The 71,788-nt window shown below is 48.7% G+C and overlaps 2 protein-coding genes and 1 long non-coding RNA gene across 3 annotated transcripts; all 3 read left to right on the forward strand.

Moving 5' to 3' along the window:
• Window positions 1-10,001: 10,001 nt before the first annotated feature.
• On the forward strand, window positions 10,002-16,428 carry LOC139050340 (uncharacterized). The gene is made up of 2 exons (XM_070526575.1): window positions 10,002-11,582; window positions 16,214-16,428. The coding sequence occupies exon 1, from the start codon at window positions 10,002-10,004 to the stop codon at window positions 11,475-11,477; it is 1,476 nt and encodes a 491-aa protein (XP_070382676.1). The 3' UTR covers window positions 11,478-11,582; window positions 16,214-16,428.
• A 272-nt stretch (window positions 16,429-16,700) lies between these two features.
• On the forward strand, window positions 16,701-32,697 carry LOC135898203 (ryanodine receptor-like). Its single transcript, XM_065427038.2, has 6 exons — window positions 16,701-17,021; window positions 22,638-22,761; window positions 24,611-24,713; window positions 30,120-30,223; window positions 30,555-30,683; window positions 32,190-32,697. The coding sequence occupies exons 3-6, from the start codon at window positions 24,626-24,628 to the stop codon at window positions 32,226-32,228; spliced, it is 360 nt and encodes a 119-aa protein (XP_065283110.1). The 5' UTR covers window positions 16,701-17,021; window positions 22,638-22,761; window positions 24,611-24,625; the 3' UTR covers window positions 32,229-32,697.
• A 108-nt stretch (window positions 32,698-32,805) lies between these two features.
• Window positions 32,806-42,893, forward strand: LOC135898198 (uncharacterized). Its single transcript, XR_010563280.2, has 3 exons — window positions 32,806-33,042; window positions 37,713-38,521; window positions 42,686-42,893. It is a non-coding gene; the product is annotated as an uncharacterized lncRNA (long non-coding RNA).
• Window positions 42,894-71,788: the final 28,895 nt, after the last annotated feature.

A 71,788-nucleotide genomic window follows, 5' to 3' on the forward strand; every position in this document is an offset into this window, starting at 1 on the left:
ACGAAACGAACCAAAGAACTCGGTGTCTCGGAGGGGAAACGATCTACGCCAGCCAAACGTCGTGATCGGCACGGGCAGAGAGATAGATAGTAATCTAAACCGGAAGCACGGCGAAGCGTCGTCAGGGGAGAGGGAGTCCCGCGACGCGCCTGGCAGCGGTCCCAATGCGCGCGCGGCGCTCCTCCTGTCGGGGCAGCGCCGTACATTGAGAGGAGGGGGTCTTCTGTGTTTGCCGCAAGATGGCTCTGCGTGTGCGGAAAGCGCAGAAGAAATGCAGCGGAAACGCACTTCGCAACTCGTGTAATTGTGACTTCTGTACGTTATATGTTCATAATTACCGATATACACCGCAGTATAACTTTCCACGGCTCGTTTCGAAGGCAACATCGCATTCACTAGAGGCGCGTTTGCACCGCTTGGAAGCATCGAACTCGTGGCTGAGTGGTAGCGTCTCCGTCTCACACTCCGGAGACCTGGGTTCGATTCCCACCGGGCCAATCTTGGAAGTTGCTTTTTATTTATGAAGCGCCTGCCGTGATTTATCGCTCACGGTCAACGCCGCCGACGCCGACACCCGACGCCGACGACACCGGCTTTTCTGCGACACGAGCTCCTTAACGCTATCGCGTTAAAAGGTTTGTAATACATAACGTTCTAAAGAACGCCCCCGCCACACCTGCAAGCGCTGTAAAATCAATAATCACAAATCATCATTAGGAGAATGTTGTGAACCGCTTTGATGACATTCTAGTGTTTTCCAACACATTTCGAGAGCATGTAAGTGACTTGCAAGCTTTATTGGAAGCCTGAAGATTGAGAATATCAAGCTGAAGCTCAAGAAATGTGACGTTGCTCAGAATTATATTGGCTATCTTGAGAACAGAGTTCCTAAGGCACCGTGGCACTAAAAAAGAGCACCGTTGAAGCAGTGTTACGGTTTCAAAAAGACATTTCAGAAAGACATGCAACGTTTTCTAGGAACTATCACTGTGTACATTAGCAAATTCTTTATTCTAGCAATATAGCTTATCCTCATACGAGAAGGCTCCGTAAGGACATTCTACGGCAATGGGGCGTTTCAATCAAAATGCTTTGAATGATATAAAGAAACGGCTAACTGAAAAATTAGTCAGCGCCAACAAACCATGCGGCATTTACTGCGATCCTTCAAATATAGACGTCGGACGTATCACAACAGAATTACGCAGTAACACAGTTCGAATGCTTGGCCAAAATTGGCGGTGTCAACAAGTGGCACTGCTACCTCCATGATCCCTGATGATCCATCCTTCCTTTTTACCAGTAAAACAGGTGACGACCATGGACTACATGACGGTTCAATATTGTTCTTGGCTAGCGTTTTGCAAACTTCGGCGTGAATAACTTGAGGCTCAGCCGGTGATACTCGACATGGGCGGGGATGAATAGGAGGGGAATTGCCGATAATAATGCGGTGTTTAAGAGCTGTAGTTTGGGCCAAAGAACGATCGTTAAAGTCAAAAATATCGTGGTAGGAAAATAGAACGCGGTAAAGCTCACGAACGTGCTCGGACGTGATGTCGGGCGCAATCATTTTCTGTAAGTCGGCGATGGTACAAGTTGCCGACTGCGATGGTAGAGGAGGATCGGCTGAATTGTCGTCTACTGCAATAGCTGCTACCGAATGAGGAAAGCTGGGCCAGTGACTTCCCGCGTGGCGCCACTTGTGTCGCCAAGCCAAAATTGACCACTGGCAGGCAGACGCAATTCGCCGTCATAGATAAAATTGTATGAGGTACTGTGATTCCGTGTGTAAGGACGACGTCTTGCTTAGGGGCTGCGATGTAGTGACCGTCGGAGACTGGTGGAGATGACACGAAGTCAACGTAAGTCAGTGCCGAAAGTGGCAAGCCAACGAAGTCGACGGAACTGAGGCGACTGGGGTGTGGTTCAGCGTGATCGAGAACAAGCAGGTCAAGGCGGAGAGTACTGGCGGAACAATCGATGAGAGGCTCAGAGAAGTGGGCAGCATGAGTAGAGGAATTGCGGCGTAGGGAGCAAAGCAGCGTCACCTCGAGGCGCTCCATCGTCTTGTTTTCCGGCTGGGAGCGGCGCCCGAAGGCAGTCGGCAAATAGGGGGCGACAGGGTTGACGGGAGCGAGATTGTCGTCGTTGGGGCGAAGGCGAACGAGAATAGGGGCGGTGCGGCGCAGGATAATCTGTGGCGACATTATCGGAGCGGGAAGCATAGGGACGAGAAGGTCCCCTTGGGGGGCGAGAGTAGGCAGTATAAGTAGACCGGTTCGGGGAACTCCAGCGACTGCGACAGTGCCGAGAAATGTGCTCGATTCGATGGCAGTGAAAACCAATGGGCTTGTTGTAAGCCGTGCACCATTCAGATGGGTTGCAGAAACCTGGTGGCTAAGAAGATGCGGGACGGTGCGGAATCGAAGATGCCGGGTGGGTATCAGTGCGATGGGCCGAGAAGATGGCGTGCCGGGTCATGTCTGCGAACTCCTGGCGGACAACTGTCTGGATCAGGGAAACCGTGACTGCACGTGCATAGGAGAGGCTGGAGTCGAAGGCAGCCGGATAGGCGGCCTCTATCTAACGCCGGACGACTCTGGTATTATCGCCAGTGTTGATGGAACGAGGAGCGTCGGCACAGGAACATGTCGTTGGGGTGTTGGGCAGACGGGCTAACTGCTGGTCGACACGTCGGCTTTTAGCGAGTTCCAGGCGGCGGCACTCCTTTATAACTGCATCCACCATCGCCACGTTGTTCCAAACGAACAAGTTGAAGGCGTCATTGGCAATGCCTTCGAGGATGTGGGAGACCTTGTCAGACCCAGTCATGCATGCGTCAACTTTGCTGCAGAGAGCCAAGACATCCAGAATGTACGTGACGTCGGGCTCTGTTGACGTCTGCACACGGCAGGAAAGCGCCTTCTGCGCGGCAAGTTGGTGACCATAGGTGTCGCCGAACAAGTCTCGGAGCATTTGCTTAAGCGAATACCAACTGGTGAGCTCATCTTCTTGCGTCCGAAACCAAACTCGAGGTCTGCCACCGAGGTAAAAAGACTACGTTGGCTAGCATAATAGTAGGTTCCCACCGGTTATTGCGGCTGACGTGTTCATACAGGCTGATCCAGTCCTCGACGCCTTTCCCACCTTTGCCCGAGAAAACGCCAGGATCACGGGGAGCGGGGAGAGTGATGTAGGTCGTCGGAGGGGCAGCAGGTGTCGGAGTCGGCGGAGTCGAGTTCTCGTCGCCGGGAGCCATGTAGTAAGGCTCAACGTACCGCCCACTGCGAAGCTCCGTGACGAGGTACAGGGAACGTCCACCTCCACCAGATATGTTACGTAGGAAGACGGCAACGAAAAGCTATATAGACGTATACTTACAAGGAAATACGCCGCACTTGGCCAAGAGGCAACAGCCCGCGCTAGCCTCTAATTGTCGTCGTCGTCTTCACCCTGCTCGCCTTTTTGTCATCGCAAATACTGTTCCGTAACAATATCATTATTTATTCTTCACATTTCATAGTTTGCAGTCTCATTTCCTTTTCATCAGACGCACATGTACTTAAATAGCTCAAATATGAAAAGGAAAAATATCGGCTGTCCTTTAGAAAGAGCCCATTTTTTTCCATGTTATTTGCTTCATAATTCCTTCCAATTACAGATCTCTGGCCATGGAAATTCCCGACGACAAAAACAGGGAATGCAACAGCACTACTTACCAGGCAACGCACGTCGACCAACCCTCTGATGGCTCAGCAAGCAACACACCAAAGGAACATGTCAACAGTCAGGAGGACACTGAACTCGCGGTACAATGGCCCAATAAACCACACCATAACATGGTGTCAATATATTGGGACTTTGAGAATCTAAGTGCTCCCAAAGGTTTGCCCGCATACGACATTGTTAAGACAATTCGAGACACAATGGTTGCAGGCTACTCTGAGTTTGAATTCGTTGTTGCTGTGGATGTCTTTCGAACACCAAAGACGGCACTGGATAAGTTGACGGACGCCAACGTCATGCTGTTGCATGTAGACGGCAAGCGCAAGAATGCAGCAGATGTTCGACTCAGGTCTTTAATGACAAGATTCAGACAGGCATTTCGTGGCACGAACGCGAAAGTAATACTTCTTACTAGTGAAGTCGATTTTCTACAAGATTCTCATCACGTCACCTAGTACGACAGAACAGAACTTGTCCTTGTCCATAATGAGACAGCCAAGGCTGCTCTGAAAGACATGGCAGACAGATGTGTTTTAATTCAAGGACCTGATCGCATTGGTCAAAACACAGCGGTCCGTTACGTCACATCCAACGACTTCACCAAGTTCGGAAAGTGCGCAAAAAAGACAAAGGAAAAAGTAATCCTATTGGACTCACTCCCCCCCCCCCCCGGCTGCGGAAAAACAGTGACCAGTGACTTTCAACTAACATGCCACTTCCACGACATGCGACCAAAGCAAACGATGTAGACTCCCAGCTCCAGCATCTGGTTCTACAGTTCTACAGAGTTCTACAAAGAACTAAAATATGAAAAAGGTAAGTAAACAACTCCTCAGCTTTCTTTCTTGCTTCTAGAATGGCACACTCTAAGGAAAATCCCGGGGAAAACGGCGTACCTGTGCAGTTAGTCCTAAAAAGGGAGCTTTAGCCCTTCAACGGACCAACTGCATGAATGTGCATGTCGTCTTCAAATTTCGAAGACTAAGTGTTTAGTCCTTGGTCGGAAAGAGAGTAACGAAAGGACGCACGGCTACAGTTACTCCTGATACATACCGCTCTTTTCGTCCGTGTCGTGGAGTGATGCGGCAAGAACGGCATTGTCTATGAGTCGTGAATAATTCGAAGTTCGTGCACTGCCTATTGAACTGCATGCAAAGCAGCACTTTCGCTCTTCGCGAGCAAATTGCGTAACATTTAAAAGCTGGAATGTGAAGAGCCATGCCCTTCGTGCGCACGCCATAAATGAGCGATAGACATTAAATGCACAAGTCATTGATATGCTGCTAAATTTTCTTGGTCAATAGTACCGTTCCTTCCGTTCCAAGGAGATCACAAACTTAACTGAAGCGACGTGTAGCTCAAACGTGACACGCTAAGCGACAGAGAAATGGGCCTTGTCTGTTGTCTTCGCTGCCCCGTTTGAGCTCACTACACGTATACATCGCATAGTGCCTCAGTTTAAGTCACCCTCAGTTTATTTGGGCAGATTTCTTTTTACAGTGGCTTATGGTTGCAACAAGACTCAATGTTATACTCTCCCCGCATAGCATACACTAAATGCCTAGTTGTTTTTACGTTGCCACGCCTGCGTTCCGAAGCGTAAGCTTGTCTCAATATCCTGCACTGTCAATGGACCTACCGTGGCCCTGACTCGTGGCTTTCAAGCGGTAAAAGGGAAACCTTTAGATTTCGCCGAATTCTTTAAACTTCCATTTTTTGATCAAATGGTGGTTGGCGAATGCCAGAACGTAAAGGAATGAACCGGTGGAATGGCGTAGTTTGTCCGAACGTTCGGTATATGTTGTGCGCTTTCAGAAAAAGTAAATAGTCGAAGCAATCAAGGCGTAATCTAAATGGTACGTCGCCTAAGGAGTTTCAGGGCGTTTACAAACCGCTAAACCTGGGAATTCTCTGGGGTTTTGAATAGTCTGGAAATGCTCGCAGGAAACTCTGGGAATTACTGCTTCTCTCCGGGAAAATGAGCAGTAATTTTGTTGAAAGGGAACGAACATCGCGGTAATTGTAGGCAATGGAGGAACCGTAACGAGTCCTCTTTGACGCTGTGTCGTCCGCTGAAGGAGTGGCCAGTGTAGTCAACGATCGAGTTCCCGGACGCCGGGTAATAGCGACGGCTTCGCGGCTTCACCACGTACCCCACAGAGTGAATGTGTAGGAACGTCTGGAATTTTGGACGCAAGAACCCTTCGGCATCATGTTTTCCGGACATCATGTCGCAACTGCAGATCCGAAACAGCATTAATCAACGCCAACACCGCCGTTTCCATTATCTTGCTGCCTCTAACCGGCGCTCTCGCTCATAGATCAGCTGGCAGCTGCAGCCGCCTGAGCGGCAACGGGAGACCTAGCTGCATGGACATTCGCTATTAATGTTCTTGCAGTTCGGTGCTGTGCTTTTCATTCAAAGAATTCAACGCTATTAACAATGACACGGACTCCACGACTGTAATCTTCGCGTTTGCCGTTAAAACACACATTGCAATTTGGCATTTCGAGCAAAGGCCGATGAAGCTGCGCACATCCGTGACGCACTTTGGAACAGGGAAATGCATACCAGCACGGATCTTGCCTGGGTCCTGTTGCACTCCGTTCGCTTATACGAGATGTCCAAGGACGGTAATCTGGCGACGGCCGAATTGGCACTTCGATGCGTTGAGTTGCAGTCCGGCTCGACGAAAAACATCCAGGGCTGCTGAGAGGTGCTCGAGGCGCGTAGCGCACGTTCGGGAGAATACAATAACGTCGTGCAAGTAGCACAAGCACGCGGACCATTTGAAACCCTGAAGATTGGAGTCCATCATGCGGTCAAATGTGGCAGGAGCGTTATATAGACCAAACGGCATAACTTTGAATGGATAAAGACCGTCGGGTGTTACAAAGGCAGTGTTCTCGCGGTCGAGATGGTACACGGCAATCTGCCAGGAGCCGGAGCGAAGGACAATCGAAGACAAATAGCGAGCACCGGGGAGGCAGTCAAGGGCGTCACCAATCCGAGGTAGGGGAAAGGTGCCCTTTTTGGTAACCCTGTTAAGGTGCCGATAATCCAAGCAAAAACGTCATGATCCATCCTTCCTTTTTACCAGTAAAACAGGTGACAAGCATGGACTACATGACGGTTCAATAATGTTCTTCGCAAGTGTTTTGCGAACTTCGGCGCGAATAACTTGACGCACAGCCGGTGTTACTGGATATGAGCGGCGATGAACAGGAGGGGCATTGCCGGTAATCATGCGGTGTTTAACAGCTGTGGTTTGGGCCAAAGGACGATCGTTGAAGTAAAAAATATCGTGGTAGGAAAACAGAACGCGGTAGAGCTCACGAGCGTGCTCGGACGGGACGTCGGGCGCAATCATTTTCTGTAAGTCGGCGATGGTACAAGTTGCCGACTGCGATGGTAGAGGAGGATCGGCTGAATTGTCGTCTACTGCAATAGATGCTACTGAATGAGCGAAGCTGGGCCAGAGACATCCCGCGTGGCACCACTTGCGTCGTTAAGCCAAAATCGACCACTGGCAGGCAGATGCAATTCGCGGTCATAGATAAAACTGTATGATGAACTGTGATCCCGTGTGTTAAGGACGACGTCTTGCTTAGGAGCTGCGATGTAGTGACCGTCGGGGACTGGTGCGGGTGACACGAAGTCAACGTAAGTCAGTGCCGAAAGTGGCACGCGAAGGAAGCCGACGGAACTGAGGCGACTGGGGTGTGGTTCAGCGTGATCAAGAACAGGCAGGTCAAGGCGGAGAGTACTGGCGGAACAATCGGTGAGAGGTTCAGAGGAGTGGGCAGCGTCAGTAGAGGATTTGGCGGCGTAGGGAGCAATGCGGCATCACCTCGAGGCGCTGCATCGTCTAGTTTACCGGCTGGGAGCGGCGTCCGAAGGGAGTCGGCGAATAGGAGCGACGGGGTCGGCGGGAGCGAGATTGTCGTCGTTGGGGCGAATGCGAACGAGAATAGGGGCAGGTCGGCGCAGGATAATCTATGGCGGCATTATCGGAGCGGGCAGCATAGCGACGAGAAGGGCCACCTGAGGGGCGAGAGTAGGCAGTATAAGTAGACCGGTTCGGGGAACTCCAGTGACTACGACAGTGCCGAGAAATGTGCCCGATTCGATGGCAGTGGAGACAAATGGGCTTGTTGTAAGCAGTGCGCCATTCAGACGGGTTGCAGAAACGTGGTGGCTAAGAAGATGCGGGATGGGGCGGAATGGAAGAAGCCGGGTGGGTATCAAGGCGATGGGCCGAACAGATGGTATGAAGACCCATATTTGCGACCTCCTCGCATACAAGTGCCTTGATCAGGGAAGCCGTGAATGCAGGTGTATTGGAGGGGCTGGAGTCGAAGGCAGCCGGATAGGCGGCCTCGATCTAACGCCGGACGATTCTGGTATTATCGCCAGTGTTGTTGGAATGAGGAGCGTCGGCACAGGAAGATGTCGCTTGGGTGTTGGGCAGACGGGCAAACTGTTGGTCGATACGTCGGCTTTTAGCGAGTTCCAGGCGGCGGCACTCTTATATAACTCCATCCACCGTCACCACGTTGTTCAAAAGGAGCAAGTTGAAGGCGTCATCGGCAATGCCTTCGAGGATGTGGGAGACCTTGTCAGGCTCCGTCATGTGTGCGTCGACTTTGCGGCACAGAGCCAAGACGTCCTGAATGTACGGGACTTGGGGCTCTGTTGACGTCTGCACACGGCAGGAAACGCCTTCTGCGCGGCAAGTTGGTGACCGTAGGTGTCACCGAACAAGTCTCAGAGCATTAGCCTAAGGGAATACCAACTGGTGAGTTCATCTTCGTGCGTCCGAAACCAAACTCGAGGTGTGCCACCGAGGTAAAAAGACTGCGTTGGCGAGCATGATAGTAGGTTCTCATCGGTTATTGCGGCTGACGTGTTCGTACAGGCTGATCCAGTCCTCGACGTCTTTCCCACCTTTGCCCGAGAATACGCCAGGATCACGGGGAGCGGGGAGAGGGATGTAGGTCGTCGGAGTGCCAGCAGGTGTCGGAGGGGGCGGAGTCGAGTTGTCACCGGGAGCCATGAAGGAAGGCTCAACGTACCGTCCACTGCGAAGCTCCGTGACGAGGTACAGAGAAGGTCCACCTCCACCAGATATGTTACTTAGGAAGACGCCAACGAAAAGCTATATACAGGTATACTTGCAAGGCAATACGCCGCACTTGGCCAATAGGCAACAGCCCGCGCTAGCCTCTAATTGTCGTCGTCGTCTTCACCCTGCTCGCCTCTTTGTCATCGCAAATACTGTTCCGTAGCAATATCATTATTTATTCGTCACATTCTATAGTTTGCGCTCTCATTTCCTTTTTATCAGACGAAGATGTACTTATAAAGCCAAAATATGAAAAGGAAAATTATCGGTTGTCCTTTTGAAAGTGCCCATTTTTTTCCATGTAATTAGCTTCATAACTGCTTTCAATTACAGATCTCAGGCCATGTAAATTGAAGACGACAACGACGATGTCTGCAACCGTCTGACGTACGAGGCAACTTACGTCGACAAACTCTCGGAATCCTACACAAGCGACAACACAAAAGATGTCAACAGCCAGGAAGACTATGAAGTCTCCGTACATTGGCCCACTAAACCACACCGTAACATGGTGACGATCTACTGGGACTATGAGAACTTAAGTGCCCCGAAAGGAATATCTGCGTACGATATCGTCAAGACGATTCGAGAAACGATTTTGGTAGGATACTCAGAGTTGGAGTTTGTAGTAGCGGTTGACGTCTTCAGAACAGCAAAGACAACCATAGACCAGTTAACAGATGCCAACGTCATGCTCTTGCACGTAGATGGCAAGCGAAAAAACGCAGCCGACGTAAGACTAAGATCTCTAATGAGAAGATTCTCCGGGACCTTTCGCGGCACGAACGCGAAAGCCGTAGTAATTACGAGTGATATAGATTTTCTACAAGATTGTCACCACATGACCTATTTTGATAAAACAAAGCTGTCCTTATTCACGGCGAAACAGCCAAGGCTTGTCTTAAAGACATGTCAAGCGAATGTGTGTTATACAAGGACCTGATCGAAGATGTCAAAAAAGAGCGGTCTAATATTTCCTATTCGGCATCTCCAAATTGTAGCTGGGGTTGTTTTTAAGCGCGCAGGGGTCGGATTCGACTCAAAAACCGGGGCAAAAAAGGGTTCAATTTGCGATTTTCCGCGACTGCCTTGTTCCCGGTTATTGAGCCCAATATGGCGTGGGCTCATACCCGCTGAGCGCCGGCCATGCCCAGAACGCGCAAGGGCACGAACGCGTCGCCGTCTCGCTCCCCCCCGCGGCCCTCGGCCGCTGGGGAGTCGCCCCGCTCGCGGGGACCCGATTTATCGGAGGACGGCGACGCGGCGGTCGCTCGCTTTTCGGCTCTTGTTGATCGGATGCAGGCCGCTGAAGACGATCAACCCCCGGCCGCCGATGACGACAGGGACGAGGTGATGATCGAGGCCTCGGCGAAATCCGCTGTCACGGCCGTGGAGGCAGCGGACCCTAACGCGACCCTGCTCCAGCCGATGAAGGACATGGAGGCCATCGAATGCGCGGTCCTCGAGTTCGCGTTCTTCCCGGCCAACCGGGTCCCCACGGAGGCGCGCACCTTCTTCGCGAACAAGGTCGTGGAGTCGTACGCCGTCTGCTCGCGCGTGACGTGCGAGGCGTCCAGGCAGTCTGCACTGGCCTCCTTACTGCGGAGGCAGCTCGCCGAGGCGCGGCGGGAGGCGGCCGAGTTGCGGTTGCGCCTGGCGGTCGCCGAGGCCCGGCTGGGCGGTCTCGTGGTCTCGGTGGACGGCCTGGAGCGTGGCGGCCGTGGTCCTGCCGTGCTCGCGGGCGGCGTTTCTGCGCCCTCGGCCGCTGGCGGCTCGGCGGGTTCGCCCGCCGGCCGCATGGATTACGCGGCTGCTCTGCGGACGGGCCTAGCGCCCTCTGCCGGCGCGGCCCGCGGCGGACCCGGTGCTGTTGCGGCGGCGGCCGCCGCGGCGGGGAGGCCCGGCGCCCTGCACAAACACGTCGCCTTCTTGACGCCTGTTTCGACGACCGCGACGCCGGCGCGGGACGTGCTTCGCCTCCTCAAGTCGAAAGTGGACCCGCGAGCCCAGAACATCCGGGACGTCACGTTGCATCACACTCGGTATGGACTGACCGTGTTTACGGATAACGACCAATCGTTAGCCAACCTCGAACAGGCTATAGCCGCCGACCCAGCCACGCGCGCGTCTATCCTCATGCGCGTCGCGCCGCCTCGCAACCCCTGCGTCAAGTTCACGGGTGTCGACCCCGACATCGGCCCGGATGACTTCCTGCGCACGCTGAACGAGTGTAATGAGGGTCTGGATCTCGACCTCGACAGGTGCAAGGTCCGCGTGACGTTCGGGGAAAGGGCGGGCGCGCGGTCGTACGTGGCAGAACTCGACCCGGACGGGTTTAGGAGGGTCATGTCGCGGCCGCGGTTGACGGTGGGGTGGACGTCGGTGCGCGCGCGCGAAGACCTACACGTGCCCACCTGTACGTTTTGCGCGACGTATGGGCACGGGCGCACGACGTGTCCTCACAAGGCGGACCCGACTAAGGCGCGCTGCCTGAAGTGTGGCTCCAACCACCTGGCCGCCACGTGTAGAGTGAAGATGGGGGCCGCCGAGGTGCACTGCCGAGGTGTCCCAACGACTTCAGCAAGTTGGGAAAACTCTCGAAAAAGACAAAGAAAAAAGTAAGACTAAAAAGACTAACCTGCCACTTCCACGACATGCGACCAAAGAACAGGACTTAGACTCCGACCTCCAGCACCTAGTTCTACAGAGGACTAAAACATGAAAAAGGTAAGTAAACAACTCCTAAGCTTTCTTTCTTGCTTCTAGAATGGTACACTCTAAGGAAAATACCGGGGAAAATGGCGTACCTGCGCAGTTAGTCCTAAACAGGCAGCTTTCGCCCTTCCACGTACTAACTGCATTAATGTGCATGCCGTGTTCAAATTTTGGAGAATAAGTGTTTAGTCCTTGGTAGGAAAAGAGCAACGGAAGGACGAACGGCTACTGTTATTCCCGATACACTCGCTCTTTTGATCCATGTCATGGAGTGATGCGGCAAAAATGGCATTGTCTAAGAGTCGTGAGTAGTCCGAAGTCCGTGCACTGCCTATTGAACTCCATGCAAAGCAGCACTTTCGCTCTTCGCGAGCGAATTGCGTAAAACTTAAACGCTGGAATGTGATGAGCAATGCCCTTCGTGCGCACGCCATAAGTGAGCGATACACATTAAACGCGCAAGTCATTGATAGGCTGCTAGATTTTCTTGGTCAATAGTACAGTTCCTTCCGTTCCAAGAAGATTACAACTCAACTGAAGCGACGCGTAGCTCAAACGTGACACGCTAAGTGACAGAAAAATTTGCCTTGTATGTTACCTTGGGTGATTCGTTTAAGCTCGTTACATGTATACATCGCATAGTGCCTCAGTTTAGGTCACCCTCAGTATATTTGGGCAGATTTCTTTTTATAGTCGCTTATGGTGGCTACAAGACTCAAAGTTATACTCTCCCCGCATAGCATACACTAAATGCCTAGTTGTTTTTACGTTGCCACGCCTGTGTTCCGAAGCGTAAGCTTGTCTCAATATCCTGCACTGTCAACGGACCTACCGTGGTCCTGACTGGTGGCTTTCAAGTGGTAAAATGGAAACCTTTAGATTTCGCCGAATTATTTCAACTTCCATTTTTTGAGCAAATGGTGGTTGGCGAATTCCAGAACGTAAAGGAATGAACTGGTGGAATGGCGTAGTTTGTCCGAACGTTTGGCATATGTTGTGCGCTTTCAGAAAAAATAAATACTCGAAGCAATCAAGGCGTAATCTAAATGGGACGTCGCTTAAGGAGTTTCAGGGCGTTTACCAACCGCGAAACCTGGGAATTCTCTGGGGTTTTGAATAGTCTGGAAATGCTCGCAGGAAACTCAGGGAATTACTGCTTCTCTCCGGGAAAATGAGCAGTAATTTTGTTGAAAGGGAACGAACATCGCGGTAATTGTAGGCAATGGAGGAACCGTAACGAGTCCTCTTTGACGCTGTGTCGTCCACTGAAGGAGTGGCCAGTGTAGTCAACGACCGACTTCCCGGACGCCGGTTAATAGCGACGGCTTCGCGGCCTCACCACGTACCCCACAGAGTGAACGTCTGGAATTTTGGTCGCAAGAACCCTTCGGTATCATATTTACCGGACAGCATGTCGCAACTGCAGATCCGAAACAGCATTAATCAACGCCAACACCGCCGTTTCGATTATCTTGCTGCCTCTAACCGGCGCTCTCGCACATAGATCAGCTGGCAGCTGCAGCCGCCTGAGCGGCAACGGGAGACCTAGCTGCATGGACATTCGCTATTAATGTTCTTGCATTTCGGTGCTGTGTTTTTCATTCAAAGAATTCAACGCTATTAACAATGACACGGACTCCACGACTGTAATCTTCGCGTTTGCCGTTAAAACTTACATTGCAATTTGGCATTTCGAGCAAAGGCCGATGAAGCTGCACACATCCTTGACGCACTTTGGAACAGGGAAATGCATACCAGCACGGATCTTGCCTGGGTCCTGTTGCACTCCGTTCGCTTATACGAGATGTCCAAGGACGGTAATCTGGCGACGGCCGAATTGGCACTTCGATGCGTTGAGTTGCAGACCGGCTCTACGAAAAACATCCAGGGCTGCTGAGAGGTGCTCGAGGTGCGTAGCGCACGTTCGTTTGAATACGATAACGTCGTGCAGGTAGCACAAGCACGCGGAACATTTGAAACCCTGAAGAATGGAGTCCATCATGCGTTCAAATGTGGCAGGAGCGTTATATAGACCGAACGGCATCACATTGAATTGATAAAGACCGTCGGGTGTTACAAAGGCAGTGTTCTCGCGGTCGAAATGGTACACGGCAATCTGCCAGGAGCGGGAGTGAAGGACAATCGAAGAGAAATAGCGAGCACCGGGGAGGCAGTCAAGGGCGTCACCAAAACGAGGTAGGGGAAAGACGTCTTTTTGGTAACCGTGTTAAGTTGCCGATAATCCACGCAAAAGCGTCATGATCCATCCTTCCTTTTTACCAGTACAACAGGTGACACCCATGGACTACATGACGGTTCAATAATGTTCTTCGCAAGTGTTTTGCGAACTTCGGCGCGAATAACTTGACGCTCAACCGGTGACACTGGATATGAGCGGCGATGAACAGGAGGGGCATCGCCGGTAATCATGCGGTGCTTAACAGCTGTAGTTTGGGCCAAAGGACGATCGTTAAAGGAAAAAATATCGTGGTAGGAAAACAGAACACGGCAGAGCTCACGAGCGTGCTAGGACGGGATGTCAGGCGCAATCATTTTCTGTAAGTCGGCGATGGTACGAGTTGCCCACTGCGATGGTAGAGGGGGATCAGCGGAATTGTCGTCTACTGCAATAGATGCTACCGAATGAGCGATGCTGGGCCAGAGACATCCCGCGTGGCACGACTTGCGTCGTCAAGCCAAAATTGACGACTGGCAGGCAGACGCAATTCGCCGTAATAGATAAAACTGTATGATGAACTGTGATCCCGTGTGTTAAGGACGACGTCTTGCTTAGGAGCTGCGATGTAGTGACCGTCGGGGACTGGTGAGGATGACACGAAGTCAACGTAAGGCAGTTCCGAAAGTGGCTCGTGAACGAAGCCGACGGAACTGAGGCGACTGGGGTGTGGTTCAGCGTGATCAAGAACAGGCAAGTCAAGGCGGAGAGTACTGGCGGAACAATCGGTGAGAGGTTCAGAGGAGTGGGCAGCGTCAGTAGAGGATTTTGCGGCGTAGGGAGCAATGCGGCGTCACCTCGAGGCGCTGCATCGTCTAGTTTACCGGCTGGGAGTAGTGTCCGAAGGGAGTCGGCGAATAGGAGCGACGGGGTTGGCGGGAGCGAGATTGTCGTCGTTGGGGCGAATGCGAACGAGAATAGGGGCAGATCGGCGCAGGATAATCTATGGCAGCATCATCGGAGCGGGCAGCATAGGGACGAGAAGGGCCACCTTGGGGGCGAGAGCAGGCAGTGTAAGTAGACCGGTTCGGGGAACTCCAGCGACTGCGGCAGTGTCGAGAAATGTGCCCGATTCGATGGCAGTGGAAACAAATGGGCTTCTTGTTAGCAGTGCACAATTCAGACGGGTTGCAGAAATGTGGTGACTAAGAAGATGCGGGATGGGGCGGAATGGAAGAAGCCGGGTGGGTATCAGGACGATGGGCCGAACAGATGGTATGAAGACCCATATTTGCGACCTCCTCGCGTACAAGTGCCTTGATCAGGAAAGCCGTGACTGCAGGTGCATTGGAGGGGCTGGAGTCGAAGGCAGCCGGATAGGCGGCCTCGATCTAACCCCGGACGATTCTGGTATTATCGCCAGTGTTGCTGGAATGAGGAGCGTCGGCATAGGAAGATGTCGCTGGGGTGTTGGGTAGACGGGCAAACTGTTGGTCGATACGTCGGCTTTTAGCGAGTTCCAGGTGGCGGCACTCTCATATAACTGCATCCAACGTCACCACGTTGTTCAAAACGAGCAAGTTGAAGGCGTCATCGGCAATGCCTTTGAGGATGTGGGAGACATTGTCAGGCTCAGTCATGTGTGCGTCAACTTTGCAGCACAGTGCCAAGACGTCCTGAATGTACGGGACCGAGGGCTCTGTTGACGTCTGCCCACGGCAGGAAAGCTCCTTCTGCGCGGCAAGTTGGTGACCGTAGGTGTCACCGAAGAAGTCTCAGAGCATTTGCTTAAGCGAATACCAACTGGTGAGTTCTTCTTCGTGCGTCCGAAACCAAACTCGAGGTGTGCCACCGAGGTAAAAAGACTACGTTGGCGAGCATGATAGTAGTTTCTCATCGGTTATTGCGGCTGACGTGTTCGTACAGGCTGATCCAGTCCTCGACGTCTTTCCCACCTTTGCCCGAGAATACCCCAGGATCACGGCGAGCGGGGAGAGTGATGTAGGTCGTCGGAGTGCCAGCAGGTGTCGGAGGCGGCGGAGTCGAGTTGTCACCGGGAGCCATGAAGGAAGGCTCAACGTACCGTCCACTGCGAAGCTCCGTGACGAGGTACAGAGAAGGTCCACCTCCACCAGATATGTTACTTAGGAAGACGCCAACGAAAAGCTATATACAAGTATACTTGCAAGGCAATACGCCGCACTTCGCCAATAGGCAACAGCCCGCGCTAGCCTCTAATTGTCGTCGTCGTCTTTTCACCCTGCTCGCCTCTTTGTCATCGCAAATACTGTTCCGTAGCAATATCATTATTTATTCGTCACATTTCATAGTTTGCGCTCTCATTTCCTTTTTATCAGACGAAGATGTACTTATAAAGCCGAAATATGAAAAGGAAAAATATCGGTTGTCCTTTAGAAAGGGCCCATTTTTTCCATGTAATTAGCTTCATAACTGCTTTCAATTACAGATCTCAGGCCATGGAAATTGAAGACGACAACGACGATGTCTGCAACCGTCAGACGTACCAGGCAACTGACGTCGACAAACCATCGGAATCCTACACAAGCGACAACACAAAAGATGTCAACAGCCAGGAAGACTATGAAGTCTCCGTAGATTGGCCCACTAAACCACACCGTAACATGGTGTCGATCTACTGGGACTATGAGAATTTAAGTGCCCCGAAAGGAATATCTGCGTACGATATCGTCAAGACGATTCGAGACACGATGTTGGTAGGATACTCAGAGTTCGAGTTTGTAGTAGCGGTTGACGTCTTCAGAACAGCAAAGACAACCATAGACCAGTTAACAGATGCCAACGTCCTGCTCTTGCATGTAGATGGCAAGCGAAAAAACGCAGCCGACGTGAGACTAAGATCTTTAATGAGAAGATTCTCCGGGACCTTTCGCGGCACGAACGCGAAAGCCGTAGTTATTACGAGTGATTTTGACTTTCTACAAGATTGTCACCACATGACCTATTTTGATAAAACAAAGCTTGTCCTTATTCACGGCGAAACAGCCAAGGCTTGTCTTAAAGACATGTCAAGCGAATGTGTGTTATACAAGGACCTGATCGAAGATGTCAAAAAAGAGCGGTCTAATACTTCTGTCCCAACGACTTCAGCAAGTTGCGAAAACTCTCGACAAATACAAAGAAAAAGGTAAGACTAAAAAGACTAACCTGCCACTTCCACGACATGCGACCAAAGAACAGGGCTTAGACTCCGACCTCCAGCACCTAATTCTACAGAGGACTAAAACATCAAAAAGGTAAGTAAACAACTCCTAAGCTTTTTTTCTTGCTTCTTGAATAATACACTCTAAGGAAAATCCCGGGGAAAACGGCGTACCTGAGCAGTTAGCCCTAAACAGGGAGCTTTCGCCCTTCCACGTACCAACTGCATGAATTTGCATGCCGTGTTCAAATTTTGGAGAATAAGTGTTTAGTCCTTGGTCGGAAAGAGAGCAACGGAAGGACGAACGGCAACTGTTACTCCCGATACATTCCGCTCTTTTCGTGATTGATGCGGCAAAAACGGCATCGTCTAAGAGTCGTGAATAATCCGAAGTTAGTGCAATGCCTATTGAACTGCATGCAAAGCAGCACTTTCGCTCTTCGCGAGCAAAGTGTGTCAAGCAGTGAATAGCTATCGGCGGCGTACGAAGTGGGGGCCTTCAACTTGTTTGCACGTGCGCTCCTCTGGAATGTGCTTTCCGTGTTTCTGCGCTTCTCAATTAGCTGTGCTGCGATTCGATGTGGTCTTGGGGAACTCGAGGGGGGCTCCGAAAAAGGTCCCGTATCTAACAACAGGAAAAGGAATGCTACCGGGACCCCAATCGAGAGCTGCTCAAGGCGCTCCTGGTTGGAAGCTGGAGCTAAGTGACCCATCACAGCGCTGAAATGCTCCCATTGCAGGTCTAAGCGTGATTTCCGTTGAAACTAATTTGGGTTAGCTGCTCAACAGTTTTCTTTTTTGGTTACGTGGTACATAGTCTCTGCAATAATAGCAGCTTGCGATAATAATATATGAAGTTATATACGGTAATAGATGCTAAGTCAGGTAATCAACTTAGAAAACAAGCTGCATTTTCTAGTTACGATTGCTCAAAGCTAAGGATGTAGAGATGCCAATGAAGAAATAGAGCGGTTACTCTATAGATGAGATTCCGTAGAGTATGAAAGCTAATAACAATTACGTTTTAGTTTGAGGCACTTATACTAAACTTGGTAGTTGCTAGTGTCATGAAGTCAGCAAGTTGCCCCGGGCGCTTTAGAGCGCAGCTCTTTGACGTCCGTTCCTGGGTTTCGCGTCGTCGTCGGCGTTGTCGTCGGCCTCGTAACCAGCTCCGCCCCCCTTTCATCCCCCCAGCGCTAGCAGCGACCGACTGATACCGCTGGATGCCGCTGACGCCGCTAGAGAGTCAAGATAACGTCACTGCATAGAACACCGTCGCCGCTATGCAGAAAGAGGAGGAAAGGGTCCCCCCCCCCCTGTTCTTGTGTGGCGGATAGGGTGCTCTTCAGTTGCCGACGCGCCGGTTATTTCACGTAGGCCCCGGCACGTCGACGAATACGTGACCACCTTCCCACGGCTAGACCTGGTTCTTAGCGCTGCGGAAGCAAGGGTATCATATTGTTTGTGTCGGCATCGGCGGCGTTGTCCCTGAAACCAATTCCGCAGCTGGGGTTGACTCAGTATCGGCGTCAGCGGCATCAGTCAGTCGCTGCTATCTCTTCCCTCCTCCCTTTATCGTGTTGTCCGCTTGCTGCGCGCGCTTCTGCCCCCATCGTTTGCCGCTGGGTGTACAAGCCGCCCCCCTCCCCCCTCTTCCTGCGAGTCTCCGGTTGTCAAAGCGCCGGCTCGAACTTAATTCCTTTCTTCGGTCCTCCTCCAATGCAACCCCTGTGCGGTGGCAATCAGAGAGCGAGATCGGTGGCGGCGGATCTGTATATGTGCACCGCTTGAGCCGAAATTGCCGCTGCCGTTCGCCACTGCGAAATTATCTGCCAGTTATTTCTGAGCCATGAGCGAGACGACCGATGGAAGTCCTCCGTCTGCTGCTGCTGCTGCTGCTGCTGCTAAACGAGCTGCCAGAGCAGAGGCCCAGCGCCGTCGCCGTCAGAATCCAGGGGTGCGTGCCGCCGAAGCAGAAGCTTACCGTCGCCGCCGTCGAGATGATCCAGGAGTACGCGTCGCCGAAGCAGAGGCTAAGCGCCGCCGCCGAGAAGACCCTGCCGTTCGCGCCGCCGAAGCGGAGGCTCATCGCCGCCGTCGAGAGCAACCAGCAGTAAGCGAGGCTGAAGCAGAAGCTCATCGCCGCCGCCGAGAAGACCTTGCGCACAGGTCTCTCTGCAATACCAGTCGAAATGTTTGGCACGTCACATGAAGTTGGCGAACTGTGCGCTGCAAAGTTGCCCAACGGCTTGCTGGTAATAGCTGCCTACTTCGCCCCTACCGCGCTCACGAAAGACGTCGTGCACTTCCTGCAACTCGCATTAACCGTCCATCGATCCACACCGATGTTAGTAGTGGGGGACTTTAATGTTGACATAAAGACAAACAGCAATTTCCTAACACTTATGCGGGAGAACATCCCGTTCCTCTCGCTCGTAACGCGTCCCACGGCTGTGACAACCTCGCGAGGCACTTGTATAGATCTCGTCTTTGAGAATCAAGCATTGGTGTACCAAGTCGAACATATATCAGTCTATTTCTCCGACCACAAAGCTTCCTTCATGACTGTCAAGAACTGTTAGTGGAGTCTTTGTTAAAGGAATACGTGTGAAAAATAAAAAAAAATTATTTGATAGTGCATACATGTGTTGCTCGATTTCTTTGCCTCAATCTATCGAAAAGGTGAAACAGATTATTTGCTGCGCTGAAATTTCGCATTAGGAAGTAACGTAATCGTCGGTAATTTTTTTGTATTTAACATAGGTTTGCCTGTTGAGGTGCCAAGCTTACCAAACATATGTTCATGGATTTAGTTTGATTGCACTGTGGCAATTCGCGTAAAATAAATACGCCGAGCTTTCTACAGCAGTCAGCATCATTCACGATTTCGCCCGCTAAATATCTTTGTAGACGCCATTGTAGCCATTAGCATGGCTGCATAACAGAATGACCACTTTAGACTGAATACCACAAAGCTCCAGGACAAGAGTTAAGTCCTATCTAGGCCAACAGTTTTTTAGCACACCCCTATGCTGTATGAGGATAATAGTTAGGCTGGTCTCCCGATATGTGACCCAACATTTGTTCCAGATTCGCGATAATCATACAGCATCCTTTAATTTAAAAAGTAAATTTTGTTGATAATGTCGTAATGGTCAGCGTGGTGTATGCTCTTATTCATTTTCATTTCTTTTTATATCTCTCTGTTGCTCACACAGCAAGCCTAGTCACCAATGGCCTACATTGGTGACTAGGCTTTGACTAACCTGTGGATATGTCAACACTGACACTCAACAAAGATATGATGGTAAGCAGAAGGCGCCCTTATTCACAGTCCCCTCTTATGTGTTTTCGTGTTTTTATTCCAATAGCCGTTATAGGGACAGTCCAGTCGAATTTCTGCTGTTGCCGTCGTCGGGATGTTCCGCTTGCAATAAGTCCTGAGTGCAATAAGATCCTGCTGTGCCCTGTGGCATTGCATGCTGTAGATGTGAGAGAAAGCGTGAGAGAATGAGCCGACGTTGATGGTGGCTCAATGTGTGCCGCCTTCCTGCTCGTCCATTGTTGTGCGTGAAAGATGGTGGGAGGAGTTGAAGGAGGCAGGTGGGCGCACTAGGCTGGCCACTTGACCTTCTGCATGTGGTATGGCTGAGCGGGGCCGCGGACGTCCCATACAGAAGCAATCTGCGGCAAGCACTTCGTGGGTTCTTGGACAAGCAGGACAGAGAAGTGCTGCTGCAGTGCGCGTCTCATACATAACTCGTTTCGATGTCGGCTATACTTCATGTGGCCAGAATAATTCAGTACTAATGCATCCTTGTCAACAGTAATAATGAGATGGGTTCTACTTAATTTTCTTTTCAGAAGAACTGCCATAATGGCTCATTGTTTACTTGATATGACTCAACGGCATATTTATAACACCAGTTTTTATGCAAGTGTGATGGGAATTCTAATTCTGTCACTTTTTATCACTTTTGACAAGTTCAGGTCATTAGGAACCCATAAAACGTTGAGGCTCTGGTGGCATGTGAAAAAATGGGCCCCTGAAATGCCAGTAAGCTTGGTCATGTGGGAGTCGACTTGAATATGAGCGCGACTGAGTGCCGGTAAAAGTGAGTGGAAGGGGCTATGAAGGCAAGTGAGTGTATGAAGTAAGCTCAATCTCAATAAATAGAACTCAAAGCAACCTGAAAAACTGTTTGAATATAACAGAGTCAGAATTAGAAAAAGCTCATTGAACAAATAATTTACATTTGCACTGAGCTAGCACGAGTGACTAGTTTTGGAAGTGTGGCTTCACGGCAGGGCGGCGTGTGCTGCCGTGAGGCCACGGGTAAAATTTTTACAGCTGTGAAGCCAAACCTCGACACAATATTCACGTGTAACTCTTACTTCAACTGTATTGTTCAATATAACAAATTTTTATGCAGCCTATACGTGCAGAAATATGGTACTTGCAATGAGTGACAGGAGCAGCAGCCGGTGCAGATTCGCACAGCCGGGTCGAAACTATCGCTGTGTGAGTTGGCATGCTGCTGAAAGCACGGTCAGTTGGTCTCAGAGCACAGTCGGCAAGACATGAAAAATTAGTTTTTGCAACGTATGTCTCTCGTCGGCCTCTGAACGCTACCTTGTTGGTGTTCTTATGGTGAAAAGATGCCGGAGTGATACCTGAGTCGATCAGGTTAATGCAGAAATTTCCTGAACCAGGCAATATCATCAACCCTAGAAGTCACTGAAAAACGATGTGTTACTTGTCAGTCTCTGCTGTTTCAAGTTTGCTGCTGCTTGGGCCTGCTGTATCTAGAGGTGCATCCAAAGTCTTCATTATGGCATCAATAATGAAGTGCATATTTACCCAAGAAATGCATGCTATTCCCGTCCCTTCTCTTCCCGCAGTGCTGTTTCTGTAGAATTGTTTTCGAATTTTAATGTTCCCATGTTGGCAACTATGTATAAATGCAACACGATGCTACAGAAGCTTGCTACTTTTATGCGAATTAGAGCTTATCCCTTTCGTGAAGCACTTCTCACTGTGGAGATTTTCTGAAGCATATATTTCTCACCTCGCTCTCTATTTGTCTTGTTGCCCTTTCCTGCACAACTCTTCAATTTGCTTGTTGCATTTCTTGCACCATAGTGCCTGTCATGGTCATTGAATGTGGAAACCATTATTGGCCATTTTGTTTGCATGTGAGAGCAGAACATTTGTGAGTTTACGACAGAAAACCTTAGTCCACAGAAAAAACGGTTTACCACAGAAAAGATGTCCCTTAATTGCGAATTACCATACAAATGTTGTAGTGCTCTGTGCAAAACACGAGGAATGTATGAGCACGTTTGTGATGGCAAAAGGAGGGTATTACAGCAATCAGGATTGGAAAGACGTGCATTCATTTATTGCAGATAATAAAGGGTCTTCTTGACGTGCAATATAATATAGTATTCAATAACTTAAGATAGGTGTCAATTGCCATACTTCGAAATCTTCTCAGACAATGTCTGAGGGGCTGGCCGAGAACACGCACGACAACTGGGCAAAGAAAATGAAGGAGGAGCTGGACGCTATCGGTGTGCATTGAATCTACAGTTCTATCGCCTCACGTTTCTTGAAGTTTTTTTATAGATATTTAAAGGTTCTTATTGACATATCTGTTCTGCAATATGTAGGCTGTGAACTCATGTTTTGTTATTGCCTTGTGCGCAGGTGGTGGCATACACGCACATCTGGTGCCATATGACCTGCTCACTGACCGGGAGAAGCACGAAAACCGAGACCATGCGCAAGAGTTCCTGAAGTTTCTTCAGTATGAGGGCTACCGTGTTTCAAGGCAAGTCACGGAGGATGCGCAAACACAGGGCACTATTGAACTTCCTACAGCCATTGGAAAGATTTAGGCTGTCTGTAAATGGCGGGGGGGGGGGGGTATTGGAGTTTATGGAATACCGGGCTATCACAGGGAATTGCACGAACAGCCCATTTGGTGGTGCCATCTTGTGGTGCGGAGAACAACCACACAAAAGAGAGCTTTCTTACATTGGCATATGATATTGTACTTAACTGCTGGCGTAAAGTGCGGGCAGCAAATTAATGTGCCTGCTAATATGGTGTCCTTAACTATTTTCCTTTTAGAAAAAGCTCGAGTAACACAGAAGTGCTTCCAACATGTTGTAGCTGAACAAAGTGTCACAAGACAACTCTACCAGCATTGCTACTGCCATGCACACATCTGCTTACCAGGTCTTACACAAAAATATATGTGTATTGACAAGCTAAAACTATCTATTAAAGCTTCTTCCATAGCTTTCACGGACCTGCACTATATTCGCTGTTGGTTTGTTTTTTCGCAAAACAGGCATGTGTATTGGCAAAGCTACTCTTAAGTAATCAAGTGGCAAGGCTGACTTTACGAAATCATGCAACACCCTTGCCAGGTTTCTTATTTCTTTGCAAAAAACATGATTTCTACTTTGTTCGGGTGCTTTAATGTAATTTCTATGTTTGTTTTCTGCTTTTCGCGCATATAAAGTGAGTACATGTTTGATTTGGGTGCGTGTTAGGATCGGCCAAATGCTGCAAGATGAATCGGCCATGTGTTCTGGCACTTTTTCTACATCTTGTTTAACTTGACCCATCAGATAATTGAATAAATTTTGTAGGTCCCATGAAGGTCCAACGATAGTCTGCCGTATTGTTCATATATAGGGGCCCGTCCAAGGGTTTAACCTCCTTACGTGATACCTCCTTTGCAAAAACAATGAGAGAAACGCCTAGAATAAAACAGCGCAAATCAAAGAAAGGCTAGAATAAATGCATATGGAACCGTATCAAAGTACATCAATTTAATAAGGAGACACAAAAAAATGTTCACAGGCAGACGGGAATAGTCATGGTCAAAAATGTTTTAATTTTCTCTTAAACATTTCTAAGGAAGTTACTTATGTCGTCTGTGGCTGTTAGGGACCCCACATCATTGCACTAAATACGCACATGACCCATTGGTAGCACTATACCTGCTGGAGTACTTCTTTGCATTCCATTTAAAGTGGGTGTGCCCATGGGTGTGTCCTTTTGAATGTGGATGCCCTGTTATGCGCACAACATAGCATAGAAAGGTCAGCTAAACTGGAAGTGTCACCTGACCTCTGCAGGAATTAGTGGACTGAATTGACACAATGTGTTGCTGATTGCAGACTATCTTTTGTGATGCACAGACGTAGAAGCTGCCTGCTCATGTTGTCTAAATGCTTTTTTAGGAGAAATGAAAAGCGAAGCTTCGTATCCCTACTACACTGTTTTGTTTGAAATTTTCAACTTCACAGAAAGATGCACGATACAGCAAAGGAGAATCGGGGAGGTGGCTCAACTCTGCTTGCTTGGCTCCTACTGAACTGCTGTCCAGAGGATATGCCACGGTAGTCATAATGGAAGTCAGCACTGTGGCTCATAAATTCCAACCCAGCAGTTGGTGTCGTGGTGTTATCAGTAAACAATCTGCATGTTACACTTCCATTTGGCAGGACTGGCAAGCTGCCCAGATTTTGACGATAGCCTAGAAACACAAGACGAGGGATAAAGAGCACATCACAGCTTGCATGCGGTCTCTCGCGCATGCGTGTTTGTGTGTACATCAGTTTTTCCTGAGAAGTTCTGTCATACTTTGTTTCTTCTTCATCCAGGTGGTGTTGCCATTGATGGAGAAGGTGTTTGTGGCTCACCGGGAATTCTTCCTGATGTCACCGACCGCCACTTCCACAGTTGGCAGAAGGAAATGGTCGCTAGGTGGGTTAACGTTGACGCCATTGTCGGTCTTGAATGTGGGCGGAGCTCCTTGGTGATCATAATGCTACCCTTGGCTGCTTTCTTGTACGTGTTCGAAAGGGCGACGTTCGGTTTCACCTGATGCAATTGCGCTATATTGACCTAGGCCGCGACACCGGTGCGACCTGGGCAATTGCAGGAGGTCAAACCGAACGTCGGCTTTTCGAACATGTACAAGATAGCGGCCCTGGATAATGGTTTTGCTCATGCTTTGTTAAGGAGATTAATCCGTAACAACTAGCTCTATTTGACGTACTTCTAAATGGAGAAGGGTAAATATTTTACTGCTGTTCATACAGGTTTGGCAGGGCTACAAGAAGTTAGAGCATATAATAAATGTGAGAGTATTAACCACTTGTGTGCAAATACTACTTTGCATTATCGTGTGTTTGTCTCATTTATTTACATCCCTGCTGTAATTTCTTAAACTTCTGTTTTGGCATTATCGATTAGTGGACGAGCTCTGTGGCAGATGCTCAAGTAACAAAGTTTCGAGAGTCTTGTGTCTTCGACACAAGCCTTTCTTTTCACCTCCGAAGGGGCGTCTGCGTAAGCAGGCATTAGGTGTGTTGCGACACCACGTACCCGAGCACACGAGGGTTGGAACCTCCCACGTGTAGCCGTACGCGACTTAACCGTGTCCGGGGAAAAGGGGTTCCTGGGGGTTGAGCCAATGCCGGGTGTTTGGACCTTTACGGCCCCTCGGCGGCGGCAACACACCCCTTTGGCCTTGGCTTCACGTAGACGGCACCCCCGGACTGACCCACCCGGGGGAAATCGGCAGTCGCCTTACCCTCTCTCTTCCTCTCGAATATTTGTCTTTATCTCTTACTTTTTGACGTTTCCTGTCTTCTCCTCTCTTCCATTTAATTCATTCTCCTCGGCGGCAAGGGTTAACCTTGTGTGGGATAGCCAACCTTGGTTATAACAGATTTGGTTATAGTAGTGTCGTACAGCTGGCGCATGCAGGCCGTCTTTTCACGGTCCTGCAGCGTCCCCTTGTTGGGCTCCATGGTGAGTGGCTGGCGGCGCTGCCGAATTTTCACACATATCTATGGCAAGTTCATTTCCAACACTTCCTGATCGCCCTCACAAACGAGGGCGCACCGAAGAAGTTACCAAGTTTTTTCAGAGAAAAAAGAAAAGGCAGCGAGAATGATCTCACCTTTTCTTGTTGCAAAGACACTTAGTGAAGCTTTTGGCCCAAGGTATAAAGTCTCTAAATTGGCATGTGGCGACCTCCTCTTAGAACTGCGTGATAAGACACAGTACGAGAAACTCTCTAATCTAGTATCCTTTGGGAATCTTCCAGTGACGGTCACACCGCACCGCACAATGAACACAACCCGCGGAGTCGTTTCCGATGCCGATCTCATGGAACTGACCAACGCCGAACTACTGGAAGGCTGGAGCGATCAGAATGTGACCAATGTCAAGAGAATAAAGATCAGGCGCGATGGCAAGGAGATTGAGACAAAGCACTTAATTCTAACTTTTGCATCAAGTATGCTACCTAAGACCATTGAGGCTAGCTACATAAAGATCCGAGTCGGACCGTACATCCCCAATCCTCTCCGATGCTTCAAGTGTCCAAGATTTGACCACAGTTCACAGAACTGCCAAGGCCGCCAGACTTGCGCGAAATGTAGTGCCCAAGAACACCCATCTGACCATTGCGAGAATGCTCCACACTGCGTCAACTGTGATGGGGAACACGCCGCGTACTCGCGGTCCGGTCCATCATGGAAAAAAGAAAAAGGAATAGTTACAACCAAAGCTAAGGAAAATACATCGTTCAAAGAAGCACGCAGGCGGGTAGCATACCTGCCAAAGAAAGGCTTTGACGAAGTGACGCGTCAGGGGGCAGCGTCACGACGGCCTCCGGCGGCTGTGCGACCCACACGCAGTGAGTCGGCAGTTACGCCATCTGCTCCCACGGTAGTTGCAGCTAGCGCTGCTCCGCCAACCGAGCAGAAGGGACCATCGACCCCGAAGGTGGGCGCAGCCGAGGCTGCCCCAACCTCCGCGGCCCCTTCCAGCGTTGGCAACAGCCGGCGCAGCCAAATCCCTCAGGGAGCCCCACCGACCTCCGGGGTGGTGGGCGCAGGGGTCTTGCCCTCCAAGGCGGGACTCACTCTGAAAACTTCTCGCTCGCAAGAGCACGTCTCCGGAGCCTCACTAGAGGCAATGGACACAACACCTATCCTCATGGCGCACCAAGCGCCCAAGGAGCGGCGAGGCTCCCTCGAACGCTCCCGAAAGGGCAAAACTCCCGTTACAGGGCCTCGAAAGGGCTCTGTAATTTAATCTCGGTAATTTTCATAATCACTACTTCTGTTTCTGTACACACACCACCTATTGACCTCCAATATGGATACAAAAATAATTCAATGGAACATCAGAGGTGGTCTTAGGAACCTTGATGATGTGCAAGAGCTTATCCAAAAACACAATCCAACAGTTCTGTGTCTACAAGAAACACACCTAAAACCCCAACATACAAACTTTCTCCGACCGTATGTCAAGTTTCGCAAAGATCGCGATGACGCTGTCCTATCATCAGGTGGTGTTGCCATTTTGATTCATAAAAGTATTTCCTGTCAGCGTTTACAGCTACAAACGCCCCTTGAAGCAGTGGCGGTTCGAGCTGTTCTAAATAAACTCGTCACCATTTGCTCGCTTTAGGTACCCCCACACTACAAATTAGCGAAACATGAATTCCAATCCTTTAGAGATGAATTGCCAGAACCTTATGTTGTTCTTGGCGATTTCAATGCGCACAGCTCCCTGTGGGGCGACTCGTATAGATGCGTGAGGTCGTCTTGTTGAACAGTTCCTTTTTTCTTCTGGTGCGTGCCTTCTGAATAAGAAGAAACCCACATATTACTCTCTTGCAAACAATACCTTTTCTTCCATTGATCTGAGCATATTTTCCCTGTCCATGCTGCCTGAACTCGAATGGGAAGTTACGAATAATCCTTACGGAAGCGACCCCATACTATTAAGAACACGGAAAGAAGAGGAATATCCACCACAGACTCCTAGGTGGAAGATTGAGACAGCAGACTGGCAGAAATTCGAAAACATAACTAGTATATCATGGGATGACATGTCCTCGTTAGGAATTGATGCTGCCGTGGAATATTTCACAGCCGTCATAATAGATGCCGCAACAAAATGTATATCACAAGTAAATGGATTAGCATGCAAACGGCGTGTCCCGTGGTGGAACGACGAATGCAGGATCGCTCGCAAGAAACAAAACAAAGCGTGGGGGTTGCTACGCGCCTCCGCCACCGCGGAGAATCTTATCAATTTTAAAAAAGTAAAATCCCAAGGGAGGCTAACCCGCCGACAGGCCAGAAGAGAGAGTTAGCAGAAGTTTTTATCTGGTATCAACTCCTATACAGATGAGGCCAAAGTCTGGAACAGGGTTAATACGATAAAAGGGCGACAAACATACTCACTTCCTTTGGTCAACACACAAGGTGAAACACTGAAAGATCAGGAAGACACACTTGGAGAACACTTTGAGAGCGTGTCGAGTTCAAACCATTATTTGAAATCCTTTTTGAAATACAAACAAATAGAAGACTGTAAGCCAATAATACGAAAATCCAGACAGAATGAACCTTATAACCGGCCGTTCAGTATTGCTGAGTTGAGAGCTGCTTTGACCACATGCAAACGCTCCGCACCGGGACCTGATAGAGTCATGTACGAAATGATCAGAAACTTACACACTGACACCAAGCTTACACTACTCACGCTTTTCAACGCTTTTGGGCTACGGGATACCTCCCATCCACATGGAAAGAAGCGATTGTGGTCCCTGTTCTTAAGCAGGGTAAAGACCCTTCTTTGGCGGCAAGTTACCGTCCGAGAGCTCTCGCAAATTGTCTTTGTAAGCTTTTTGAAAAAACGGTTAACCGCAGACTTGTGCATTTCCTTGAACTCAACAATATCCTCCATCCCTTTCAGTGTGGCTTCAGAGAAAGGCGGTCCACAACCGATCACCTTGTGCGCATTGAGGGAAACATTCGCGACGCCTTTTTACATAAACAATATTTCCTATCCGTATTCATCGATATGGAGAAGGCGTACGACACTACGTGGCGCTATGGAATCTTGAGAGACTTGTCGGGAATTGGCATCCGTGGCAATATGCTCGTCCTAATAGAAAGCTATTTGTCCAACCGTACATTCCGCGTGAAAGTCGGCAATGTATTGTCGCGACCTTTTATACAGGAAACTGGTGTACCTCAAGGAGGTGTACTTAGCTGCACGCTCTTCATCGTCAAAATGAACACCCTTCGTGCTTCATTACCGCCAGCCATTTTTTATTCTGTTCACGTAGACGACATACAGATGGGTTTTAAATCCTGCAACCTTACTATATGTGAGAGGCAAGTTCAAAAGGGCTTGAACAAAGTGTCCAAATGGGCAGAAGAAAACGGATTTAAAGTTAACCCCAACAAAAGTTCTTGCGTGCTTTTCACAAGAAAGAGAGGTCTCATTGCAGAACCCAGTATCGAAATGTATGGTCAGCGAATTCCTGCGAACAAAGAACACAAGTTCTTAGGCATCATACTTGATTCGAAATTAACTTTTATTCAACACATAAGGTACCTCAAGGGCAAATGCTTAAAAACAATGAACTTACATAAAGTGTTATCCCACACAACATGGGGCAGCGACAGGAAAGTTTAATCAATCTTTACAAGAGCCTCATTCGATCACGGTTGGACTACGGTGCCGTGATCTATCACTCTGCAGCCCCGAGCGCGCTAAAGATGCTAGATCCGGTCCACCATCTAGGAATCCGAGTGGCCACTGGTGCTTTCAGAACAAGTCCTATTGAAAGCTTATATGCAGAATCAAATGAGTGGTTACTTCATCTGCAGAAAACATACAGAGTCATTATTTATCGCCATAATTTTATAGCACGTATATTTTACGCACTTTACAGCGACTATTTTTAGGCCACTTTCTTCTCATCTTCCATAAAGCATCTTCAACATTATCACTTATCATGGAGCTCCTTGGCCAAATCTGGCCCTTGCGCCACAAAAAACCACACATCATCATAATTGCTTTTCACGTCGGAGACAGTGCGTAATATCAGACGGTAAACTGATTAAATGAAGTGAAAACCATGGATTACAATGCCCGTGTTTATTTTTTCATAATCTATTGAATTATTATTCAGTATAATTATAGCCAGATAAAATGAAAACTGGTCATGTCAACTGTTGTCAATTGCTGTCTAATCTTGTCAATTTACTGTTGTAAAGCATTCTATCACTAGCAATATTGTTCAAAAGGCCACTGTTTTTTGTACATTCTCAGACTGTCCTCTCTTTTCAGACCTAATTTTTGGCAGGAAGCACTGGCTCAAGAATAATGTGAAAGGAGCTAAACAAGTATACACTTGCGCGGCAGATCTGTTCAACACTTGGAACAAGTCTCAGGTGACTGTCAATAATATTTTTGTTAAAAAGCAGTCAAATTCATGCTTAATAATTTGTTGTCTCTTCGTCGTGCATGCGCTGATGACTTGGAATTTGGTACTCAAGGGAACAGTATGTCAAAAGGTTTCAATTACCTGCCTTTTTACATGATATAGTGGTGATGGGAATGTACCATATGTATGAAAGAACGGAAGCTTTACGTATAGCAGCACTGAACCAACTAACTTGTAAAATTAGACATTATGTGGAATGGTTACATTCTGTAGATTGGCGCCTAAATGTTTAGCGATTATGCAATGCACATGCAGAAACTTTCTTTCTATACATGCAGTACGTTCGGCAAGAGGAAGCCAACTTCATCGCCCAGCACGACATCGACAACATGGCGCTCATCATGCCCTCCAAAGGGCGTGGACGAGCCAGCGTTCAGACTGTAGATGCTGGCCAGGGCCAGAAGAAGGTGGGCGGCATTTTGTGCAACACTTGTGCACGACTTTTAAGATGCCTTGTTCACTTTGCCTCCCTAGACTGTTACGGAGAGATCTGAGTTCTGAGAAGAGCTTGGAAAAACTCGAAATACCAAACTTAATTATTACTAACAATTACATATATACATTAGGGCCATTCGGTTTGTTGCTTTCTGGAAGGAACAGTGCAGAGTGTAGGTAAAGATGACAGTGATAAACAGCACCACTTTTAGAAGTCCTGTCTGCTCCTTCTGTGCAAAGACAGAGAAAGTCAAGGTACAGAAGAGTGGCTATGGCGTTGGGCTACTGAGCATGAGGTCGCGAGATCGAATCCCGGCCACGGCGGCCGCAATTCGATGGGGGCGAAATGCGAAAACACCCGTGTACTTAGATTTAGGTGCACGTTAAACCCAGGTGGTCTAAATTTCCGGAGTCCCCCACTACGGCGTGCCTCATAATCAGAAAGTGGTTTTGGCACGGGAAGCCCCATAATTATTTATTTTTATTTTAAGGTACAGAAGACTGGAAGTGAAAAACACCAGTGCTGCCATATCGTTTTTCTGCCGCTCATTTTTTGCATTAGGAAAGACAGAAAGGCAGCCTAAAGAGGCAGAAATGGGCACCACTAATGTTTCTGTATTTTCTGTAGATAGATTCTGCATGGGGGCAGACATAGTCGCCAGGTGCCACAGCCATTGTTTCCATCTACCTGCTGCTTCAGTTTGAAAAGAAACTCACAAAAAAGGTGCACTAAGGGTGCCACTGTGCTCGTTTATAAAACGTCTTTTTCTGTTATCTTGTCTATTACCTTTTATACTTTTATGCAATACAATTTTACCAGTTTAGGTAATGCTGTTATATATTCGCTATGGTTGCTCTGTTCCCGATTCGTGTTACCAGGGTAAAATTAAGCTCTACAGCAAGAGCAGACGCAGAAATCCCAGATGCCATGCCTGCAAAATGTATGCGATGTCTGCACTGTAATGTCTGCATAATCTTTGTGACATTAGAATTTGCTGCGTCCTTGTCTTCTCCTTGGCCCCATTTAATGCGGCACCGGCAACACGAATCCAGAACGCCAGGTTTAAGCCTATTGTGCGTTGATGGGCTGTAGGACATGTTTTTGATGTCGTGATCTAGTAAGAAGGCAGACTTTGTTTCTCTGCAATGCCCGCGTGGGAAGACGCCAAGGAAAACCAAATACAAGTATACTTGCAAGGCAATACGCCGCACTTGGCCAATAGGCAACAACAGCCCGCGCTAGCCTCTAATTGTCGTCGTCGTCTTCACCCTGCTCGCCTCTTTAGTCATCGCAAATACTGTTCCGTAGCAATATCATTATTTATTCGTCACATGTTATAGTTTGCACTCTCATTTCCTTTTTATCAGACGAAGATGTACTTATAAAGCCGAAATATGAAAAGGAAAAATATCGGTTGTCCTTTAGAAAGGGCCCATTTTTTCCATGTAATTAGCTTCATAATTGCTTCCAATTACAGATCCCTGGCCATGGAAATTCCAGACGACAAGGAAAATGAATGCAACCGTCCAACGTACCAGGCAACTGACGTCGACGAACCCTGTGAATCCTCAGCAAGCAACACACCAAAAGATGTCAACAGTCAGGAGGACTATGAAGTCACCGTACATTGGCCCACTAAGCCACACCGTAACATGGTGGCCATATACTGGGACTATGAAAATCTAAGTGCTCCGAAAGCAATGTCTGCGTATGACATTGTCAAGATTATTCGAGACAAAATGACTGCAGGGTACTCTGAGTTCGAATTCGTTGTTGCGGTGGATGTCTTCAGAACAACAAAGACAACCATTGATCACTTGACAGACGCCAACGTCATGCTGTTGCACGTAGACAGAAAGCGAAAGAACGCAGCCGACGTAAGACTAAGATCTTTAATGAGAAGATTCTCCGGGACCTTTCGCGGCACGAACGCGAAAGTCATAGTAATTACCAGTGACGTAGATTTCCTACAGGATTGTCACCACATCACCTATTTTGACAAACCAAAGCTTGTGCTTGTTCGTAGTGAAACAGCCAGGGCTTCTCTTAAGGACATGGCAAGCGAATGTATTTTATACAAGGACCTGATCGAATTGGTCAAAAAAGAGCGGTCCATTACTTCTGTCCCAATGACTTCACCAAGTTGGGAAAGTTCTTGAAAAAGACAAAGAAAAAAGTAATCCATTTGGACCCCCCCCCTTCCGCATTCGGAAAAACTGGGACCAGTGACTTTTGACTTACCTGCCACTTCCACGACATGCGACCAAAGAAAGCGATTTCGACTCCGACCTCCAGCACCTGGTTCTACAGAGAACTAAAACATGAAAAAGGTAAGTAAACAACTCCTAAGCTTTCTTTCTTGCTTCTAGAATGGTACACTGTAAGGAAAATCCCGGGGAAAACGGCGTACCTGCGCAGTTAGTCCTAAACAGGCAGCTTTCGCCCTTCCACGTACCAACTGCATGAATATGCATGCCGTGTTCAAATTTCGGAGAATAAGTGTTTAGTCCTTGGTCGGAAAAGAGCAACGGAAGGACGAATGGCTACTGTTACTCCCGATACATTCCGCTCTTTTCGTCCATGCCATGGAGTGTTGCGGCAAAAACGGCATTGTCTAAGAGTCGGGAATATTCCGAAGTTCGTGCAGTGCCTATTGAACTGCATGGAAAGCAGCATTTTCGCTCTTCGCGAGCAAAGTGTGTAAAATTTAAAAGCTGGAATGTGAAGAGCCATGCCCTTCGTGCGCACGCCATAAGTGAGCGATACACATTAAACGCGCAAGTCATTGATAGGCTGCTAGATTTTCTTGGTCAATAGTACCGTGCCTTCCGTTCCAAGGAGATTACAAACTTAACTGAAGCGACGTGTAGCTCAAACGTGACACGCTAAGCCACAGAGAAATTTGCCTTGCATGTTGTCTTGGGTGCCCCGTTTGAGCTCGCTACACGTTTACATCGCATAGTGCCTCAGTTTAAGTCACCCTCAGATATTTGGGCAGATTTCTTTTTATAGTCGCCTATGGTTGCAACAAGACTCAAAGCTATACTCTCCCCGCATAGCATACACTAAATGCGTAGTAGTTTTTACGTTGCCACGCCTGCGTTCCGAAGCGTAAGCTTGTCTCAATATTCTGCACTGTCAACGGACCTACTGTGGTCCTGACTTGTGGCTTTCAAGTGGTAAAATGGAAACTTTTAGACTTCGCCGAATTCTTTAAACTTCCATTTTTTGAGCAAATGGTGGTTGGCGAATTCCAGAACGGAAAGGAATGAACCGGTGCAATAGCGAAGTTTGTCCGAACGTTTGGTGTGTGTTGTGTGCTTTGAGAAAAAAGTAAATACTTGAAGCAATCAAGGCGTAATCTAAATGGTAGGTCGCTTAAGAAGTTTCAGGGCGTTTACCAACCGCGAAACCTGGGGTTTCGCGGTTGGTAAACGCGAAAATTCTCTGGGGTTTTGAATAGTCTGGAAATGCTCGCAGGAAACTCAGGGAATTACTGCTTCTCTCCGGGAAAATGAGCAGTAATTTTGTTGAAAGGGAACGAACATCGCGGTAATTGTAGGCAATGGAAGAACCGTAACGAATCCTCTTTGACGCTGTGTCGTCCGCTGAAGGAGTGGCCAGTGTAGTCAACGACCGACTTCCCGGACGCCGGGCAATAGCGACGGCTTCGCGGCTTCACCACGTACCCCACAGAGTGAGTGTGTAGGAACGTCTGGAATTTCGGACGCAAGAACCCTTCGGCATCACGTTTTCCTGACATCATGTCGCAACTGCAGATCCGAAACAGCATTAATCAACGCCAACACCGCCGTTTCGATTATCTTGCTGCCTCTAACCGGCGCTCTCGCACATAGATCAGCTGGCAGCTGCAGCCGCCTGAGCGGCAACGGGAGACCTAGCTGCATGGACATTCGCTATTAATGTTCTTGCAGTTCGGTGCTGTGCTTTTCATTCAAAGAATTCAACGCTATTAACAATGACACGGACTCCACGACTGTAATCTTCGCGTTTGCCGTTAAAACACACATTACAATTTGGCATTTCGAGCAAAGGCCGATGAAGCTGCGCACATCCTTGACGCACTTTGGAACAGGGAAATGCATACCAGTACGGATATTGCCTGGGTCCTGTTGCACTCCGTTCGCTTATACGAGATGTCCATGGACGGTAATCTGGCGACGGCCGAATTGGCACTTCGATGCGTTGAGTTGCAGACCGGCTCGACGAAAAACATCCAGGGCTGCTGAGTGGTGCCCGAGGTGCGTAGCGCACGTTCGGGAGAATACAATAACGTCGTGCAAGTAGCACAAGCACGCGGACCATTTGAAACCCTGAGGAATGGAGTCCATCATGCGTTCAAATGTGGCAGGAGCGTTATATAGACCAAACGGCATAACTTTGAATGGATAAAGACCGTCGGGTGTTACAAAGGCAGTGTTCTCGCGGTCGAGATGGTACACGGCAATCTGCCAGGAGCCGGAGCAAAGGACAATCGAAGACAAATACCGAGCACCGGGGAGGCAGTCAAGGGCTTCACCAATCCGAGGTAGGGGAAAGACGCCGTTTTTGGTAACCCTGTTAAGGTGCCGATAATACATGCAAAAACGTCATGATCCATCCTTCCTTTTTACCAGTAAAACAGGTGACACCCATGGACTACATGACGGTTCCATAAAGTTCTTCGCAAGTGTTTTGCGAACTTCGGCGCGAATAACCTGACGCTCAGCCGGTGATACTGGATATGAGCGGCGATGAACAGGAGGGGCATCGCCGGGAATCATGCGGTGTTTACCAGCTGTAGTTTGGGCCAAAGGACGATCGCTAAAGTAAAAAATATCGTGGTAGGAAAACAGAACGTGGTAGAGCTCACGAGAGTGCTCCGAGGGGATGTCGGGCGCAATCATTTTCTGTAAGTCGGCGATGGTACAAATATCCGACTGCGATGGTAGGGGAGAATCGGCTGAATTGTCGTCTACTGCAATAGATGCTACCGAATGAGCGAAGCTGGGCCAGAGACATCCCGCGTGGCACAACTTGCGTTGTCTAGCCAAAATCGACCACTGGCAGGCAGACGCAATTCGCCGTCATAGATAAAACTGTATGACGAACTGTGATCCCGTGTGTAAGGACGACGTATTGCTCAGGAGCTGCGATGTAGTGACCGTCGGAGACTGGTTGGGATGACACGAAGTCAGCGTAAGTCAGTGCCGAAAGCGGCACGCGAACGACGCCGACGGAACTGAGGCGACTGGGGTGTGGTTCAGCGTGATCCAGAACAGGCAGGTCAAGGCGGAGAGTACTGGCGGAACAATCGGTGAGTGGTTCAGAGGAGTGGGCAGCGTCAGTAGAGGATTTGGCGGCGTGGGGAGCAATGCAAAGTCACCTCGAGGCGCTGCATCGTCTAGTTTTACGGCTGGGAGCGGCGTCCGAAGGGAGTCGGCGAATAGGAGCGACGGGGTTGGCGGGAGCGAGATTGTCGTCGTTGGGGTGAATGCGAACGCGAATAGGGGCAGTTCGGCGCAGGATAAAATATGGCGGCATTATCGGAGCGGGCAGCATAGGGACGAGAAGGGCCACCTGGGGGGGGGCGAGAGCAGGCAGCGTAAGTAGACCGGTTCGGGGAACTCCAGCGACTGCGGCAGTGCCGAGAAATTTGCCCGATTCGATGGCAGTGGAAACAAATGGGCTTCTTGTAAGCAGTGCACCATTCAGACGGGTTGCAGAAACGTGGTGGCTAAGAAGATGCGGGATGGGGCGGAATGGAAGAAGCCGGATGGGTATCAGGACGATGGGCCGAACAGATGGTACGAAACCCATATTTGCGACCTCCTCGCGTACACGTGCCTTGATCAGGGAATCCGTGACTGCAGGTGCATCGGAGGGGCTGGAGTCGAAGGCAGCCGGATAGGCGGCCTCGATCTAACGCCGGATGATTCTGGTATTATCGCCAGTGCTGTTCGAATGAGGAGCGTCGGCACAGGAAGATGTCGCTGGGGTGTTTGGCAGACGGGCAAGCTGTTGGTCGATACGTCGGCTTTTACCGAGTTCCAGGCGGCGGCACTCTTATATAACTGCATCCACCGTCGCCACGTTGTTCAAAACGAGCAAGTTGAAGGCGTCATCGGCAATGCCTTTGAGGATGTGGGAGACCTTGTCAGGCTCAGTCATGTGTGCGTCAACTTTGCGGCACAGAGCCAAGATGTCCTGAATGTACGGGACCTAGGGCTCTGTTGACATCTGCACACGGCAGGAAAGCGCCTTCTGCGCGGCAAGTTGGTGACCGTAGGTGTCACCGAACAAGTCTCAGAGCATTTGCTTAAGCGAATACCAACTGGTGAGTTTATCTTCGTGCGTCCGAAACCAAACTCGAGGTGTGCCACCGAGGTAAAAAGACTACGTTGGCGAGCATGATAGTAGGTACTCATCGGTTATTGCGGCTGACGTGTTCGTACAGGCTGATCCAGTCCTCGACGTCTTTCCCACCTTTGCCCGAGAATACGCCAGGATCACGGGGAGCGGGGAGAGTGATGTAGGTCGTCGGAGTGCCAGCAGGTGTCGGAGGCGGCGGAGTCGAGTAGTCGTCACCGGGAGCCATGAAGGAAGGCTCAACGTACCGTCCACTGCGAAGCTCCGTGACGAGGTACAGAGAAGGTCCACCTCCACCAGATATGTTACTTAGGAAGACGCCAACGAAAAGCTATATACAAGTATACTTGCAAGGCAATACGCCGCACTTGGCCAATAGGCAACAGCCCGCGCTAGCCTCTAATTGTCGTCGTTGTCTTCACCCTGCTCGCCTCTTTGTCATCGCAAATACCGTTCCGTAGCAATATCATTATTTATTCGTCACATTTCATAGTTTGCGCTCTCATTTCCTTTTTATCAGACGAAGATGTACTTATAAAGCCGAAATATGAAAAGGAAAAATATCGGTTGTCCTTTTGAAAGGGCCCATTTTTTTCCATGTAATTAGCTTCATAACTGCTTTGAATTACAGATCTCAGGCCATGGAAATTGAAGACGACAACGACGATGTCTGCAACCGTCCGACGTACCAGGCAACTGACGTCGACAAACCCTCGGAATCCTACACAAGCGACAACACAAAAGATGTCAACAGCCAGGAAGACTATGAAGTCCCCGTACATTGGCCCACTAAACCACACCGTAACATGGTGTCGATCTACTGGGACTATGAGAACTTAAGCGCCCCAAAAGGAATATCTGCGTGCGATATCGTCAAGACGATTCGGGACAAGATGGTGGTTGGATACTCAGAGTTCGAGTTTGTAGTAGCGGTTGACGTCTTCAGAACAGCAAAGGTAACCATAGACCAGTTAACAGGTGCCAACGTCATGCTCTTGCACTTAGATGGCAAGCGAAAAAAACGCAGCCGACGTGAGAGTAAGATCTTTGATGAGAAGATTCTCCGGGACCTTTCGCGGCACGAACGCGAAAGCCGTAGTTATTACGAGTGATGTTGACTTTCTACAAGATTGTCACCACATGACCTATTTTGATAAAACAAAGCTTGTCCTTATTCACGGCGAAACAGCCAAGGCTTGTCTTAAAGATATGTCAAGCGAATGTGTGTTATACAAGGACCTGATCGAAGATGTCAAAAAAGAGCGGTTTAATACTTCTGTCCCAACGACTTCTGCAAGTTGGGAAAACTCTCGAAAATGACAAAGGAAAAAGTAAGACTAAAAAGACTAACCTGCCACTTCCACGACATGCGAACAAAGAACAGGACTTAGACTTCGACCTCCAGCACCTAGTTCTACAGAGGACTAAAACATGAAAAAGGTAAGTAAACAATTCCTAAGCTTTTTTTCTTGCTTCTTGAATAATACACTCTAAGGAAAATCCCGGGGAAAACGGCGTGCCTGCGCAGTTAGCCCTAAACAGGCAGCTTTCGCCCTTCCACGTACCAACTGCATGAATTTGCATGCCGTGTTCAAATTTTGGAGAATAAGTGTTTAGTCCTTGGTCGGAAAGAGAGCAACGGAAGGACGAACGGCAACTGTTACTCCCGATACATTCCGCTCTTTTCGTCCATGTCATGGAGTGATGCGGCAAAAACGGCATTGTCTAAGAGTCGTGAATAATCCGAAGTTCGTGCAATGCCTATTGAACTGCATGCAAAGCAGCACTTTCGCTCTTCGCGAGCAAAGTGTGTAAAATTTAAAAGCTGGAATGTGAAGAGCAATGCCCTTCGTGCGCATGCCATAAATGAGGGATACACTTTAAACGCACAAGTCATTGATATGCTGCTAGATTTTCTTGGTCAATAGTACCGTTCCTTCCGTTCCAAGGAGATTCCAACCTAACTGAAACTACTTGTAGCTCAAACGTGACACGCTAAGCGACAGAGAAATGGGCCTTGTCTGTTGTCTTCGCTGCCCCGTTTGAGCTCACTACACGTATACATCGCATAGTGCCTCAGTTTAAGTCACCCTCAGTTTATTTGGGCAGATTTCTTTTTACAGTGGCTTATGGTTGCAAGAACACTCAAATTTATACTCTCTCCGCATAGCATTCACTAAATGCCTAGTTTTCACGTTGCCACGCCTGCGTTCCGAAGCGTAAACTTGTCTCAATATTCTGCACTGTCAACGGACCTGCCGTGTTGAAGTGGTCAGAATGCCTGGCTTGTGAATGTGAGCGAGTGTGTTCGAATCCTGCTTTCGGATACTGTTCTTTCATCAGCTCAGTAATGTTCAGAGCATAAATGGCCAATTTCAGGAATACCGCCTTTGCGGAGTATCGGAAAAAATGACCGTTACAGCCTTGAAGAGAATCAGTAAAGGGCAACTGTTTAGTTCTCGAAGGAGTAACCGCACGTGGAGTAACATTTCATCCCTTTACACTTACTCCCTAAAGGGAGGAATGGTTGTGGCATATCAGTTCCTTTCCTAAAGGAGTAACCTGAATACCTGATTTCCTCCTTTCTTCTTAAAGTGCATTGAAATGCCCAGCCTTCTTTCTTATATTTGGTGTTCTCACGTCACAATTTTTACCCATTTCATAAATGAGAACTAGCACTTCTGATAATGGCGATTACTTGAAGCTTGACTAAGAAGGTTGGGACTTTTCTCTGTTGTCACCCTTGCAAAATCGCCATTTCGCCTTGTCCTGCACCCATGAAATAGCTGACGTTGTCTTCGGCTCAGTAGAGCTGCAATGTGTCGGCACAGTTTGTATACACAGACGTGGCGTATTTTTTGGTGTTCCCTGTAGATGCGTGCGGTATGCAAGTGATGATCGTCATAGTGATCGTGATAGTCTTATCGCCGAAGTCTCGCGGAATGTAGTTTCTCTTATAAAACGAACAAATTTAATAAAATGCATAGCAGCGTATAGCAACGTGAAGAAAACTCGACCGAAAAGCTGTCCGCAATTTCTGTCATCTCTCATCTGTCTGTTTCTGTCATCTCTGTCAGCAGAGATGTTGCGCCCTCTGGTGAAGGGAAAGGCAATTATGTTATAAGGCACTTGACAGCGGCACACCAGAGCGTGACAGGGACAGAGGTACCCGCATGGATATCGTTCCAGATCACCTGTAATGTGTTTACAGATAATTATACTGCAGTTTGTTATAACCCTAATTGATAGCTATGGCCACGTGCTGTCGGCATGGATGACAATAATTCGATAACATTTTCTTGTTCATAGAACATCTACGTGTCACCTACACGTCAGTGTTTTTGTGGAAGTAAAAATCATTATCTGAAGTGCGCCAAGCCAGGCTGAATTCATCAAAGAACACTTTGTTGTCAAAAAATTAAGACTGCACAAATTACGTGAACCGCACAAACACCAAGATACCATGGTAAAGAAGTTAAACTTAGTTTCAAGTGGTAAAATACAAATGTTTAGTTTTTACCGACTTCTGTAAGGTTTCATTTTTAGAGCAAATGGTAGTTGGCGAATTTCAGAACCTAAACGAGTGAACCAGTGGAATGGCGTCGTTTGTCCGAGCGTTTGGTATATGTTGTGTGCTTTGAGAAAAAAGTAAATACTTGACGCAATCAAGGCGTAATCTAAATGCTACGCCGCTTAAGAAGTTTCAGGGTGTTTACCAACCGCGAAAACAGGGAATTCGCAGGGGTTTTGAATAGTCTGGAAATACTCGGAAAAAGTCAAGGAATTTGTGCTTCTATCCGGGAAAATGAGCAGTAATTTTCTTGAAAGGGAACGAACATCGCCGTAATGGTAGGCAATGGAGGAACCGTAACGAATCTTGTTTGACGCTGTGTCGTCTGCTGAAGGAGTTGCCCGTGTACAGACAAGGACCGACTTCCCGGACGCGCAATAAGGATGGCTTCGTGGCGCCACCAAGTACCGCATAGAGTCAATGTATAAGAACGTCCAACATTTTGGACGCAAGGATCCTTCGCCATGCGATTTTCCCGACATCGTGCGGCAATTGCTGATCCGAAACAGCATTGATCAACGCCAACACCGCCATTTTGATTATCTTGCTGCCTCTAACCGGCGCTCTCGCGCAGAGATCCGCTGGCAGCTGTAGTCATCACAGCGGCAAGGGGAGACCTAGCTACTTCGATATTCGCTATTAAGAATCTTGCCATTCGGTGCCGTGTTTTTCATAGAAAGAATTAGATGCTCTGAACAATGGTAGGACTCATCGTCTGTAACCTTCACGATTGGCGTCAAAGCTTAGAAAGCACGCTGCGTTGCATAGTGTCAGTTCCCGATAGGCAGCTTCGCCTCCACACAACCATGTTACGCGGTGAAGCATAGTTAGAGTATTGGGGCGCTATAACGTAAAACTATTTCAAACTTTTCTATTCCAATTCTGCTATCAGCCCTCCGCGATTGGTCAAAATCCTTTTTCGACCACCCCCCATTTCACCTGTCTGTCACGCGACGTTACAAAAACCGCAATACCTCCCCATCTGATGTGATGTGTGCACACTGATTATGCATCATTTGACAGAAAAAAAAACAGTTATTTCTGATTCGACCCCTTTTCGCCATTAGCCGTCGGCTATTGGTAAAACGTTTTCGGGCTGCACCCACTTCACCTGCCTGTCACGCGACGTCACAAAACCGCACGAACTCACCGCGTCAAAGTGACGTGTACGCGATAGAGATGCATTATATGCCGAACAAAACTGAATTTTTTTCGGAATAGCCGCAGGCTGCCCCGTTCCGAAAGGAATAAAAGATAGCTGCCGCCGATCGCTGAGACGCTGGCTACTCGCACCTGCCGGAGAGCATGGGTGTATTTGCGTATAATAAAACTTCTTGCGTGACCGTGTAACGTTTTTAAGCACTTTCGACACGTTTACTACCTCATTCTGCCAACTCTTCTTTGCTGAGGGTCAATTTTAGCGTCATTTCTAAGCTTCCGTTGCATGCCGCCGCGATTTTCGACCAGCCACCACAAGCTAAGTAAGGGAAAGCCGACCAATCGCAGACGCCGGCACCACCTTCTTCATCCGGTTATCGGTTTTCAGTGCACTAGCTCTGCCCTAGTGAATCCCTCTCCACTTGAGCGTTCTCCTCGCCTCTTTTCAGCCAATTAGATACAATAAGCCGCTCAGTGTAGGCAATGTTATTCGTTTTTCAAGCAAACAAAAGGGACCTCCTATGAACGAGGAGAGCGTTTGATTGGTCTGTTCAGACAACCCTATGGGTGACCGCCCGGTGCTTGCGTCGGTGGTTACGCAAATTTGACGTCAGGAAATTGGAATAGAAACATATTGGAATAGTTTTACGTTATAGCGCCCTTGTTTTGAAGTTCAAGAAGCGTGCGAAATGGTAACTGTATGAGGGCCTGTGTGTATTCCTCAATTATACAGGTGTGCACCCACCACCTCCTGCCACAGCACGAGCAACGTCATGCCAAATAAGCGTACTTGCAGGCCATCAGTGCTTTTCCAGATGTACCTGTGGCAACTTGAGCCCTTATGTTCAGTAAAATGCATGCATTTGTTTTTACAGATCTTTTCGCCACCCCTAGGGATATCGAAAAATCAGACGCTGACTGTACAACTCACCGAGTGGATGCATCAAATGGCCTGTGGGGAAAACGCGCGGCGGAACAAGGAGAATAACCGAAAGGACCGTCGCATAGTAGGAGTGATCGGGAAAGGAATCGGTCGGGCTCTTCTGTGCAGGAGCTTGAGCTCAATAAACAAAGTGTTCGCTGACGCCGAGATGAAAGTGACCCTTTTTCCAAACAACAATAAACTTTTCAAAGCAGTGAAACGCAACAGTGAAACATTGTGCGCGGGCCGAGAGTTTGTCAGGGCAATTGAGGTTGACTTTCCAACTGCTGAGGCAATCTCACTTGTGACAAATCTCGAGCCTAATAGCAATGAGCTTGCTATCAGTTGATTAAAATAGCTCCTTTTCAAAAACAATTGCCTTAGTATGCATATCTTTTATTAATATTTGAAAATTTTCCGGTTTAATTTGCAATGGGCTTTGCAATTACCTTTTTGAGGATATTGTATTCACTGTATATACCTAATTTTGTTCCGTGATTATTTTCTAATATGCTAAAATTCGTTCGAATGAGTGACCCTCTATTTCACACCGTACGTAGGATCACTAACTTGTCAACACTGGCAACTAAAAGTCGAGTCGAGCATAGCTCAAGCTCAGGTAAACATGGCGGAAAGCACGACGGGCGCTACCGCTACCTTTATTGAAGAGGCAAGAGAACGGCAAATGCGTGTCATCACTGCTCCGATGTGCATGCGGGCCAAACGTCGTAGCGAGGTAAGACAGCTTACGCTGGAGTTGGAATTGCAGGAAGCCATTTCCAGGGAGTATGAAGAGCGGCTTTGCGCAAACTGGTTCAAAGTGGTTGCCATTGTGGCTGCTTTGTCTCCCATACATCGGGAACGATGGGCTTTTCAGCCCAACGAGAGGTGGTTTTAGGACACACTACCGCACTTGGGCGAAGCGCACTACAGATAGTCGTTCCGCGTGACACCTGCCACGTTCCGCTACCTTTTGGACTCATTGGGGGTGAATTGGAACGCCAGGACACGAATATGCGGCTAGCTGTGACCATGGACAAACGAGTCGCCATCGGATTATACCGTTTTCGCTCGACAGCACAATATGCTACCATCGCACATCTGTTTGACGTCGGGCGTTCTACGGTAAACGTCGCTTATGGTGAATTCTTCGCGGCGGTCATTAAGGTGCTGGAGCATCGCTAACTTCGCATGGTCTGCCGCGAAGAAATGCAAGAACATATAAAAAGGCTCTACGCTTTGAGCGGATTTCCACAGGCCATCGGCGCCTTGGATGTCTGCCATATTGCCATATCGCCACCAGCGGAGCACGCCACTGACTACTACAACTACAAAGGGTGGTAAGCTTTCTTCATATATTTCGACCACCTTTGCGCAACGTTAAGAAGCACTACATACCTATTTCAAAGCCAACTATTTGCTGGCTTCAACAGCCTTGCAACTAAGTATTCACCAGTACCTGTGATAAATAATAAATACGTTTGTGAGCAAACTGTGACACTCACATTTCTGCATTTAAGGTGGCTACAGATTGCTTATGAAGGCTTATTTTTTGTTTTCCTTTTGTGCAGGCACAGCATCATGCTGTTGGCACTGGTCAATCATCAGTACCTGTTCAGATATATCAATGTAGGGAGCCCCGGCAGGTGCCATGATGCCTATGTTTACGGCCGCTCCGAGCTTCACAACTTGGTGGAAGGTGATTTTTTCAAGTCACCTGCATCACGAATTGAGGGCACAAGAGTGGGTCCTATAATACTTTGTGACCAGGCGTTCTCTTTGACCCCTAACCTCCTGAAGCCATTTGCAAATGCTGTCGCAGGATCTCGGGAAGGAATCTTGAATGACCACTTGTCAAAAACAAGGAGGATAGTGGAGAATGTTTTTGGACGACTGAAAGCCCATTCCAGATACACTTCAAATAGGATGGAGTGCAAGCTCAGGACGGCGAAACAAGCCATCCCGAGCTGCTTGTGTTCTCCACAACATCTGTGAAATGTTGAAAGACCCCATCGAGCAACAATGGGAGCAAGAGCTGCATAACTTCAACCAGCACTACCCTCAGCCTATGCAAAGCACTGAAGCTGTCAGTGGTGAAGGTCGAGAAGTGAGGGCCGCGCTGGCAAATTATTTTTGCAAGCTGGCTCAATAAAATGCACACTAAAGTGATGGTCTTGCAGCAGGCGTTCCGTTTGATAATGAACAGCACTTGTAGCAACAGAAAGGACCAAGTGGACTAGAAAATGTGATTGTTTTAGATGTTGTGACAACAGCTAGCCCACCGTCTGTGTCTAGGTCTGCAATGCTGGATCTATCGTTAACAGTTCACTTGTCACCAGAATCCCACAGTGCATGGGATCTAGAATTTTTTGTAGCAACTAGAAAACATTGTATTGTGCGCAATGTTAGCAAATGTCAGCACCAAATGTTTTTATTTTTCGAGTGTTGAGTGTGTCAAGAGACCATCCAGAGAAGTGTAGTTTTTAACTTGCACTTGTCACAATCGTGCGGTCTGCTTGGTTGTTTGTTATGGTGCACCGCTGAGTCTACAGGCTGTATCAGTGGCATTGGAACTGAAAGTTGCACTTTAGCGTAAATGTTTGCCAGATGGGCAAGATACAGCAGCATTCAGTATGCGAAGCATTCACAAGCATAAGACGTGTAGTTGAAATCTGTTTTTATGTGAATATCACCTGGTATTCACATTAGCAACGCAGCAATTCTCATCTACACATTTTGTGCTCGTTAACGTTTTGCACACTAATTTCTGCTGCATCTTCCTCATCCGGCAAACTCCTATGCTGTAGTGCAACTTTTAGTTCGAAGCTAAACATTTCGACAGTTCCAATGGGAATATCACACGCGCAATTCCTACATCTTATGTGATTAGCAACAAGGGAAGTTAAACATCAGTACATCTTGCTTCCAACAGTTGTTAGTAATTGGTCATTTGAAGCTGTGTACAAGCCAGTTGCTCAACATGCATGTGAAGTCATTACAAGTTTCTTGCAAAAGAATAACAGAAGAAAGTGGAACGGCTCAGAAGGCATTTTTTTTTCTGAGGTCTGCTAAGATCGAAATCAATCTTTCTTCCCGCTCGGCAGCCTTCTCGTGCAGCACAATAACATGTTCGCGGTAAGAGGTTTCTTTTAACGCGATAGCGTTAAGGAGCTCGTGTCGCAGAAAAGCCGGTGTCGTCGGCGTCGGTGTCGGCGTCGGCGGCGTTGACCGTGAGCGATAAATCACGGCAGGCGCTTCATAAATAAAAAGCAACTTCCAAGATTGGCCCGGTGGGAATCGAACCCAGGTCTCCGGAGTGTGAGACGGAGACGCTACCACTCAGCGACGAGTTCGTTGCTTCCAAGCGGTGCAAACGCGCCTCTAGTGAATGCGGTGTTGCCTTCGAAACGAGCCGTAGAAAGTTATACTGCGGTGTATATCGGTAATTATGAACATGTAACGTACAGAAGTCACAATTACACGAGTTGCGAAGTGCGTTTCCGCTGCATTTCTTCTGCGCTTTCCGCACACGCAGAGCCATCTTGCGGCAAACACAGAAGACCCCCTCCTCTCAATGTACGGCGCTGCCCCGACAGGAGGCGCGCCGCGCGCGCATTGGGACCGCTGCCAGGCGCGTCGCGGGACTCCCTCTCCCCTGACGACGCTTCGCCGTGCTTCCGGTTTAGATTACTATCTATCTCTCTGCCCGTGCCGATCACGACGTTTGGCTGGCGTAGATCGTTTCCCCTCCGAGACACCGAGTACTTTGGTTCGTTTCGTTCGCTCAGGCGCACGTTTCGTTGCCGCGCCCAACGCTGCGTTGCTCGACGCTCACCGCGTGATAGGTGGGCGCTAAGTCCGATGCGGGGCGCATCGTAAGTGATTGCTGTGCCGTAGCGCATTGTCATATACCCCTTGGCGGGTCGACGGGAACGCTGTCGCGTCCCACTCTTGAAGGCGAAGCTTAAGCGTCCTCCAATTTTTTTCTTTAGATCTATCGTATGCCAGTCTCATTTTCTTTTGTTCCTTATACATTTGTGCAAGTAGGGATTCCCTGTGAGGTCTTCTTCCTACTGGCGTTTTCCGGCCAATGCCAGACGCAGGTGGCACATCCGTTTCTGCTACTGACGCATCCATTTCTGCTATTGGCACAACGGCGTCATCAATGCGCTGTGATGCCTCTGGCGATGGTGGATGGCTGGCGATGTCATCCAGCACAACATCCTTGGAGTTGCAGTGTGTGTCATGCACCGTGTCATGAACGAGCTGAAACACACCAAAACATTACCATGAGAAAAAATAAACATTGCACTGGAAATGTCCATAAGCAAAAAGTGGGTATGGCATTTACCTCTTCAACCGTTTCGCTGCGGCAGCCAATTTCGTTTGTTAATTATTTATCCTTAACGGGAAGTGCTCCGAGGAATTTATGCAGCTCCCAAAAATACTTCCATGCAATTGCACCTTGACCGGTACAGCGCTTCTTGCACAGGTCTCTGCTGTAAAAATGAAAGCGTCATTGTACAAAATTCCTATGAAATGTTTTCCACATCACTTGGTTTTACTTCACTCCAGAGAAAATAGATGCACTGGCTCCAGTTATGTTGAAAATGTATATCACTTGGTGACTGGTCATTTCAATGCAACTAGTTAATGAAGACTGGTTCACAGATGTTTCAGTGCAGTTTCAAAATCATACAATAGCACGCAACGCACATTTTACTATTGCGAGGACCAGACACTGACTAGCCCAACACCCATGTTTAAAGGACAAAACAAGATGCTGTAGTTGTTACTACCATATCGGCTGCATATTAACCCATAGACTGTTTATAGTAGTTCTCGATTTTCAATGTTTATTGCATACATTTACCTATAGCTTTATCTCGTCGCATGTCAAGCAGTTCGCATATCTTCATCTAGTGTTATCCACATTCTCTCTTGGTTCCTTTTACCACTTCACTATTCTGTGCAGCAGCGTCTAGGCGCGTTCGCTACCTGCGGCAGAAGCGGTGCGTCTGCGGTCGGTGTGACCACTTGGAAGTTCCTGAGCGAAGCCCGTCTCTCACATATGCTAGAGCGTGCAGTGTCACACGCTGCGTCACACATACTGCGTCACACGTTAGGTTTTCCGGTATGCGCGCCAAGTTTTGTGACAGAAAAATGACACTAAGATTTCGGCGGCAACAATTAAATGTTAACTAGGTCCCGAAATGTGAACAGTTGCCAGCGTCAGGCGGCAAGCATGCAACCGCACCAGCTGCAAATGCAACGTGCTGTTCAAATCCCTTACAGGCGATGTCCGACTGAAATAAAGGAGCGCGGAAATGCTGTCCGTCACGTTGATGACATGATGCTTACCTGTATTTGTTCCCCAAGTTTTCAATTTTTGACTTTATAGCCTTGAGAGGCTTGTCGACACCTTCAGCGCGCAGCCCCTCTTGAATGGCTGCGTACAATTTGGCATTTCTCTTTGCGCGCCATTGGTCTCCCAAGTGGTCCTGCCACATTTTTATATGTGTGCGAGTCTCCTGTTCGGACCACTGTGCGCGGCTCCGAACGTCTGTATCGCCGTCTTGCGCCGTTGACATGGCAAAACACACAATAAACGCGCACGGGTATAACCATGAGGCCGTGGCCGGTGCGAAGGAACAGGACTGCCACAGCCAAAGCCAAAGACGACCGCGTAGTCACTGGATTGAGAGTAGATTTCTTAAACGACATGAAAGTAAAAAATTATCGAATAAAACTGCCAGTACAACAGTTATTTTTTGTTAGACAATTAAAAAACGAGCACTGTCTGTGAAGCTGATGAAAAAACAAACATTGTTTGAGGAGCTGATTGGTAGGCTTCTGGTGTCGGGCGTACACATTCTGTTCCAAAACGAACGCGAATGAGTTTGACGAACTCATTCGATTGAAAATGTCATTTTCAACGAATGTCATTACATTTTTCCGTGTGACAGCAAACAAATGACATTACGAGCGAATGTCATTCGTTGGAAATGACATTAGATCTGCCGTGTGAAAGGGGTATTGTTCCGTCGTTTCAATTGCTTTTGCGTAACACTTCTCCGTTTACAGACGAAGCCCGCTGGGCGATCATTTGCTACGTGGACTCAGCGTCACAGAGATGACAGCGCCTGAGGCGGAGGTCGTGAATGAGGTTCCCTTTCTTAGAACGGTGGCCACATGACATCAGACGAGAGATGGAATAGGTCCCATCACTTAGATGACCAGTGATCACCAAGCGATCGGTTTAAGGAGCCAGAAACTTGCGATGTGGTGTCCAAAGCCAAACTATGATGATCGGTGATCACCAAGCGATCCGTTTAAGGAGCCAGAAACTTGCGAAGTAGTGTCCAAAGCCAAACTATGTCCCCTTTGTCGTACGACACATTCTTATGACATATATTGTAGGTGATATGACGTGTATTGTAAGTGATCTTGGAATGTTCCTGGGACACCAACGCATGGAGCTGAGCTATGCGAGCCGCTTTCGCAGCGAATCAGAGTCTGAGCTATGGGATAGTGCGCGTGAAGCGTAAAATGCTTAATGGTGTCAAGCTAGCTGCGGGGTGGTGTAATATAGTCAACATAGAAGGGAAACAGCCAGTAGATTCCCGTTTTGCAGTGCTGGCAGGATAGTGTGATAAACCCAAAGGTCTTGTTCCACTTGATGCGCCTGGTATTACCGTACATTAAAAGCATGTTCGTCAAAGCGCTGTAGGTGCGCTCGACAGGGTAATGTTCTGCCTGTAAAACGCGTTCGCGGGACAAAACTATCACATACAGAGACGCAACAGCTCTTCCACTACGTCGACTACGAACTGGCAACGTTGAGCTCTCAATATTACTGCGTGTCCTACAGGCAGTATAACGGAGGAGTGGGGGAAGCTCGAAAAATCGCCCTGACCTGTGGCAGGGCTGTGGTTTCACCATAACGCGTGAGATGGTCGAGGTACACCGTGATCAAACATTTGTCGCTGTTGAGTGCCGGAATGAGCGGAGAAGAGGAGGAGCAGGACGAAAAACTTTATTATCACAAAAAGCGCCCCCGCCATTTGCACACCGCCGTCGCGTGGCCATAGCACCCACACTACCGGCACTGCAACAGCCGGCGCCGCGACGGTCGAACATAAAAAGCAAAGCAACCGGAAAAGGAGAATGCGGGGTCATGGGGCTCGGGGCAGCTAAGCGCAGAGTCAGGGTCGCTGCCATCACCGGCATGACCGAGGTCACTGCTGCCAAGAGGGCGCCGTCTGAAAAGTCACCATTGATGCCGTGTGCAGTGCCCGCACTCTGAGAACGGTCTGCAAAGAGAGGCGCAATGACAGCGATCCAGGCCAGCTCAGTCGTAGCCAGCAGGAACTCTGGCCGCGCGTGTGCACCGGCGTCAGCCGTACATGTTCTTTTTCGTATTCACGCACACCTTCTCGACTCCAGGCAGCGTGTATAGTGCTTGCGCCATGGCGAGGCGAGATGCTCGGTGAACAGAAGCAGCCGCGGGTGCACGCTTGAAGAGGACCGTGCCAGCGACGCTGGGTGCAGGCGCGCCAGCACCTGTGACCCAAGCAGCAGCAAGAACAGCTGCTAGGCCCAACCAGCGTCGGCAGCAGGCAGCCCCGCATCAGGCAGCCCGGCAGCAGCGTGCTCCGAGAGGTGTGCGGCAGGAGCCACACCAGCGTCGACGTTAGATCACATTTGTGAAGATCTTTTCATCGTGGAGTTCCGTGACACGGGGGCTGTTCTGGTTCTACCTTGCATTGGCCGTGCCGTCGTCGGAATGTTCTACAGAGACAGGCGCCTGCATCACGGCATTTTCGCAGATGGGCATCCGTGGTGGCGGCAATGATTCGTCAGCATTTGTCGCCGCTAGCTTTCGCGGGGCTTCGTCATAGCTGCAGGGCTCGCTCGGGCACGAGCGCTTGTGCGAGGACGAGTTGTCCATCGCGTCGTTATCGTCGTCTGAATCCGGGAGTGGAGCGCTTTATTATAGCTCGCTAGCTTCCGCAGCTGGGGATGCGCTAACGGTAGCAATCACGATGCCGGCGGAAGCAACGGAGCGCGGCAGAATAACGGGATTGTTCGGCGTCTCACGCGGTGAGAGAACCGACGGTGCAGCAGGCGGGATCAGCGAGCAAGCGTTTGCATGGGCGTCCGCGGCCGCGTTGTGAGAGTTGGTGGGCAGTGGTACAGGTAGAAACGTGGTCGTGGCTGGCGTCCCTGTGCCGCAGTCTCGTATGCCACTGACGCTGCCAGAGCAGAGTGCGGCATCGCATACGTAAACGCCTCGGCAGTGCATGACCCGCGTGAACGCTTGGGCCAGTTCGCGGCCACGCAAAGCCGCCATGCCTGCTGCTGGCGTTATAGAATATACTTGCACTGGGTAAACGTGCGAAAGAGACCATGGGCACCCAACGCTCTCCAAGAGCTTGTGCTGCGATGAATATGTACCTGATTGCCGTGTTCCTTCCCCAGTTGTTACCGTGGGGGCGGGCGTGTCGGGCTCCATCGTTGTGGCCGAAGCGCTCGCGTCGGTCAAGTTAGAAACAAACTGTCCTTCTGTGGTCGACTGTATTCCGCCAGTAGGCAGTTCGAAGAGTGCGGTGGAAACACCGCGCATAAAGAGAGCAGGGACGCGTCTGGCGTCGCGCGTAGGGATGTGAAACCGCAGAGCGCGTTCCGGCACGACCTCTTCCAACGGCGGTTCAGAGAAGACTGCGAGGAGATCGGGTAACCTCGCAGCCACCAGAGAAGAACTGCCCTCCTCCCTCACCTTACCACCCTGCCTCGCACGCGAGAGGTGGGGACGCGCTGTCGGCCCGCGTTCCTCGCTCGCCCACGCGAGATGGAACTACGTTCGCCAGCTCACCGTCGCATGCTTCCTCTCACACAAAAAAGAGCATACGGCGCGCGGCGACGGTTTTATTGCCCGTGGAATTTATACGTAACATCATGGCGACAAAGACGGAAGAAGTGCGCCTAGAGTGTCCACATAATAGCTATCGCAATAAAACTTCGCTTGCACGCAGATAGAACTCCAGAATGAAAGACAGTCCAACCACATGTGTAGCAAGGCATGAAGACACAACGGTTGCTTGGCCAGGACAACACCTGCTCTTTCAACCTCGCATTGAACTTCAGCACCATTATCACAACACTATAACGTGCATCATGTGAAGGAGCAGGTGCTGCCGTTGGAGGGGGTCGCTCAGGTGTTGCCGCCGCTTGTATTGGACGATGAGGTTGAAGCAATAGCCTCCCCGCTGACATTAGCACAAAGGGTACTAGATGTCTGCGATTTCTCTGCAAAACAGTTCCATCCTCTGTTTCAACTGCAAACGGCCTTGGACGTTGAGCTCGGCTCAATGCTGTGGCACGAACCAGATCTGGCAGAATCCAGACCTCTTTGCCCGCTTGCAGCGGTGGAAGATCTCTGGGCCGATGACGTTGGTCGAAGTCTTAAGAAGTCTCTCTTACCGGACAGTATGAACGAAGTTGCTCGTCTATCTTTGGCACTCGAGTTCTCAATCGCATTCCCATGAGAAGTTGAGCAGGACTAAAGCTCCTCAATCCAGGTGTGTCCCTATAACTGAGAAAGGCCACCTGAGGATCTCTCGCCTTCCGGAGGAGGGCTTTGCAGTGCGGATCATTCTTTTCACCTCCCCATTACACTGTGGGTAATGAATGGTGCTGCTGATGTGGTCGACGTCATAAGAGGCAGCAAATACGGCAAATTGGTGTGCGGAGAAGGGTAGACCATTGTCCGAACTTACTTAAGCAGATTTTCAGCACATCAATGACCACTTGAGCCGTTGTGCTCTTCAGTGTCGCCACCTTAGGGAACGGGGAATAGAAGTCTACTGCCTATATGAAAGTTCCGCCGTTGAGCTGAAACAAATCAAGGCCCTGTATCGTGCGCCTCTGAGCAAGTCGACACACACAGTGGTTGGACATCGAAAAACTGACTGTCTCTTTATTGTGGCTGCTTTTACACCTTCGTGTGAGAGGGTGCCGCATGCGCAGAAGTGGTTAGGGGAAAGAAGGATGCGCTGCTATCAGCTCGTCGTTCCGTGGTGGCCAAGTATGATACATCTCCTATCCCTTAACGAAAAAAAAGACTATGACCACAAGGCAAGAAAAAAGAAAGCTAGGAGACTTGACGGAAATTCGCTTCGTATTGCAGCCGTTGAGGCTTGTTGCGCTGACGGGTCGACCTGCGGGGCTCTGCTTCCGATGTCTCCACTTTGGGGAAGACCTGTATGTTGGCTTGCGGATGACCAGTTAACCCGGGTGCACTTTGGCCTTGTTCTGGAGGCTCCTGTCTTTCGTTTTGTAAGCTACTATTTTCAGCGTTGCTGTTGTCATCTTCGTCTACCCTGCGGTGTTTTTCCCGCGTTTGCAGCAGGTGTTGTCTGTTCCGCCTTAGAAGCCTTTCATCCTCTGTCTCCACGATGTGGGACCGAGGAACCGCTTCTTGAAGCACTCTTGCCTTACGTGACCAGTTGTCATCCAGTATGCGTACCGTGTCTCCTTGCTGCAAAGGGTGCAGCGCTTTGCCCGTGACCCGCTGTTGATGCTTGACTATTGGGCATCCCAGCTCAGTGCTGTATTCCGGAACGTTGGTGCGCAGGCGCCGTCCCTGTAACAGTTGGGCAGGTGAATGGCCATCCTCTAGTACAGACACACGATAAGACAAGAGTCCTAACCGAAAATCGTCGCAAGACTCAGTGGTCTTTTTCATAATGCGCTTAACTATCTGTACTCCCTTTTCAGCAGGTCCATTTGATCTCAGAAATCGCGGGCTTGATGTACTGTGCTCAAAATAATATCGCCTTGCGAAGTCTGCAAACTCTTTGGATGCAAATTGAGGCCCATTATCTGTAAGTACTTGCACAGGGATCCCGTAGCGCGCGAATATCGCGGATGTTTTTTGTACCACCTCATGGGCCGTCATTGTAGATAACTTTTCCACTTCAGGAAAATTGGAGTGCGCATCGAACACCACTACATGCTCTTCCCCGGCGAAATGGAATATGTCGATGCCTACTCTGTATCACGGCATACTAGGTGCCGGGCGCAAAATAAGGGGCTCGGACTGCTGCTTGTACGCATATTTTTGGCATGCGTTGCACGAACGAATCATTGATTCAATGCTGCTGTCTAGTCCAAGCCAAAAAATAAGAGCGCGCGCTCTTGCCTTGCACTTATTCATACCCAGATGACCTGCGTGTACCTTTGTTAGCATTTCGCTCCTCATGGACTTCGGTATGACAATTTTGCATCCTTTCATTAGTATCCCGTCAATGACAGATAGCTCAGCCGTAAACGGACGTAATTCCCCTTGAACCGTTGTTCCACGCGACAGTTGATGCATTACAGCACTCAGATAGGGATCCGATAGTGTCTCGTCCTGAAGGCGACGTTTTGTCGATGGGGTTACCATGCACGAGACTAGACGAACTGCATGGATCTCGATGTCCTCCATTGCTTCCGGGTTTGGTGAAAGGGAGGGCGCACAGGAGAGCATGTCAGCCAGGAGCAGGTCCTTTCCAGGAACGAACTGCAAGTCATAATTGTATTTTAGAAGGCGAACAAAGAAACGCTGTAGCCGGCGTGGCATTTCTGCGATGTATTTTTTTGCGCTGGCCAACAACGGTCGGTGGTCCGTCTCTATGAGGATCTTGCGGCCATAAGTAAACTGGTGAAATTTTTCGCAGGCGAACACTATGCCAAGCGTTTCTTTCTCGATTTGCGAGTATCGCGTTTCGCTATCTGTTAGCGTTCGCGAGGCGTACATCACTGGGCGCCATTCATTCTGGTGTTTTTGCAATAGCGACGCGCCAATTCCGATGGCTGACGCGTCTGCCGAGATCTTTGTTTCTTTAGTTTCATCAAAAAACGACAGAAGCGGCGGCGATGTTAATGCCTCGCAGACGTCTTGCCACTCGCACCGATGGGCAGTAGTCCACTCAAAAACCGTATCGTCCTTGACGAGGCTTCGCAGCAACGCCGTTTTATCGCTTAAGCTGGGTACATACTTTCGGAAATAGTTGACGACACCCATCATTCTTCTCACGGCATTTTTGTCTCCCGGCGCGGGCATGGCTCGGATGCCTTCAATCAACTCAGGGCTTGGGCGCACGCCGCCTTCATTGATTATGTCACCTAGAAATGTTATCTCCTCCTTACCAAACGCACATTTTTCAGGATTAAACGTGAGCCCTGCCTTTTCTGCCTTTTCTAGCGCGGCACGCAAACGTTGGTCATGCTGAGTTTTGTCAGCACCCCAAATGAGGACGTCGTCGACGTAAACGCGTACTCTTGGGATACTTTCAAAGATCTCAGTCAGTGTCTTTTGAAAGACCTCACTGGCAGACGAAATTGCCTTAGGAACCGATAGCGCCCGAAGGGAGTCGCGAACGTGCAGACGCGTGATGTAGCTTCATCAAGGGGTATCTGATGAAAACCAGAGTTGGCATCCAGTCGCGAAAAAAATCGAGCACCTGAAAGCTCACTTTCTATATCTTCGTGGGTAGGCATCGGGCAGTGCTCACGTAATATATTTTTGTTTACTTCTCTAGGGTCCATGCATACTCGGAGAGCGCCGTTCTTTTTTCTTACCACAACCAGAGGACTTACTCATTCCGTGGGTTCTTCTACTTTGACGATGATGGATGCCTTCTCCATGCGTGCCAGCTCGTCACGCAATGGTTGCTTCAGTGCCAAAGGTACTTTCCGAGCAGGTTGTACGACTGGAACCGCGTCTGGTCGTAGAACCATTTTGTACGGTCTTTGTACGCAGCCCGTTTCATGAAAAAGATGTGCAAATTCTGATTCTGGCCCTGCTTTTCCACTTCGCCTGACTCAGTCGATATTTGCTGGGACAATGCCGAACGCGATGCATGTGCTCAAGCCAATGATCGCTTGGCGTCCTTTCTTGACGATAAAGAAGGCAGTCTCTCTCGTGGTACCGTACATCTCTAGTGCTTTAGTTGCGACACCGAGATGCTTGATCTCGGAGCCGTTGTAGGCAGTAAGCACTGCTGCGCTCTTGCACAACGTGTTCACTTTCGAGATGCGCTGAAAAATGCTAAGCGGAATCAAGTTGGCTTGGGAACCAGTATCGACTTTCAATTCTATCTCGTGACCAGAGACCTTGCCACGCACTGTCCAGTCTTTCCCTGGTTTTGCGCTTACGCCACAGATGCTGACGTCAAGGACATCAAAGCTGTCTTCACGATCTTCCTGAATGCCGTGAACTTGCGGGTTCTTGCAGCACGATGAAAAGTGATTCTGGTTTTTACATGCGTAGCAAGTTTTTCCGTAGGCTGGACATTGCCGTGGCGCGTGCGCTCGACCACAGTGCTTGCACCGGCCTTTCTGTTCTTTGCCGCGTTCATATCGGCGAGTGAAGTCTACTTGCACGCGCTCGTTGACCCATGCAGCATTTTTGCAGCTGCTTTGCATATGTTCTCGGCTTTCTGTAGAGTCAAGGTTTTGCCCCGCAACATTTTCTCTCGGACAGTCTTGTCATTAGTCCCGAATACAATCTGGTCCCTAATCAGAGACTCTTCAAGGGTCCCGAAATTACAAAGTTTGGCTTGTGTCCTCAGGTCACGTACAAACCGCTCGAATCGCTCTCCTTCATCTTGGACTCGCATACGGAATAACTTGCTCAATAAAGTATGCGTCAAACTTCCGTACTAGTGTCTCGTAGTCATCCTTGAGCTTATCTTCGGCGAATGTGAAGCTGTTATAGACCTCAAGCGCTTCGTCACCCGCGGCGCTCAGGAGGATGGCCGCCTTGACCGCTTCTGTCTTGGGATGGTCTGTCGAGGTAGCCGTCAGGAATAGGTCCAGTCTTTGCTTGAAGAGTTCCCAGTTCCTTCTAACATTACCGGTCAACTGTAGTGGGCAGGGCAGTTTTAAGGCATCCATGGCTTGCTTCCTGCCGCGCGGCTGTGGGCACTTCTGACACCATGTATCGTGCGCCTCTGAGCAAGTCGACACACACAGTGGTTGGAGATCGAAAAACTGGCTCTCTTTATTGTGGTTGCTTTTATATCTTCGTGTGAAAGGGTGCCGCATGCGCAGAAGTGGTTAGGGGAAAGAAGGATGTGCTGCTATCAGCTCGTCGTTCCGTGGTGGCCAAGTATGATACAGGCCCAGATGTTCCCAGGGACGGCCAGGGAGCTTTGTAGAGAGGACTGGTTCCGCTAGATTCACTCGCGTAAGGGCGCGTCTTTCACAACTGGGGACGAGAGCAGTGATCTCAGCCGCTGTGCCCGGCTACCATACACATTCACGAGCGAGAGCCTTCCTACGACTTATGCTTTGATGCCCTTTGTGAGAAGCATCAATACTGTTGGCGTCAGTGACGAATGAGACGCATGCCCTTGAGAAAAGACCGTAGCAAACGGAAAGTTCAATCTTCGCTGACGCATATTTTGATACGTGAGGAGGCGTTTTTGACTTGTTTGGCCAGCCGAGCAGAACGAAATCAGCGCGCTGAACTCTCCATCACAGCTCTTGGCTTTCCTGATATCCCGTATGTTCAGAGTTAGCACAGGAGTGGTATCCCCGACTGCTGTAAGGAAAAGCTCCACAGTGTTTACTGGCTGTACCTTGGAAGGTGTGCGAGACAATGGATCAACCATAGCCAACGATAATCCTGGGACATACGTCATCAGGAACTGATAGGGAATTGCCGTTAGCCTGAGTCTTTGCACCCTCGGAGGGAGCACACCAAGTTCTATCGTGGCAAACAATGACACAAGAGGAAGGTGGGGATCAGTTTCTACAGTGAAGGTGACGCTTCCGATGAACTCGTCGAAGCACTGGATGGCCGATGCTGCAGCAAAGGCTTCCTTTTCTCTTTGGCTATACCTTTGTTCTGTAGTGGTCATTGACCTTGAGGCAAAGGCTACTGGCCTGCATTCCCTGCATGGTTGTGATTGCAACAGGACTGCTTCAAGTCCAAAAATGCTGGCACCAGCCGGGACTGTTGTGGCATAAGATGAGTGATTTGGCCACAAAGCGGTCGGACGTTGTCGGTGGCCGCCATTGCCGCCGAAATTGACTGAAGTATTGTGGGAACACCTGAATTTCCGCGTTTACTTGAACTTCACCCTCAAAAGAGGGAACGCACCAATGAAATTCTAAGCCTCTTTAAATGTAGAAAAATTTTCCCTGGATTTCTAGTTGTACACAGCGAAAAAAAACTGAAAAAGCAGCTAGAACCGTATCCCCATTTCTTGTTGCAAAAGGCTTGACTCATGCCCTTGACCCAGGTTATAACGTAGCCAAAATGGCGTGCGCCGACCTCCTGCTTGAGATCCGTGATAAAGGACAGTAGAATAAACTAAACAAACTACTGGTATTAGCAGACAATCCTGTTAACGTTTCTTTCACCTCATCGGTCTATGAATACAGCACTCGGAGGTGTGTCTGATGCAGATCTGATAGACTTGTCCGAGACATACAGGCTCAAAAGAGCAAAATGTAACCAACGTACAGCGCATCATTATCAGACGAGAAATAAAGGAAATTTCTACAAAGCACCGAATCCTCACCTGTGCCACTTGCGATTTGCCACAAACCATAGAAACCGGATACGCAAAGATGCTTCCAATGCTAACGATTTGGCAATGGACCGCAGAGCTGCCGTAGTAGACTAACATGTGTGAAATGTGGAGTCCCAGGCCACGTCTCAGAGAAGTGTCAACGACACCTATCCGCGTAAACTGTGATGGTGAACATCCAGCATACTCCCGATGTTATTCCAACTGAAAAAAAAGAAAAATGAAATTATCACTGTGAAAGTACACGAGAACATCTCTTTCAAGGAAGCACGTAAAAGGTACTCACCATTCCATACCACAGCATATGCCGACGGGACGCGCCAGGAGACAGCGCCGCACCGGCCCGCGCCACCTGCCCGGTTGGCGCACAGCGGGTCGTTGGCGCTGGCACCCCGCGCTTCCGAGTGGGCCAGCAGTCAAATGTGTTTCACCCGCAAAGACATAGAGGCTGGCTACCCCGGGTACGTCGGGCCACGAGCCCACGGCTAGCAGCCTGTACGCGCGGGCATGCAGTGCCTCCCAGTAGGCAATGGACAACACCGGCACGTTTAGTGCCGAAAAACCGGCGTGGTACGCTTGAGCACGCCAAAACAAACAAAAAAAACACCGTAACGGGGCCACACGACGGCCCTGGTACCGAAAGTACACAACTACACACCTGAACACAGAACATTTCTTATTCTAACAAAATGGCTCTACAAATTATTCATTGGAATGCCCGTGGCACTCTAAACAACTTAGATGACTTCAAGAAAATAATACAGGAGTTTAAGCCTAGGCTTTTCTGTGTTCAGGAAACACTTGAAAACAGCAAATAATATTTTACTAACACAATACACATTATTCAGCAAAGATCGCGATGATGGCCATCCCGCGTCTAGTGGCGTGGCTATTATAGCTCAGAGGTAAGCTCCTTTCCAACGCCTCCACTTTCAAACTAATTTGGAGGCACTAGCTCTTAGGGCAATTTTATTCGACAGGCTGTTTACGGGCTTCTCAATCTACGTACCACCCGAACATTGTTTCCGACCTGGGGAACTTGAAAAGCTTGTCAATTAGCTCCCTGAGTCATTCATTTTAACCTATGATGTGAGCGCCAATAATACGCTGAGGGGCGACTCGTGCTGCGACGCAGGAGGGCGTACTGTAGAAGACTTTCTTTAATGTACCGGTATGGCTCAGCTGAGTAAAAAAAGAACCCACCTGTTATAGCACCACACATGTCATATTCATCAACAGACAATAGACGATACCTTTCCATCTCTAATGCCGTACCTTGATGGGAAAGTCCTCAAAAATCCTTAAGGAAGTGACCACTTCTCTATTCTCTTAAATTTAACAAAATGAGCTGATTGCCCTGCTCAGATTCCCCGTTGGAAAACTGACTCCTCGAATTGGTATCTGTTTCAGAAGATTGCGTATTTACAGTGCCATGATTTGGTTTTTCTCAACATACATGATGATGTGGCATATTTGACACCTTTAATTATTGACGCCACTGAAAATTGCATAATGCAAACTAACGGACTTGCTTCTAAGCGTCGTTTACTCCGGTGGAACGACGAATGCAAAGAGGCACGGAGAGAACAAAATAAAGCTTGGGGCCTGCTTCGCGGCTCTCCAACTGCGGAGAACCTCCTTAATTTCAAGAAGGCAAAATCACAAGGCAGGTGAACACGTCGACATGCTAAGCGAGAAAGGTGGGAAAGGTACATATGTAGTATCAATTCGTACAAGGATAAGGGTAATATGCGGAACAGGGTGAACAGACTAAAGAGCAGCGAAACACAACTGCTTCCTTTAGTAAACGCTCAAGGCTACACCATGAAAAATTGTGCATATTTCCTGGGCAAGCATTTTCAAAATATTTCTAGTACAACACGGTATGCGCCAACTTTCCTGAAGTTCAGGGAACGGATAGAGTGAGAGCGCCTTGAGCAAAAGTGCGCAGAGAAGGAGCCTTAGAACCGTCCCTTTAGTGTCGCTGAACTGAAGGCTGTTCTCCGTTGCTGCAGGAACTTAGCACTAGGTGGTGACCACATATAGTATGCAATGATCAAAAATATGCAGCCATAAACATTCAACACACTTTTGTCTCTTTACAACATCATGTGGGTATGTGGGCATATTCCTCCCTCGTGGAAAGAAGCGATTGTCATCCCAATTCATAAGCAAGGCAAGGACCCCGCGTTAGCCAGCAGTTGTAGGACACTAGCAATAACAACCTTTACGTGGAAGTTATATGAAAGAAAAGATAAATCGGCGTCTAATCTATTTACAGTTAAGCAACCGCCTGCTTGATCCCCTTCAATGCGGTTTCAAGGAAAGTAGGTCAACAATAGACCACCTTGTTCGCGTGGAGGTAAACATTAGATATGCTTATATACATAAACCATTATTTCTCTCTGTATTTCTTGACTTGGAGAAAGCCCATGACAAAACATGGCGATTCGGAATCTTCCGAGACCTATCGGTGATGGGCGTATGCGGCAATATGTTAAACATGACAGAAAACTACTTGTGTAACCGCACGTTCCGTGTTAGAGTGGGCAATCCTCTGTCCAGGCGTTTTGCTGAAGAGACTGGTGTGCCACAGTCGGGTGTGCTTAGTTGCACCCTGTTCATTGTGAAAATGAATTCCCTTCTCAAAGCCATTCCATCCTCAATGTTTTATTGAATATATGTGGATGATGTGCCACTAGGATTTAAGTCTTGTAACCTTGCAGTCTGCGAGCACCAAGTCCAAGTTAGGCTGAACAAGGTCTCAAAATGGGCAAATGAAAATAGCTTCAAGTTAAATCCCCCAAAAGATCATGTGTACTTTCTTCTAGAAAGAGGTGCTCTATACAAGATTCTGATATTATGCTGCATGGACAACACATACCACTCAACACTGAACATAAATTTTAGGCACAATACTCGCCTTAGAATGAATGGTCCCTGGATCTGCTGCAGTCATATTCTACTTTTAATTATTTTCTGAAAGTACATGCTAACAAAAAACATCCTTGTTATCCGATCATAAACGATATGACCTCTTCAACGCCATTGTCGATCCGTGCGAGAAAGCTGAGCGAGGATATGCATGTTCCTATTCATGAAAATCGTCTATTGGCTTCTGCCAAGCCGTTTCCGCCGTAGTTGTGGCACATCATTGACTGCGACACGTCATTTTTGGAGGTAAAAAAGCATGCTCCAGAGGCCCACATTCATATGCATTTTCTAGAATTGCACTTCAAATGCTTCTGTCCAGAATATTGCAAAAATGCGTCTAATTCGCATGCTAGCCTGTCGCATGCAGCCGACGGCCCATCCTTTTCGTGGTCCAATGTTCTTCACCCTCAAATAAGCATCATTACAGCAGAGGCATCAGCACTATGCTCGGCGACGAAACACATCAAACAGATAAAACTACTTAAGGCGGTCATATGACCGTTGGCGGTCATATATGGCGTTGTGAAAACATTGATGTCAAGCTGCAATCACAGAAATCCAGTAATTGCAGATGTTTTCTCTCTCCTCTGTACTGTTTATGCCTCGGCCAACATGTAGCAGTATGCTGGGTGCCTGGGCACAGAGGTATTGAGGGTAACATTCTGGCAGACAAAATTGCTGTCCCAGTAGACAGGAAAGCTCGCAACATGTCCGTAGCCGTTCCGGTCTCAGACCTAAAGCCACACTTACGGAAAAAAACTGAGAACATAGTGGCAGCATAAGTGGCATACTGAAATCCTTAATAAAGTCCACGTAGTTAAGCAACATTTAGAATACTGGTTATCACTGACCAAGTCCAGACGAATTCATCTCCTAATCAGTCGTCTCAGAATAGGGTGCACTTATGGTACACAGTGTTTTGTTGACTGGCGGTGAACGTCCAATTCGTAGTATATGTGGGGAGACACTCAGTGTTGAGCATGTCTTTCTAGAATGTCGCCAAACAGAAGTCGAGAGGAAAAGACACTTCTCATTAGCATATATTCAGTGTATAGCATTTCACCTGGCGCTGTTTCTAGGCAGAAAATCCGCTATTTGACATGAAATCTGCTTTGGCCTTTTTAAACGACGTTGACATGGTCCACTTTTTCTGCCCAAGAAATTCGTAACACGGCCTCTTGCTAGAGGCCACGGTTTCGATGTCAGCCTTTGTTATAGCACATGCCTCTGGGCTCTTGTACTCAAGGGATCCGCTGATGCTCTTGTGCTACTCGTCATCAACAATTGGCTGTCTATTTTTATGCATGTAACGCTATTACAACCTTGTTGCACACCCTATACTTATATCACACCCCACTTTTCAGTCATTGCGATGTTTTATTCCTTATATATTTTAAGCAATTTACAGCTCTCACTTTTAGGCCTCTATACAGCCACGTCACATGAGCGATTAGTCAATTGAGTACTCCTCATGACTGCCTTGGCTTTCTTTGGCCACATTTGGCCCTTGCACCATTAAACACTGCATATCATCATCATCATCATCATCATCATCATCATCATCATCATCCGCGACATGTGCTATAGGCTGGCGAGATTTACCATTCCGAGTAAACGTCTGACAGCTGCAGGGCATGTGGGAGGTGTGCCACTACGTGGACAACTTCAATCTTGCGAGGATCTGGCTTGATTGATGCTTGTGCCGAGACAATGACTCCTAGAAATGAGGCTACGAAGACCCTAAAGCAACACATGGTTGAAATTCATACCTGGAGATGGAAGACGAGTCACCACTTGCTCAAGCCTTGTATCATTTTCCTGCTTAGTGCATTAAAACACAAGAACACTATCAATCATGATAACCACGCCGTCCTGACCTTCGAAAATCCGTGCTATTTGTTTTTGAAAACACTCTGGGGAGACGTGATACAGAAGGACAGTCGGCAGAAACAACAGCGAACGAAAGATGTAATGAAAGCTGTCAGTTCTTGAGAATGACTTGGTGAAAGCCTGCAGTCACATGCAGGTTCGAAAAAAAAAACAAATGCATCGCTGAGAAGACCGAGGAATGGTTCAGCTGTAGGCAGAATGTGACGCACTCGGATAACCACCTAGTTCAGTCGAGTGAGGTCCATACAAAGAGAATACTTTACATTCTTCTTAGGTACCACTACCAAACCGGTATACCACGGGGTCGGTTTATCAATACGAAGAATGATGCCGTTGGCTTCACGTTTCTCCAGTTCTTGTCGAACGATTTCGCGCAGCGGGATAGGTAACCAACGATGGGCACTGAGTTAGAATGGTACATCGTCTTGCTCTAAGCCACTTGTGTACTCATCTCGAAATGTGCCGAGGCCACAGAACAGTTCGGCGTGAAGTGCTCGCTCCAGAGTGCTCACGGCACCAAGGAATTTGACGATCTTAAGGGCCTGGATAGCCAGTAGACCCAGTAAGGGTATAGAAAGTGATAGAATGAGGTAAAGACGCTGAAAGCTTGTTTTCCCTTGGCAAAATGGACGTGCCAGATACGAGCCCTATACACGGATAGGTTGTCCTCCGGATCCTGCCAAGACAACATCAACGTTGTCGACCTCGGCTGGGACTCCAGGCAAGTCACTTGGGACAGTGGAAACCTCAGCTCTTGAATCTAATTTGAACTTGGTTGTGTAATTGTCGACACAGTCATCCACAAACTTGGCTTTCGCAGGTGAATCCAGAGCATGCAGCTTGATGGCACCGAGTTTGGCGTGCTTCGACTTTCTGGAACGACAGACGTCAGCGAAATGGCTTTTCTTGCGGCGAAAATTGCACACCAACTTCAATGCTGGGCTTTCTGAGACACAGAAGGGACAAACCGCTGCTTCGCGATCGCAGCGTTCTGACTTCGCGTCCGTCGAGCGAGCTTTTTTCGGCGTCCAGACGCGTTCGAACTTTTGAAGCATCAACCGCTGCTTGCGATGTAGCCTGCGCGAGTGAGCGTTTCTTAGCGTCCTCGGATTGACGGGGTTGCTTCCGAGCTTCTTTGAGAATGAGCTTCGGGAAAGGTGGCTGTGTTCGGGGAGCGGCACAGCTGGTCTGAGAAACACGTATCCCGCCAGCCGACAACCAATCTGTCGCGAGCCAAGCGTTCTTCCACCGCCGATGACGGGCAGTTGCATCGTTTTACTAACTTGCAGATTTCGGTGTAAAACTTGTCGATGCTTTAGACGGGTAGTTGCACGCGCTTATGAAAGCGGGAGGACGAAGTGCCCCATGAACAGTTTGACGACCGCATCCTAGGACGCTAACGAGTCCGCGTCGTGTGAAGCGTGTCCAGGAGCGCACGAGCCTCTGGGCCCATGCAGTAAAGTAGCGTACGTACTTGGACGGCTTGCGAAGCTTTGTGTAGTTCAGAAGTAGCGGCATAATTTTTGAACCAAGACTTCCACGAGGACCAACTTGCGGGATTAGAGAAGTCAAACACATCCGGTGGCTAAAGAGTGAGTCCTAGCCACGGAGTCGACTGGGTGCTTTCATCGAGCGGCATCTTGTCGCTAACGCCGTTCAGAGACAAAAGTTTTTCAAACGAACCCCACTTCTGACACCATGTGACGTGGCCTTCCTGTTAGGCCTCGTTGGCCGGCCACGAAGTGGTGGAGCATACGAGACAACAAGCACACCCTTTCAGAACCGAACGCCGTGTTTTATTCTTCACGTGCCCCATGGCTCCTGCCGAGAGGGCAACACTGATCAGCTCATATGTGGCGACCACGACAGTAAACAACTCGAAAAGTGAGTTTAGCGTTGCGTCCCCTAATTTCCTGCGCAATAGAGTAGACGAGCATGGCCTCCAACCCATCCCATTCTATATCCAAGTCATTAAAGCTTTCCCACGGCCGCTTTCCACCAAGCAATCAACGGCATTTCCGGGCGCCTTCAATTACTATCGCCGTTTCATTCCTCGTTGTGCTTCAATTTTAAAACCTCTGCAGCCTACTCTCCGGCACACCTCGAGCTAGCACGCCTTAATGCTGCTGAATTTGCTTTTATACCTGCCAGGAATGCCCTGACTACCACTACTCTACTGGCCCAACCGCAAGCAGATGCTTCAATGTCCATTATGGTAGTCGCTCCAGACATAGCTGCTGGGGCCGCGTTTCAAGAACTGGGGCGTGATAACGTATCTCCATTCTAAACGGAAAGTATTCCAAAGTTCGGACGTCAAAATGATGCGGATGGTTATGCGTATGGGTATGGGAGTCCACGACGTTTTTCAATCTGGCCAATCAGCATCCTCCATCATTGCCAAGCATGTTTTGCTTCTGTTTTACTTGAAAGGGGACCGTATAGCTACTAAAATTTAGATGTAAACGCCTAACAAAAGAACAATTGTATGTCGCTAAGAGTAAAATTTTTTATAATCTTTTGACGCAAAAAAAATTTAAGCGCACTTGAAAATAAACACAAATATTTTCATTTTTCGAGTCATAGCCCCACATGCGTCAATTCCCTATCCAATCCGTTTCGCTACGCACACGTAAGACGGCGGCTACGTAAAAACAGCTGATCGGTTCTGTGGGCCGTACTTGGTGTATTTTTGCCCGTAACGCTGCCCGATTAGATGAATTCTCTGCGTCCGAGATGTACTTTGGCCAGAGAAGAATTTTGGAAGCTGTGAACATCATGGACACTGTGAAAGCTTAGTGCTCTGTGAGTGAACACATCTTTCTTTCTTGGGCTTAGTGACTAAGCAGAAGCATCTGAACATCGGCGGTGATCGCGTGGTGTTCACGTTTGCTTTTGCTCACATAGGATACGGAAGAATCGATAAAGGTTGGAAAGCAGTGCATCTCAACAGATAGCTTGTAAGTAAACGTTTTGTATCAACGATCGTAACTGTCTCCGAATCTACGCAGGGACTGATTTAAATCGAAGGTAGTCTGTAACGGAGGCTCATTTTTTTCTGCCACACACTGCTGCGCAGGGATAGATTCCCCCCTCCGGACTGTAGAGCTACTTCTGCAGGATACATATTGCTTGAGCAAAGCTTCTTTTGATGACGAAGTTGTGGTGAATTTCACGTAACATTTATGTCGTGATAAAGTAACAAAACGTTAAATAAATGTAACCTTTATGTTTTGACCGCATGGTGATATGCGAAACGGTAAAATTTGCTGGTAAGAATTCACTGCGCTCCGGCGAAAATGGTGAGCAAGAAAAAAATGGCGTCTTCAGTGGAAGGATCGCGCGTTTCGCCGGCGCAGGCCACCTTATTTATTGAGTTTATTGAGCAGCACCCATACTTCGCGAGAGGTGCAACAAGTCTCTGGCGAAGTCTCTTGCTGGGGCCGGCTGTCAAAACAGCCCGACGCTGGCGCCTGTATTGGGCGCGGCTGTGCTATGCCGCAAGAGAGCGGCGGAGGTGGGCGCCGAGAGGAGGTGAGCCCACGGCTAGCACCATCTTCGGAACGTATAAGCTCACCGCGTTCATGCATTTGCAGGAAAAAAATGGAGGACGCTTAAGCTTCGCCTTCAAGAGTGGGACGCGACAGCGTTCCCGTCGACCCGCCAAGGGGTATAAGACAATGCGCTACGGCACAGCGATCACTTACGATGCGCCCCGCATCGGACTTAGCGCCCACCTATCACGCGGTGAGCGTCGAGCAACGCAGCGTTTGGCGCGGCAACGAAACGTGCGCCTGAGCGAACGAAACGAACCAAAGAACTCGGTGTCTCGGAGGGGAAACGATCTACGCCAGCCAAACGTCGTGATCGGCACGGGCAGAGAGATAGATAGTAATCTAAACCGGAAGCACGGCGAAGCGTCGTCAGGGGAGAGGGAGTCCCGCGACGCGCCTGGCAGCGGTCCCAATGCGCGCGCGGCGCGCCTCCTGTCGGGGCAGCGCCGTACATTGAGAGGAGGGGGTCTTCTGTGTTTGCCGCAAGATGGCTCTGCGTGTGCGGAAAGCGCAGAAGAAATGCAGCGGAAACGCACTTCGCAACTCGTGTAATTGTGACTTCTGTACGTTACATGTTCATAATTACCGATATACACCGCAGTATAACTTTCCACGGCTCGTTTCGAAGGCAACACCGCATTCACTAGAGGCGCGTTTGCACCGCTTGGAAGCATCGAACTCGTGGCTGAGTGGTAGCGTCTCCGTCTCACACTCCGGAGACCTGGGTTCGATTCCCACCGGGCCAATCTTGGAAGTTGCTTTTTATTTATGAAGCGCCTGCCGTGATTTATCGCTCACGGTCAACGCCGCCGACGCCGACACCCGACGCCGACGACACCGGCTTTTCTGCGACACGAGCTCCTTAACGCTATCGCGTTAAAACGGGAGGTGGAAGGCTCGGCGGGCTCGAGGGCCGGGTGCTTGAAGTGCTTGGAAGTAGCGGCCCAGCCTACGCTCCGGTAGACATTTTCGGCGATAACGCCGAGGTGCGTAGCAATTTTCGTTGCTATGTGTACCGATTTTGGGCAGCTATACCGATCGGTTTTGATGCGTGTTTTGCCATTGTGCGCCTCTGTGCGCTTTCTTACAATTCAGCACGCATGCCTGCACATGATATCCCTAATTTGCAGAAATGGAAATTCTTTCCCACTGCTGTTTAAGCAATGCTGTTAAGAAACAACTTGTGATTGATTATACGGTTTGTTACTCCGTAAAGCATTAGCAACTAGTAGTCAAAGCATTAGGACACTAGTACGTCACATGCCGCATTAAGAATTTTCTGGAGAAATTGAATATTTATAAGTGAAATAGACTTTGCTAACAGTTTATTGAACTGAATCAATCATATTATGTCTACTGTAATTTGTTGTTCCAGCAGGACAGCTCCAGTGACGAAGATCGTCCTCTTCCCGTGCCCGCGGCCCCGACAGCAGCTGCCCACGTGTCCGTTGTCACAGAGCCGGGCACAAGTGGCACTGCACGTAAGGCACTTTAGCTGCTATTGCAATACGGATGGAACACTTAAGACAATAATGCAGTGTCTGTTAAGATCTTTTGAATATAAATTATGTTTTTCTCTTATAAATGTCGCTGCAGAATGGAACTATTCTGTTCGATTATTAATGCTATTTGTTACGCAGCATTTCTAGCATACAAGCTGAAATTACTATCAGTGTAACATTGTATTATGGTGTGGTATCTTTTCGTTTATGGAAATTTAGTGTTAATTTTGTGAACGGTTTGTGGCTGGAAATACTTTTCTGGGCTTCCACTTGATAATGAACGAGCATAATGTCTACGCAGGACGGAGGAAGATTTTTTTATCCTGTGTACTGATTTCATTTTTAAGGACCATCAACTCGGCAGCAGGCCCGCAGGCCACCTCGGCAACGGCCACTTGAATATGTGGCCTGCTGGCCAGCTGACGAGTATGCGCGGCACGGACAGCTGGCCGAGGCGGCAAATGCGGATGCCGCAAGCTTGCACCAGCTGCTGCTGCAGCAAAATAGGCAGGTATGTACAACTTCACCAGGTCATTTTTAAGAAGTGAATAGTGTGCATGGTAATGTATGTTAGAACCAGAATATACATGAGAGACATCTGTAGTCATCGGCGCATGCGCATTTATATATATCTTTTGAGGTGTTTTTTAAGACTTAGCCACTTACGAAACATTTCCATGGTTGCATGTACGACCACAGCGAGATCATATTTTGTATATGAATTCAATTTCTCACCAACACTGCCTACATAGATGCAGAGGTGGCATGGAAGGATTCGCTACTTTTACCATGTCTTTAATATACCAGAACGTATTAGTTTGCATGGCCATTTCTCACGACATATGTATATGATCTCACTGCCCTCAAGAGTAGCCTTGCTGAAACTATAACGCTTGAAACAGTGCGGAACCAAGTTTGCTGTAGCTGAACTAAGTGAATTTGTTTCGCAGCATCATCAGCAGCTGGTGCAAGAGTTGAGGGCCTCCCGCGTGGTGCAGCAGCAGCTGGAAGCGGAGATGCAGGGTTTGCGGGAGGCCGCTGGCCTCATCTTCGACCATGCTGCGCCAGCTCCTGGCTGCCCTGGAGCATGGCCTCCGTGAGCCACCTCAGCCATGAAGGACAGGATTTTTTCCCCACCCCGTATCATCCTTTAGTGCGAACAGGTACAAGTGTTGCCATCTTTCCGTTTAAATCGCTCCTGCAGCATTTTGTGGTGGTGCCCAGACGTGCTCACAAAGTGTTGTGACGAGTTGTTGCCAGCCATTTGAAATGATGTGCAGGTCATGCGTGACCATGGCAGCAAAAACTGATAGTGCTTTGATGTGACTTGCAACACGAATGCACATTTTTTGTATGATGATATGACTGTTTTCCGTACATTTTTGTCCCCACGTCCTATTTTTGTCATAAGTTAATTTTTTGATGTTTATCTTTATTTGCAGTGCATGTTTGTCCCAGTAAAGCATTATAAAGTATATATAAAATTTTTGCAATATTTTCGTTAGGTGTTGTTTACTTTCGTTTTGCTGTTTCTGCGATGTTTCAATGTGCACTGTTTTTCCAGGAAGACGTATACTATGCAATCCCCTTTATGTCAACTCCAACATTGCCTGGCACACACATAGGTATATTTAAGTAGAATGCTGCGATAACTGGCATCGAAATCTCTTGCTTGAATTTTCATGCCATGTGTTTGTCATGCTTGCAATGTCAAGCCTTTCGTGCATACGGAAGGCAAAGTACCCGAATTGGAATCTTTTTAACACCGAGTGCCTGTTACATGTGTTAGTTATTGTGATATATAAGGTGTTCTTACCTATGATAGCAATACGATCCAGTCCCCAGTGTTGTTGAGCACAGCTTGTGATAAACGTAACGTAGCCGTCGATGTGGCGCCTATTTTGACATTCACTGCCAGGCTGCCCTTGCAGCCGTTGTTATATGAAAGGCCGTTGAAGTGCTAAGCATATCCTCACTTGTGTCGCTCTTTAAAAGCTAGGTTAAGTCACTTTTTGTTTAATGACACAAAGGCAACTAAGGCCATGCTGCGCCAGTCACAAGACAGAACGAAACACAACGTTAAAGCAGGTAAACCTGCATTACATTACAGGTGGTGTAACTAACTAGTTTTCTCTAAAAAGTCGGACAGGTTAGTAAATGGCAATAAGGGTTTATCTACCAGTAATAGGGCTGGGTAATCCAGTAATAGGGCTAGGCTGGGCATCCCTGTGTCACATCATTTTACACAGCCAGTATGGTATATGTAAATTATGCAGGTTGTGTGAAAATCTCCGTCTTTGTGTGTGGCTGTGTGGACATGGGATTAGGATGCGTATGACTGTAAGAGGTTCATGGCATCTTTCGCAAATTGGCGGGTATTTATTTCGGAGGAGGAAATTATGCGTCAGATGTGTGTGTCCAATCCCAAGTAGACACAAGATCACCTCATAGAACCGTTAATGGTGACTGCATGATTTACACTCGCGAATTGCAGATTTAATAAGATGCAGCTTGTTCTTCAAACAGTGGTCCCATTTATGTTGCCATTTTGATGTCAAGGCCTTCCGAATCGCATTGATACTGTGTTTATGTGCAAGTGTTGTATTTGTGATGTTCTTGTATGCTGCCATTGATGCGCATCTATCCGCTGCTTCTTTACCCGGTGTCCCAACATGGCTTGGTATCCAGCAAAACCTGATTGATTTGCCGTATTTGTTTGGCCTTAACGCGTTTAAAATATCCCCTAACAGGGGTTCACATTCGGATTTCACGTTTAGAGCCTTCAGTATGCTTGATGGATCAGTATATATGACAGTGTTTTCAAGTTTGTCAGCGATGATCTTTTGAACTACCGTCCATATTGCGTATACTTCGACTGTGTAAACAGAGGCATGCTGTGGTAACCGCATACGTCTTTCCCAATTTTCTCTTACGGCCCCCAAACCCCAAACCCACATGGTTTTTTCGTTTTCGAGCCATCAGTACAATATTTCTTGAAATGTTTATACTTTTTATGAAGAGCGTGGAATTCTTGTATAATGTGTTCGTGTGGTGTGTCTCTTTTCTTTAAGTGTGTTAGTGTCCAGTCGCATAGCGGTGTGAAATGACACCACAGGGCCAAACGTCCTGCCTTTTAGACAACCTGTAGGTATTCCCGAGGAGTGTCCTTATCCCGAGAATATTCCTCGTATCGTAGCATAAGCGGCCTAATCACGTTTGGTTTATTTGTATAGTGTAAGCGTGAGCTGCACTGTGTGACGATATTATAGCATATGTGTTGCGGTGAGGACTGGATTCCGGGTATGTAGGAAAAAGTATCAACCTTATGGCCTCGCCAACGTATGCAGAAGTTGCCGCAGTTACTCCAGTCATCGTTCCACCGATGCCTCCAAAAACCAACGCCGGCCCACATGGCTTCCATGACTACCAGCGCACCTAGCCAAGCCAGCTATCCGCAGTGGCATCCTCCTCGTCCTATCTGCTACTACTGCGGCTATCATGCACACATAGCACGTTTTTGCCGCAAGCGCCAGCAAGACGAGTGTCGCGGATATAACATATGCGAACGGGATGACTTTTCGCCCGGAGCTAC

The sequence above is a fragment of the Dermacentor albipictus genome, chromosome 10, assembly GCF_038994185.2.
Source record: "Dermacentor albipictus isolate Rhodes 1998 colony chromosome 10, USDA_Dalb.pri_finalv2, whole genome shotgun sequence".
Lineage (NCBI taxonomy): Eukaryota > Metazoa > Arthropoda > Arachnida > Ixodida > Ixodidae > Dermacentor > Dermacentor albipictus.

What these genes read in the sequence shown, in the direction of transcription:
- LOC139050340 (XM_070526575.1), top strand. Translation starts at nt 10,002, where the DNA reads ATGCCCAGAACGCGCAAGGGCACGAACGCGTCGCCGTCTCGCTCCCCC.
- LOC135898203 (XM_065427038.2), top strand. Translation starts at nt 24,626, where the DNA reads ATGGAGAAGGTGTTTGTGGCTCACCGGGAATTCTTCCTGATGTCACCG. An exon ending in CAGAAGGAAATGGTCGCTAG is followed by an intron (nt 24,714 to 30,119) that starts GTGGGTTAACGT and finishes CTCTCTTTTCAG; the next exon opens with ACCTAATTTTTGGCAGGAAG. An exon ending in CTGGCCAGGGCCAGAAGAAG is followed by an intron (nt 30,684 to 32,189) that starts GTGGGCGGCATT and finishes TTCCAATTACAG; the next exon opens with ATCCCTGGCCATGGAAATTC.